At 46.2% G+C, this 62,195-nt stretch overlaps 2 protein-coding genes and 1 long non-coding RNA gene across 4 annotated transcripts; 1 reads left to right on the forward strand and 2 right to left on the reverse strand.

Moving 5' to 3' along the window:
* Window positions 1-1,289: 1,289 nt before the first annotated feature.
* Nsun5 (Nop2/Sun-like domain containing protein 5) lies at window positions 1,290-43,048 on the reverse strand. 2 transcript variants are annotated; one of them, XM_055065636.2, is made up of 6 exons: window positions 42,635-43,048; window positions 38,120-38,366; window positions 37,535-37,806; window positions 10,986-11,101; window positions 9,693-9,746; window positions 1,290-2,474 (listed from the first exon to the last, which is right to left on the reverse strand). In XM_055065636.2, exons 1-6 carry the CDS (start codon window positions 42,758-42,760, stop codon window positions 1,943-1,945), a joined length of 1,347 nt encoding a protein of 448 aa, XP_054921611.1. In that variant the 5' UTR covers window positions 42,761-43,048; the 3' UTR covers window positions 1,290-1,942. The 2 variants fall into 2 exon arrangements, with proteins under 2 accessions (XP_054921611.1, XP_050025716.1); XM_050169759.3 differs by lacking the exon at window positions 9,693-9,746 and having other exon boundaries at window positions 42,635-43,040.
* LOC129382147 (uncharacterized) lies at window positions 3,380-4,836 on the forward strand. The gene is made up of 3 exons (XR_008610232.1): window positions 3,380-3,594; window positions 4,431-4,542; window positions 4,750-4,836. It is a non-coding gene; the product is annotated as an uncharacterized lncRNA (long non-coding RNA).
* Window positions 37,741-38,269, reverse strand: LOC129382146 (vacuolar ATPase assembly integral membrane protein vma21-like). Its single transcript, XM_055065637.2, has 2 exons — window positions 38,181-38,269; window positions 37,741-38,078 (listed from the first exon to the last, which is right to left on the reverse strand). The coding sequence occupies exon 2, from the start codon at window positions 38,056-38,058 to the stop codon at window positions 37,825-37,827; it is 234 nt and encodes a 77-aa protein (XP_054921612.1). The 5' UTR covers window positions 38,059-38,078; window positions 38,181-38,269; the 3' UTR covers window positions 37,741-37,824.
* Window positions 43,049-62,195: the final 19,147 nt, after the last annotated feature.

The raw sequence follows: 62,195 nt of genomic DNA on the forward strand, positions 1-62,195 counted from the left end.
AAATTCGAGCCGCTGCACGATGGGCCGCTGCTCCAACAGCCGCTGCGCGCTCATTTTCCAGCCATCTCCGCGCAGCTCTCTCCCGTCGCCCTTCCATCCCTCCAAACACGGATGGGCTGCGCCCATAGCTCTACACCGCCCCTCCTTCCGAAACACAAATGGACCGCGCCAGTTGCACCGCAAGCACATTAGGCAGATTGCTCGCATGTTACTCGCTGGCTCAGTGCAGTTCTGCGAACAGCTTAATCGCTCGCATTCATTTTTGTTGGTTGTGTCGAAGCCGTTCCTGGCCACGCGGTTTCTCAACTTCGCTTGACTCGTTGCCGAAACATAAGATGGCTGATCCGCCTGCATATCATCGGCAATGCACGACATGCACGAATGCTGGTGAAAAGAAAGAACACAGCTATAAATTTGGAAAAGTGCTTCTAACCGATGAGACGATCGTCGTGAACGTGCTTGCATTGGATAGCGACGGCGACGACTGCAGTGATGACGTGGTAGGGCAGGTTGCCTCAACATTGTCGTCACAGGAGGCCCGGCATGATTCAGTTCCTTTGGGGCTTTGTTTTCGCAAGGAACCTTCTGCTGCACTACGTGGAGCGCTTGGATGCCTTGGAGAAGGATGTTGGCAAGCTTCGCATGGCTGGTAGACATAGGCTTTTCTCGTGCAAGCCAGTGAGAGGTATGTGGCGAGATGCTTGTGGCGATCTCTCCTCAGCGTTTCTTCTGGATTTTTCAAGCTCACAGACTGCAAGGCAGCCGTCTCGTATTTTTTAAAAGGCCCCTTTTGGCGCCGCCAAAGTGATGTCTTGGCGGTGTTCGCATATCGCTTGCCACCCGTGACACCTCTTTGCAGTTGTTATAGCAGTGCCATTCTTTAACGCCGGCAGCCACGGCTTGTTACATGCGATCGGAGCGCCCAGGAAACAGTTAAACGAGCGAACACAATCAGCAGCCAGGCGGAGGAAGGTGGTGGGGAGGGGCACAGGCCTCCCCACCATTTTCTCACATCAGCTCTGCCATCCCCCTATTTTGATATTTTGATGCAACCCGGTTAAAACAATTATCGGTTATAGCAATGGAATGTTCATGGCACTTGAATATCGTTATAAGTGGGTTTGACTGTACTACATTGTTTTAAGAGACATGCTAAAGGCAAACAATTGTCTGACTGAGCCGTGCCACCCGTACGGTAGCAGCAGTATGGATGTACCGTCAGGATTGCTCCAATACTAATGGTGGCTGGTGACATCATAAGCCCCATAAAATGACACAATAGGCCAAAGGCAGAAAACAATATCCTAACTTTATTTAATGCAAAAATGTGCTTAGTGACAGTCGAGGTGCCAGTGTTACAACGAAAACAAAGAACGTCATCTTGAAACCATTTTGCAAAAACTCTTGTAAAGCTACACACAGGCAAGAAAAGGGGCTTAAAGGTGAAACTTTCAGTCCATTTGCTTCAAATGTATGCTTCTGACAGTAAAGCTGCCAGTTTTTTCACTTATAGGGATAACAGACAATGGAGCAATAAATTACACAGACATGCCCCACTCTCCGGCACAGCGACGTTGCCCCGTTTATATAAAACCAAAGTCAACATTTGTGGAACTACAGCTGAAAACCAGCCCAAGGTCATTTCTTCAAGCTCTATGCTTCTTTTGACGGATGGCAGCTGTCATGCACTATCTTAAGAAATAACTGGACAGTGCTTAGCCCTATTTGTAAAAAAATTCATATGCATTTCACAAATGCACCAAATGCATTGTAGTGGCACTTCCGGTAATATGTAGTGAAAAAAGGTTTAAGTGAATTTTGGACGGTGAACAATACAAACTAACAACTCTATGCCAAGAGTGTAAAGGCTCGAAGTTTTCACATAATGTCGCTGCATAAAGCAAGTAACAACTACGGGGCACAACCTGTGCTTCCTTATAACTCAGCATTGGGTTGCTTTTTCAAAGACGGCCAGGAAGAAGCCCCTGGTGAGCAAATTGTCTGGTCCAAGGCGCACACAGTGGCTGCCCTGTGAACCTAGGCCGCGAAAAGGTAGCTCAGGCAAAGCGTGGGCCAACACAAAACGTTCCTTAGCCCATGCCAGAGCTTCTGCCACCACATCCTCGTTTTCCTGTCTGAGCACAGAGCAGGTCGAATAGACCACACGCCTGCAGTGGGGAAAACGCAGGGCATGTTTTAGCAGCATGCTCTGCACAGAGCTTAGCCGCCGCAGCCGCTCTTTGCCTTCAGCACTTTCAGGGTCCAGGTCTGGGCCTGGTCGGTCACAGAGGCCTGTACCAGAGCACGATGGGTCTACCATGATGAGCTCAGCAGAACTCTGAGGTTCTGTATGCGGGTCAATCTCCAAGAAGTCGGTCTCCTGCACCCAGCAGATGGACTTGAAGCCGCCGTTTTTCACTAGCTGTTGCATTGCTTCTACCCTCTCCCCACTCCTGTCCACAGCCAAGATCCTCCTGAAAAGACAGTGAGCATGAGGCTCAAACCATCAGCTCAGGCATACCAATAGCAACAAATTTAGACACTCTGAAGTACAGTGCAGTCCACTTATAACGATACCACATATAACGATATATCGGTTATAACGATGGGTCGACATGAGAGTGTCATTTTATGCATTAGGTCTATGGGGAAAAAAACCATTTATAACGATAGGTTATTCACCGCATATCGGATATAACGATCAAAATTTTGCAGTCTGGACGGCGTTTTCCGTGCCAAATAATCGTAACGTTTGCGTTGCTTAGTTCCCTGAAACGAACGATGTCGAGACGAGGCGATGTTTACCTCCGTAAGTTCGTATCTGCCGCCATTACCGCGCAGCGCGTCTCGCCCCGCCCGCGCACGAGTAGGCGCAGCCAACGTTGGCGCAGCGCGCCACAAGATGGCGCTAGCTGCTTCATGCGCGTCGGCCACAGTCGCTCCGAAAGAGAGAGAAAGAAAAAAAAAAGAAGCGACAAGCAAAGCGGCGCGGTGGCGCCCGTCCCCAGGCCCCGTACACTCTCAAGTTCAACAAATGGCCACAGAGGGCGAAAAAATCGACCGCGCGCTGCTGCTAACAAAACCAGCATAGTAATATCACTTCGGGATGCTTACGTTAGTTTGAACATTTTCCGCTGGAGGCGCCGTAATAAGCGCAATTTTTTTTGCAAACTTTCTCCTACAATTACCGAAGCACGTTTATTACACAAAAAAGAGGGCGAAATTATCATTGCTAATTTAATATTGTATTCTTTGTAAGTAAGTTCATTGTTTCTTTGTCATTATAAACGCAAATAGCGTTCAGCATCATCGATGTTTCACGTGACCTCTGGCCTGGATTTAAAATTTTTACCGGTATTTTCGAGTGCGTGGCGGCACGGATTCATTCGTTCGTGCGCTCAGGTTGGTTGCTTCGTTTTCGCTAAAACTAGTTTATTGCGCTTCGATGTCACGCGTTATTTAACCTGGGGTGAAGTGACGTGTTTGCAAGCGGACATGTAAGCCCGAAAGTTGGGTATCGGTCGTGAGCCATTCGGAACACGTCTGCATCGAAACGGGAGCTGGATTCTGGTGCGGCTGACAACGGCAATAACGGTGAGTCGTTTAACACCGCTGCTTGAATCGTTATATAATATTCGTCTCATTAACTTACAGGCGGAGACAAGTTAACGAACTAGATCCTGCACAGCATATGGCAGTCGGGATCCTCCGTTGCTGTTTCTAAATAAACCGTTACTTGCGAGGCTGTCGTTATACACACACAATCGGGAAAGAAAGAGCGATATCGGAACGCGCGCCTCATTTTTCATCTTATTGTAGCCGTGGCCATAGGTGACTGGGTAGCCTTAACAATATACATATAAAACTTATTTTCGAGTCCGCCGGCAATTTTTTTCGTCCACAAAATCGAATAATCCTTTGGTAAAATGATGTGAAAGTACAGAATTTCATGTATTAAACAGTTGCAAGCGTGATAATTCACTCATATTTCGTACTTGTTGGTTCCAAATGTTCTTGCTGTTCAGTTTGGTTTACCGTAGGGCATTTTTGCAGTAGTGCAGCAGTGCATCACGTTCGTGCAGAAAAATAATGCATCAGTTCTAATAGCTTCATGACTTTCATGTATTTGCTTGTGGAACCAGCAGTGTGATCTCTTCCAGTGTATAAATGAACGCACAAATGTTTTCATTTGTGATATTAATAATACTTAAAACTGTTTACATGCATTGTATAGTTAGGCAGGCATAAATTTATGGACAATAGCAATATTTATTTAACGTGCTGTTTAAGCGCCCTAGAACAGACAGGGTATATTTGCATGTGTTCTGTAGTCGCAAACCATTACAATATATATGTCACACCTTTTTGCATTTCATATTGCAAAATTGTGCTTTTTTCAATTTCTGATTCAGTCAAAATTTCTGTTCCAGACATGCAGTAATGAGGATGGCACCAGCATAAAGCAACACGCTCCACACTCTAAACAGAAGCTGCTGCCTACTACAACAAGGCCATTGTGTGGACATTGGCTGCTACTACAAGGTAAACAACATGTGGTTCAGAAATAAGTATGCCTGATATATGCTGTATTGTCTTGCTAGTCTTGAAATACAAGTCATTTGTTTGCAGCAGAAATGAATGTTTGCTCATGTTTATGGTTCAGTATAATTGGTTCGAACATAAAAGAAAACACACATGACTTTGGCTAATCTGTGCTGTATCTCATGTGTCACCGTTCTGCCCCAACAGAGTCCATGCCAAGCATACCTTGGTCATCACAGGAGCTCCTATCCACACCAACAGAAAGGGGCTGGAGCTGAATTTGCAAGGCTTTTATACCACGAACAAAGAAGCGCATGCAGAAGAATTTACATGAGATATCAAGTCTGCAGAGCACTGTGTCAAGACTGAAAAGAGCTTCAGCCACCATTCCACCAGCGCGGACAAATTGGCTGAGTCATCCAGGTAACTCAAAAAGGACTTTATGGAAATTCTTCGTCTTCAGATGCGCCTGCAACTTCTGATCAAGCACGGATGATGCTGGCCAAAAGAGTTCCATTAGTTTGCCCTTAATCAGCTTCCTGGCCATGTCAATTCCATTTGTGCCAAGTGTAATTTTTTTTCTATAAATGCAAGCTTTTTCATTGCCCATTCTCGTTAGAGATCATTCATCCTCATCCAAACATAAAGGTCAACCGATTCTTCGCTGATACTTAATACCAGTCACTGTCTAGTAGCATAACATATCTGTAGCAGTACCTTTTAGTGCATGTTGTCATGCACAATTCCTCTCCTGAAATAGCTGATGCAACATCGACATGTTTCTTGCATTAACCTACGCACTGTTTGCTATGCACCATTTTACTTTTCTTGATGTTTTTGGCCTTCAATGCTTGCAGAGCAGGGTGGCTTCTCTCTTGAATGCAAGCTTTCTCATTTTCCATATTCCTAGTCTTGTTGATGGTTGCTCTTCTTCCTCGATAGCCTGGGTCTTTGCGCAAGCTACACTGAATGATAGATTGCAGAATCTGGTTTTGCTGCCCCACTTGGTTGTGGTCGCCGTGTTACATTTCTCGGATGTGGGGGCCTGCTCAGTTACATTGGTAAGCAGTCTCTCGAGGTAAGCATTTGCTCCTGCAGTCCGCACAGCGACATAGACTCCCAGTGTACACACACCATAACTGGTGCTCCCCGTTCATTTTTTCCTGCTGCAGCCATGGGCAAATTGTGCTTGTGGCCTACCTTGGCCATGATTTGCTCAAAACTGAGACCAGCATATGTGCTTACATGGTTCAAAGTGTATGAAGTTGATAGCCGTACGGGGGGAAATGCCTGCGAAAATGGCTGCCAAAGGTGATGCCCACGAAAGCGACTTGTCCATATTGAGACAAAGTGGAACGCCAAATGTGAGCCACACATTAGTGGCCCTCGACAGAAAAGAAACATGCAGGTTGGAAAGGAGTCAACGCTAAAATGCCGGATAGTCCATTTCGCTGTGTTGGTTGTGGCAGCAAATGCCTGCATCACCTGATTTCTTCGCAATGGAAGTTGCTCATCTTCAACGGCTACTGTCGTTTCAAACAGGTGCGACGCTCTGTCCAATCTGTTTGTACTGCTGTTTGTCGCTCGTTACCAGACCAGCACATGTGACGAAGGCAAGCATTATGCCTGTAAGTAGGCGGCTGAATGAATCCTAAGAGACCCGTGTATGTGAATGCTCACTGTTGCCATATGGTTTGTAGCCAATGTATAATGTATTCTCTGAACACTATGTTATGAATGATTGCCGTTTATTTTTGCTGTTATCTCACTTGGTTACGGTCGCCGTATTATGCTTATTGGATGTGGGGGCCTGGTCAGTTGCATTGGAAAACAGTCTCTCGAGGTAAGCATTTGCTCCTGCAGTCCGCACAGTGACATAGACTCCCAATTTACACACCATGATTCGTGCTCCCCGTTCAGCCTTTCCTGCTGCAGCCATGTGCAAATTGTGCCTGCGGTCTTTCTCAGTCGCAATTAAGCACGAACGGAGACAAGCATACGTGCTTACATGGTCCAACGTGTTTGAAGTTCATAGCCACATGGGTGGAAAGGCCCGCATAAATGGCTGCCAAAGGTGATGCCCACGAAAGCGACTTGTCCATATTGAGACAAAGTGGGACGCCAAATGTGAGCCACACATTAGTGGCCCTCGACAGAAAAGAAACATGCAGGTTGGAAAGGAGTTAACGCTAAAATGGCGGATAGTCCATTTCGCTGTGTTGGTTGTGGCAGCAGATGCCTGCATCACCCGATTTCTTCGCAATGGAAGTTGCTCATCTTCAACGGCAACTGTCGGTTCAAACAGGTGCGACGCTCTGTCCAATCTGTTTGTACTGCTGTTTGTCGCTCGTTACCAGACCACCACATGCGACGAAGGCAAGCATTATGCCTGTAAGTAGGCGGCTGAATGTATCCTAAGAGACCCGTCTATGTGAATGCTCACTGTTGCCATATGGTTTGTAGCCAATGTATAACGTATTCTCTGAACACTATGTGGTGAATGATTGCCGTTTATTTTTGCTGTTATCTCACTTGGTTACGGTCGCTGTGTTATGCTTATCGGATGTGGCGGCCTGGTCAGTTGCACTGGAAAGCAGTTTCTCGAAGTAAGCATTTGCTCCTGCAATCTGCACAGCGACATATTTAGACTCCCAATTTACACACCGTGATTCGTGCTCCCCGTTCACGTTCAGCCTTTCCTGCTGCAGCCATGGGCAAATTGTGCCTGTTGCCTTTCTCGGCCGCGATTAAGCACGAACGGAGAGCGGCATACGTGCTTACATGGTCCGACGTGTGTGAAGTTGGGTGCAAAGGCCCGCAAAAGTGGCTGATGAAGGTGATGCCCACGAAAGCGACTTGTCCATATTGAGACAATGTGGGACACCAAGTGCGAGCCACACATTAGCGGCCTCCGAAAGAAAAGTAACGTGCATGTTGGAAAGGAGTTAAGGTTAAAATGCCGGGTAGTCCATGTCGCTGTGTTGGCTGCGGCAGCAGATGCCTGGTTCACCCGATTGTTTCGCAGTGCAAGTTGCTCATCTTTAACGGCGACTGCCGCTGCAAACAGGCGGGACACTGACCAATCTGCATGAGCCGCTGGTTGTCGCTCGTTACTAGACCGCCATGTGTGACGACGACGGTGAGCCGTTTACGAGCTCGCGTCAAAGATTCCAGTGTATCTCGACATACAAATTTTATTTGTGCTATTGCACGAGAATGTACATACACTGCTTGTCTTCTGCCAATAAAGTCGCACGTTCTGTTCACTCACTTGTGGCTTGTTTGTATGGGCGTCAGTAGAGGCTCTTTGGTCTCCTGGCAATTAGAACGCACCGGCTACGCGGCAGCCGAGGCGAGTACGGCGCGTACGAGCGGATACAAGCGAGCGTACACGACCGGCAAAAAGCGGCCATATTGAATGATGCTCTAAAAAAAAAAATGCGCATTTCCGCTTCCTGTTTTAGCAGCGTCATCTGGCGTCCACCTAGGTAAGTTCCATGCGCTGCCGCTGCTTATTTTCGAACCACTGCGGAAGGTACAGTTTCCCTTCTCTAAAGTTGTTCTTTATTCTATGCCGTCCCGCGTCTCTCTCGCGATAGCAGGCTGACGCCACCGAAGCAGCGTGCAACCAACGGTTCAACCCAGTTCGAAGATGGCGCCGACAAAGCGCAAAGCTGTGTCGCTTGACACGAAGATGGATATTTTGCAGGACTCTCGATGCGGCTTCAAGGTGAGCGCCCTCGTGAAGAAGTATGAGCTCGTCCAGTTAACGATATCAACCATCTTGAAAACCGGGAGCACCGCGATTGTGAAGGCAGGAGCTATCAGCGGCCATTCCGATCAGCGGAAAAGGGGTTAGAGACCCCTTGTACGCCGATGTTGAAGAGGCGCTTTACCAGTGGTTCATCACCAATGGCTTAAAGAAGGCGGGCTTTCTGCGTAAGGACGAACTTCCCCAACCCGCTGAGACCGACCCGGTGGAAGTCGTTGACATAACCGAGCTCTGGGAGCTCGTTCCTACTGGTGACACAGGTGGTGTGTCGAAGGAGGAGCTTTTGACTGCAGACAGTGCTGCCTCGTTTTGCGATGAGGTCACCAACGAGGCGATCGCCGAAGATGTGCTGTCTCGACAGACGCAAAGTTGTGCGACGGTGGCGACGGCATCAGCGACAGTGACAACGAGATCGACAGTGGCTCCTTGACCTCGACCACGATGTCCACGCAAAGTGCACTGTCGTCGATCGACTCCTTAATTGATTTTATGCATGCTAAAGGATTGCCGCCAGTGTTCGCGCAGCAGCTGGAATCCATGCACACCGCGGTTGTGAAGCTGAAGCTGCCGCAAAAGCAAGTGCAGATTTCGGACTATTTCGGCGCGCCTAATCCTTGACACGGTCATTGGCGCTAGAAATAAAGTTTGTTTTTCACGGCCTACTGTATACATCATCTATTCTTTAGAGCAAGGAGCGAATTCGAGTTCAGAGCTGCAAAGGTAAAGAGCGCAAACGCGTTGAAAAAAAATTTTTTTTTTTGATAACTGCAGTCCAGATATAGCGATCATCGGTTATAACGATCATATTTTTCGTCTTTATCGATATCGTTATAAGTGGACTGCACTGTACTATTTTCAACAGTTTTGGAAGGACCAGAACAATGCATATCACGAAAAAGAACAACAGACATTCAACTGTGAGGTTTTTTCTTTCGAGGAAACCGTATGGGTTTCCTTTGTAGCAATTTGCTATGTTTGGGTCGATGTATAATTTTCCCTTTTATAACTAATTCTCTCCACCTTGTGGGTTTCCGCAGAACAATTACATCAAACAGACCGAGTTCAGAAAGAAAGAAGATAAACACAATTTAGCTCTGAGGCTGCCAATTCATGATAGAAATTAAAGCATATTTAGGTGAGCTGTTATAATTTAGAGCTCAGTGGTATTATGGGCCAGCAGGTGAGTGGAGACACCACTGCGCATGTGTGGTACGCTGAGGCGGCTAGCATATTTACGGAGCAGGCCGCTCGCTCACTGGTATCCTCTCCCCAGTGGAGTGTGCACACAGAGCAGCGTTTTTGTGAAGCAAACATGGTGACCACCCGCACAAACAGCAGCATGCCGTTGGCGTCATGTTAAAATGTGGCGCTGGCTCACCTGCAGGCTACAAAGCCTCGGAGGTGTTTCACCACCGAAGAGGACCTCTGTATCCTGCGAGAGGATTCAGCAATAAAGCCATTTGGCAACAATTTGAAGTGGACGACCGCAATCGAGTACCTGAAGCGAGCGTACTGTTTTTTTCATGGTAACTCTAACCTTGTTCGACAGGTGGTGCAGCAAAGTGCTCTGCTCGACTGAGCGAGGGATCGCTGAGCTAAAGCTCTTCCTTTCATCTTCCATATTTACATTACGTACAAGAATGATGCAGAAATACAGAAGATAAGAAGTTCATGATAAGAAGATCAGAAGTTTTGGCTCCCAATCTATTTTCCAAGTGTCCGTCTCCTCTTTTTAACCTTTCCGTCAACCTGGTCCCGTTGCCTTCCCCCAATCCATCATAAGAAGATGGATGACATGTCATGCCAATCCATAGGTTGATCCAAAACACATGCACATCACTGTGCATGAACAGGGATAAGGGAAAGCACAATGACCCTGTCTCCAGCACAGACATGGCACTTTGGGCTGATGTCAGGTGATGTGAAGGAATGTCTCCCTCTTTGCAGAGCCCCTGTTGGCATAGGAGGTGGTTCTGACTAGGTCACATTGGCTCGTTCACCATTGTCACATCCTCCGTGAGCAACTGGTTTTGTGGGTTAAATGGCCTATCACAACAGCGGTGATAGCTCTGAATGCGGCATGTGACAGCCCGTGAGGAGATTTGCTGGTGCAGGAATAGGAAACTGAGTGTATGACAGTGTTTCTACATGATAAGTGCAGGCAAGTACTGCTGGGAAGCTGCTGTGGCGAGCAACTACTGTACTCAATCGCTTGCACCTCGCACATTTTCTTGTTTGCATAGGATCTAGTTGCCGGAAAATGCATCATACGATCGCATTTGGCAATGTATGGAATGTTGGTGCTGAAAATTTGTGTTTTCTGGGAATGTAACAACCAGGAAAAAAAAAAGTGTAACTGTATTGGGTTGTTTTTGTGTTCTCAATTGTGAATGTGGGCGCTGGGAAATTGTACGACAATGGATCGTATCAACGAGGTTCTACTGCATTAGTTGCTTTTTCAAATTATGTGGGAATATATTCATTGAAAGGGATCACACTTACTCCAATTTAATCTCAGTTTTAAGAAAAGGTGTAGTGGGGCCCCTTTTTGGCTGCTATTTGTCATGCAGAGCTTTGACTATTGACTACATGCACCCTCCCCTTTCCTGAAATATGGCACATAACAGAGGACAAAATTCAGTTATGAGAGTGAAAGGTTCCAGGTTCTCACCCTGTGTTATTCATAAGCGCTGCTGCATACGAGGTCTTCATGCCTGGGGCTGCACAGGCATCCAGTAGTACTGCACCTGGCTGGGGATCCAAGGCAATCACTGCCATACCCGACGCCTGCAAAAGCATCACAGGTGAATGAGTTCCTTTTAATTTGCAGCGTACAATAATTGAAGCAACCATGCAGGCAGAATGGTCTATGTCGCTGTTAGCCAAAGGTAAAAATCCTATCTTAGTGCTACAGTACATGATGAGGCAGTCGCATAGCTTTGTTCAAAAAGAGGAAGTGGTTGTTCTTGCTGGCAACTCATAATATACAAGGGGCTACACAACATGCCTGCACTTCACATACACTGACACCAGCTTTCAAGGAACGCCCACATCTTTAGATCCCCAGTGTAAAGATACAGCTAAGGGTACTGCAGTAAATGTTTGCACTCTAGCGGTTACATAATTTGGTTTGTAGTTTGGAAATGAAAGCCACATACATATTGTTACAATGGGGTGCGTTTATTTAAAGAATTGATGAAAAGGGGCCGCGCCAGCACCGAGCCGCTGCAAAGACAATCGCACTTAGTTTCTCCTCTTCCTCCGTTCTTCCTGTAGCTTTAGTGTAATACTCCTCCCTTCACAGACAAAGCCCGCTGGGCGAGTAACTGTTACATCCACTTGGAGCCACGGGGATGACAGAGTTTCAGGCGAGCGACATGAACAAGCTGCACCTTCTTAGACCGATAGTCATTAGAAACGAGACGACCAATCGAACAGGTCACATCACTTAGGCAATTGGTGATGACGAAAGGCCCGGTGTAACGAGCCAGAAACTTCTGGCACAGGCTGCGCTTGCAAAGTGGTGTCCAAACACATACTATGTCCCCGTTGTCGTACGACACATTCTTATGGCGGGAATTGTAGCTAATCTTGGAGCGGTCCTGGGATGCCAACGTACGGAGCTAAGCTATGCGGCGTGCTTCCTCAGCGCGGCAGAGAGTCTGGGCAATAGAAGAGTCCGCATGAGGAGTAAAAGGTAAAATGGTGTCAAGGAAGCTACGGGGTGGTCTGACATAAAGAAGATAGAAAGGACTGTAGCCGGTAGTTTCATGCTTTGCAGTGTTGTAGGCGTATGTGATAAATGGCAAGATATCATCCCAATTTTTGTGCCTAGAATCAACATACATCGAAAGCATGTTGGTCAAAGTTCTGTTAGTGAGCTCGACGAGACCATTTGTCTGTTAGTGATACGGAGTTCGCGTGGCGAAACAGGCAAGCACATAGATGCAACAGCTCTTCGACTACGTCGGCCACGAACCGGCGACCACAATCGCTCACAATAACACGAGGGGGTCCATGACGCAGTATAACGGCAGTATAACGTTATGCAGTACAACGGAGGACAGGAGGAAGCTCGAAACATCAAGAGCAGTTGGCATCACTGCGGTTTCAGCATAACGCGTCAGATTGTCGATGCAGACTATAGTCCAATGGTTGTTGTTTGTTGAGCGCGAGAACTGGCCGAGAAGGTCCACTCCAACCATTTGAAAGATGATGGTGGCACCACAGAGGGAAGGAGTCCGACTGGAGCAGTATTAGGGCGCTTGAATTGCTGGCACTTGTAACAACTGGCCCCATACTTTTCTATATCCTGTCGCATACTAGTCCAGTAGAATCGGCCCTGAATGCGGTGGTATGTTCTGGTGAAACCTAGGTGCCCAGCAGTCGAGTCGTGCATAGCACGGAGCATGTGGGTTTGTAAATTCTTAGGGACCACTAAGAGGAGGCAGGCGCCGTCAGCCGCACAATTCTTCTTGTAGAGCAGGCCATCTTGGATGACAAAGCCATTTTTACCTGTTAGTTGAGCAGCTGAGGCGAAGCGGGCACCCAGGCTGCGTTTGTCACGCCGCTTTCCCCGGAAAGTGGCCAGGTCGGGAAAAATAAATGTTGTTGATGGCGGCGAGAAACTCATCGAAATTGTCGGCGTCACATGCACTTGTTGGTAGAGAGAGCCTCAAAAGACAGTCGGCGTCTGCATAATGTAGGCCACTCTTGTAACGGACTGCAAAGTCAAATTTTTGCAAACGTAACCCCTATCGAGCAAGGCGGCCAGACGGGTCACGGAGACCAACCAACCAACATAGTGCATGGTGATCAGCAAGAATCGTGAAGCGGCACCCGTAGAGATATGGGCGGAACTTCTGGACTGCAAAGACAACAGCGAGACACCCTTGCTCAGTGACAGTGTAATTCTGTTCGGCCTTGCTCAACGAACGGCTGGCACAGGCAATGGCAAGTTTGGCGTCACCAAAACGCTGGACGAGGACGGCGCCGTGGCCGATTCCACTTGTGTCGGTGTACAATTATGTTGTGGCAGAGAGGTAAAAATGGCAAAGTATGGGTCCAGAAGAGAGCAGGAACTTCAGTTGATGAAACGAGGAATTGCAATCTGCTGTCCAAATGAAAGGGTTATCCTTGCACAGCAATGAAGTCAGAAGGGTTGAAATTCGGGCCAGTTGGTACATAGTTCATAGAAGGAAAAAACCAGTCACAAAACACGAAGGACAAGAAGAGAGGTTTACACCACAAGTCAGAGGGTAGGCAGTATCGGCAAAGTTGGGCATAAAACGTGTGAAGTACGAGCAAAGACCCGAGAAGCTCCTCAGCTCGCGTTGTGACTGCGGTTGTTTAAAGTCGCTAACTGCAGTGACCTTCTGTGGGTCTGGTCACACCCCCTGCTTGTCCACTAGATGTTCAAGTACTAGTACCTCTCGTTGGCCAAAGTGATATTGCTTGGAGTTGAGGGTAAGGGCAGCTTGTTCAAGGCACGTCAGAATAATGTCGAGTCGATGGTTGTACTCTGCAAAAGTGCGGCCAAAAATGACGATGTTGTCCAGATAACACAAACAAACCTGCCATTTCAGGCCGCACAGTACCATGTCTATAAACCTTTCAAATGTTGCAGGCATGTTGCACAAACCAAACGGCATGACACTGAATTCAAACAAGCCGTCTGGGGTCACAAAAGCGGTTTTCTCTTTGTCAGCTGAATGCATGGGTATCTGCCAGTAGCCCTATCAGAGGTCTACAGATGAAAAGTAGGGTGCGGAATGAAGGCAGTCGATAACATCATCGACCTGGGGAAGTGGATACACATCCTTTTTCGTCACAGAATTGGCACAAAACCTCCAGGACCCATCTTTCTTCTTCACGAGGATGACTGGCGCAGCCCAAGGGCTAGCGGAATCTTGGATGACGCCTTTGTCTAGCATGTCATCGACCTGTTGAGTGATGATCTTGCGCTCTGACGCGGACATGCGGTAAGGCGTCTGCCTGATGGGATACTAGTCCCATCACCACACAACAGACTGGCAGTAGGAATACAAGTCATCCAGGTGTCGCGACAGGCACAAATTTTATGAAGAACTCCTGAATCAGCACTCCACCTTGCTGGACTGCTGCTTATTCCAGAATGAAGTCTGGCAAGACTAAAGAGATCCCTTTGTGGCACAGGCTGACCATATATAGAAAGAATTGAAAATGTGGCTAATTGGCAAATGTGCATGTTATGGCCAAAGTGCCTAGTGTTGTAATCTCAGCGCTGACGCCCGTTGTTGCAAATGGGTCGCAAGCCCCAAGGGTAGCGTTGGCCTGGCGGCCTGGGGCACAACTGGAAGCATCCGAAGGTCCTGGCAAAGCATGAGTCGACTGGTAACAGAACAACTTGTTTATTCTAGCATCGCAAAAGAGCGGGCGGTCAGGTCGACCGAAGTGGAGAGACGGGAGAGCACGTTACTCAACAGAAGAAATCGGAGCCTCTCCCTTGGCGTCCGGGGGCAGCTGCTCTTATACTCTCGGAGTTGAGGGCAAGAGGAAGGCCTCGTGACGAGACCACGTGACGGCGGGCACGGACAGGATGAGAGACACGTTGAGACGAGTGTAGTGACGCATCCGCCAAGCCGGCGCCTGTCAGACCTCCTCGCTTCACACTTGGGGAGCTCCTCTCCCCGGCTGCCGCGCTTTGACAAGCGTGGGCACACACATGCACACACGAAGACACGTGGCACTGAAACACGCCTGGACGCGCTTGGCGGGGAGGCTTTGCGGGAGCTCCGAACGGGCCAAAATGTCCGCCGCTTTGAACGAAGCCCCGGCGTCCGTTGCATCCGCGCCGGCTATACCGCGTGTCGTAGGCGAAACGTAACACTAGGAAGACAAAAAGGTGCCATTTGTTGATGTATATGGTTTTGTGGCGCAAGGGCAAGTAATGGTCAAAGAGCACCAAGAAATGGTATGATTTAGTCATTGATGTGGTCAATGACACAGCGTGTATGCGACATGGCCTGTACAGTGGCCTGAAACATTTCCAGTAAAGTGTGTAAAATACAAATGTAATAGAAACATGACAACGATACATAGGGTGTAAAATGATATGTAGGATGAACACAGAAGATGTGCTACAAAGGGGTTTTTGATAACTAAAATTTGTCACTGGCAGTAGCACTACTGACTCGTGAGAGCCCTTGGAAACTAAGGGCCTCAAGGCATGTGCTATACAAAACGTTACCGTCGCAACAACGGGCCTCTCAAGAGAGACCGTGCTATGAATTTCTTGGGCTGATAATATTTAGTGTGGAGACTTAATCTAAAAAACTTAAAATTGATTTTGTTTAGAATAATGGTTCCTCGCTAAGAAACATTGCTGGATGAAAAAGAATATGTTGTCTGTCAGCTAGTGGGAAGTGCTTTTTCCTTTCAGTGTCTGCTTCCCGAGAATCCAGTAAGACGTGAAGGACAGTCAGCCCCTTACCACATTTATCACATGTCGGAGGTTCCGCACCAGTCAACATGTTATTGTAGGTACTGCACGTGTGACCTATTCTAATACAATAGAAGAGGACATCATGTCATCGAGACTTTGTTACTGATGATGAATGTCGAAACTAGCTTAATTAAATGTAGCGCATTAAAGGTTCAACTATCCCAGAAGCGATGCCAGTAGCTCTTTCGTTTTTCATGAAAGAAAGGCTTAAGATCTGTAGCAAGTACAGGTACTGAGTTACTGTCCATTGTTGCTATGGATTTAGCAAGTTCATTGGCCAGCACATTATCCACTGTGATGTGTCAAGTACGCGAGTGCTACGATCGGAGTGGGTCAGCCATGCGAAGACGACGAAGGTATGCTGCAGTGGATGCACGAGCGTGCTGAAGAAATAATTCGAACAGCAACAACAACAAGCGAGCAGAGAGAAGAAAGAAGAAACTGGGCAAACGTGGAACAACAAGCCTGCATGGAGGAAGGAGTTAACCAGTGCTCCAGGCGCAGGAGTGAAGTCGCAGGGCGTCATGCCCATGCTTCGTGCCTTTCACTGGACCACGGCGACCTTCCAGAAGCATGGTCACCGCGTTCTGATCACACACAGAAAGGTCCTGATCGATGTGCGAGAAATGAAGCCCATGCACCGGGAGCAGAGGTGAAGCCATTGGACTTGGTGTCCGTCAAGATTTCTACCTTGTCAAGGCCACCCGCCCATCAGAGCCGGACTTACTCCTACATTACTGGATTCTGGTTGTTCACCTAAGAGTGACTAGGATTTTTCTTCAACAGTGCCTGTTCTCAGCACTGCTTCTACACACTGAGGGCTGCCTCTGTCGCCACCCCAAGTTCATCTCGCAGCTCCACTGCAGACCATGAAACTGTAGGCCCTTTCTGACTGACACTTTCTTTAGAGACTTAATTTTTTTTTGTATGTGTTTGCTTAGTTTGCAGAGTTTCTCTTTTTCTTTGTGCTGGATTTTCTTTAATGAATGGCTTGCAGTGTGGTAACGAACGACTTTGTCACTTCATGCGCTGAGGCTGTTCCTCAGCAACAATGAATTAACTGAAAGAACCTCATCACACCCACAATTCCTCTGTGGCCAGGCACCCAGACTATAATATGTTGTTCAGATGCATAAATAGTATACAGGAGCAAATGATGTTAATAATTACAGCATTCTTATGCTTTTGTGGCGACATCAAAGCCTTGATGACCTTTAAAGTGAACGTATCACGGCCACCATCTTGCATGTAGTTCAGATTCTCCAACCAAGCGACGCCGCTAAGTCACGTTTGGAAAAAGGGGCAAAAAATCTGCTCTTCGCCGTCGCAGCATGCTCCGGTATGTCCCTGTTGTAACGCTGCAACAGGTGATCTACTGTAGATGAGGAAAATGTCCCCTCCCCCCTTCTTTTCAGGATGAGTTGCGCATGGCACCAATGTTTTTTTTTTGTTGTTGTTGCAGTATGTCGTGGCCTTCTCCCCACTGATACTTTCAACAACTGCTCCGTCGAACCTTTCTCTATTTAAAAATGGTTAGTGCTGCTGATGGTGGCTATAAGCATGACTAAGAGGTTCGTCACACCTTTGGTGTGGCTATCGTGTGAACGCGGGCTGCTGCTTCCAAAACCGTCTTGGTAGATGGCCTGGAGACTGCAGTGCTCACTACCTCGGTGGAACACAACACTTGTAATAAAGACAGATTGACACTGAAATATATGGAACCTTCAGTGACGTTGATCATCAACTAGATTTGTTTCTTTTTTTTTCTAGTGCCTACTTCTTTTTTCTTTTTTTAGCATTCTACAAAGTATGGGCCCACTAAAGGAATGTCCTAGGCTTGTAATGGTAAATGTAGCTTTGTGCCTATAAACTGTGGGGATGCGCGACTCTCACGCGTCCCCCGATATGTTGTTTTCCCGCACGGCTCGCGTGGCCTGGCGCCCGCGGCGGTCGGAGTGGTTGAGGCGCAGTACGAGAGATGGCGCGAGTGTTGCGCTGCTAACGCCGCCAACAGGCGGGGTTACTTGGGTGCCGAAAGACAAGGCGCTTCCTCCTTGGTTCGGGACAGCAAGCAGTGCGGACGTGCCGTGCCGCGCGTGCGCCGATCCATGCTTCTGTGAGACCGCCTCGCGTGGCCTGCCTTTGAACGCACCACCGTTCGCGTGACCGTATGCGCGAACGACCAGGCGTTGGGATCCAGCATGGGGCGAACATATTCGCTCGTTATCCGGTCGCGGTGAGTCGGACTTCTAGATTTGTCGCGCGCCCATCGGCATGTTTTGTGGGTAGCAACTCGGCTAGCAGGCATTGATCTATGAAAGGTGCAATAAATGCCCTTGTGATTGTTTGCACTACTGTACTGTCGTTCCTTTGTCCCAAGAGCACGGGAGGAGAACCCCACAAAACACAGACAAAAAGCGAAGGAAATTGCTATTGGCCACAGTAACTGTCTAGTGCACTCTGCTCACACCTGAACAGTGGTCAGCAGTGGAGGAGGGGTGGCAATAGAAGAGTAGGCGGAAAGCTTATGTGGGCATTTATAAGCTATTCTTTGTCATCTGTACATTATCATCATCATCTGGGGTTCGAATGGGGTTCTTTTTTATCATCGCTTGTGGAGCTTGCTCTTGAGTGTGGTTCGTGCTGTGGGCGTGGTTGGTTCGCCGCATCTTTGACGCAGAATAAACGTCGTGATAACTGCTGTGTCACAAGAGGTGGAGTGTACTCTTCGGTCCTCCATCCTCTGACTCCCCGCTCAACCTCCTGGAGCTTTGACCGAGTCGCCGATTGTGCCAACATGTCGCAGGACGAGCCAACAGGCACTTCTACTTCCACTATCTCGGCCTCGGCTACCCCAGCCTCTTCGTATTGGATTGTCAGTGGACAACAGCGTGATCCCCATCTGTTTGCTGGACTTCGCGGTGAAGACGTCGAGGATTGGCTGGACGACTACGACCGAGTGAGTTCGGCTAACTGTTGGGACGATGTGTCCAAGCTACGTCACGTCGCCTTTTATCTGACAGGAGTAGCGAAGACTTCGTTTTTCAACCATGAGGTTGATTTCATGAACTGGGGCGCTTTCAAACAGCAGCTCCACCAAATCTTCAGCACACCGGCTGTTCGTTCCGCCCTCGCAAAAAAGACGCTCGACACTCACAAGCAACAACTCGAGGATGTGCTCACATCGAGGATGTGCTTGCTCTTTGTCGACGCGTGAGCACGGCCATGACCGAATCAGACAGGGTTCGCCACATCCTCAAAGGCATTGGAGCTATTGCTTTCAATGCTTTAGCCATCAAGAACCAGCTACCGTCGCTGATATCGTCGCTGCTTGATGCCTTGACGAACTCAAATCAGTACGGTTGCAGCCAGACACCATTGCAAACACTACCGACGACGCCACATTACGAGCAATGATCCGCACAATAATTTGAGAAGAGCTACAGTATCTTGGCTTAACCGCAGGGCCTATGTCTTCTCATGCATCAGATACCAATCTGCGAGCCGTTGTCAAGGAGAAATTGGCACCCATGGCTGGTGCAGCGTACATGGACCCTCTGAACCCTAGGGCCGCGCCAACGTACGCACAAGTAGCCGCAGTTACTCCCATCACCGTTCCACTGATGCCTCCAAAACCAACGCTGGCCATCATGGCTTCCATGACTACCAGCGCACCTAGCCAAACCAGCTATCTGCAGTGGTGTCCTCCTCGTTCCACCTGCTACTACTGCGGCTATCGTGGCCACATAGCACGTTTTTGCCGCAAGCGCCAGCAACACGAGCGCCGCGGATATGACGTATACGAACAGGATGACTTTTTGCCCGGAGCTACTTTCCAATGTCTAGGGAGCCTCCATGACCAACGCCGTCCTTATGCTCCACCGTGCGGCCGCTCTCCATCACCTACTGTAGCATCCGAGACGGCTCCGACGTACCGTCCTGCGAGACGTCGTTCTGCGAGACGCCGCTCACCATCACCCCTTCGCCGATCTACGTCCTCACCTAGACTTGCTTCTCAATTCGCCGAGCGTCATCCGGAAAACTGAATTATGCAGCTTTTGGAGGAAAAGCTGCATCGAACGACAAAAATTCTCCATCGCGTCCGTGCAACATGATATTGGTTGTAGTAGCAGGTATACAAATAGAAGCTTTGATAGACACTGGTGCTAGTGTTTCAGTTATTCACCGTGAATTGTGTTCGCGACTTCGGAAAGTTACGACCCCCTATGATGGGCCTTCGCCACTCGCTGCTCAAGGGGCCTCCATTCGACCTACCACCACGTGCACTGCTCGTATTTCCATCAATGGACTTCTGCATTACATAAAATTTGCAGTGCAAGGTTCTTGTTCCCAGCAGCTCATATCTGGATGGGATTTTCTTTCTAAGGCCTCCGCCTCCATCTGCTGCGGGCAACGCATTCTCCACATGACCGACACGACCTATTCATGCAGGTGACGCACCACTTCACTTGCTTGCTGCAGAAGATACCGCGCTACCTCCTCGCCATCTAAGAATTGTTACTATCACGTCTGATGTCATTGACTGCGGCGACGTGCTCATATTGCCATCTGCATACTGTCTAGCAAGAGGGATAGCCTTTGCATAAGGACTCGTTCGGTTTGATCATGGCTCTGCACTTCTCTACGCTACAAACCCGACATCCGAAAAGATTCTCATCTCTAAAGGCACTACATTGGCTTGCGCCACTGAATCAGAGTCTATCTCTGTTGTTTCCTTTAAACCAGCTTCCTCTGAAGTTCTTTGTACCGGACAGGCCGCATCTCCTTCAGCTCTTGCAGCTGCCATCAGTTCCGACCTGACACCTTCGCAGTCACAACAGTTGCTTGCTTTGCTCCAAAAACACAAATCTTCGTTTGACGCGCATTCAGCTTCCTTGGGAAAGACTTCGATTACGACACATCGGATGAAGACAGATGGTACATCCATTGTGCGCTGTAGACCGTATCGCGTGTCACTAGCAGAGAGGAAAGTCATTGACGAGAACGTCACCGACATGCTCCAACGGACATAATACGCCCATCTGCTAGCCCTTGGTCTTCCCCCGTTGTTTTGGTTTGCAAGAAAGGCGGCTCTGTTCGATTTTGTGTCGACTACCGAGCGCTTGACAAAATCACACGTAAGGATGTATACCCTATGCCACGAATAGATGCCTTGGATTCCCTGCAGGGTGCCAAGTACTTCTTCAGTCTCGATCTGCGTTCCGGCTACTGGCAGATACCTATGCATGAGGACGATAAAGAGAAAACATCGTTTTCAACACCAGATGGGCTCTACGAGTTTAATGTCCTGCCATTCGGCCTCTGCAATGCGCCCGCAACATTCGAGCGCATGATTGACACCGTTCTTTGTGTCCTGAAGTGGAAGACTTGTTTGTGCTATCTGGACGATATTGTTGTTTTCTCGTCAACCTTCTCTCAGCACCTGCAACGTCTGGATGAAGTTCTCACGTGCCTTGCCAACACTGGACTTCAGCTAAACACCAAGAAATGCCATTTTGCGAGCAAGACGATCAAGGTGTTAGGTCACATTGTGAGCAAAGATGGCATTCGTCCAGATCCTGACAAGGTTTAGACAGTTGGGCACTTCCCTCGTCCCGAAAAGACCAAAGATTTGCGCAGTTTTCTAGGCCTCGCTTCCTATTTTCTCCGATTCATACGAGACTTCGCCTCAATAGCGTCACCTCTGCACAAATTACTGGGTTCTAATGTTCCCTTTGTGTGGTCTCCCAAATGTGAATCAGTGTTCGCCCATCTGAAGCACGCTCTCACATCTGAACCAGTACTTCGCCATTTTGATGAAGCTGCTCCTACCCTCCTGCATATGGGTGCTAGTGGTCACGGCATTGGTGGCATTCTCCTACAGCGAGACGACACTTTAGGTGAGAGGGTCGTCGTGTACGCAAGTCGTGTTCTGACAAATGCCTAAAAGAATTGCACCTTCACGGAGCAGGAATGCCTAGCTATCGTTTGGTCTGTGTAGAAGTTTCGACCTTATCTTCACGGCCACCGTTTTACCATCGTTACAGACCGTCATGCATTATGCTGGCTTTCAACGCTGAAGAACTTGTCTCAACTTGGTCGGTGGATTCTTTGTCTGCAAGAATATGACTTTACTATTACCTGCAAGTGCGGGAAAAAAAACACCAAGATGCAGACACGCTTTCTCGCTGTCCACTTCCTACGGCACCATGCAATGGACCTCGAACTATGATCTGTAACAAGCTTTCGCACGATCCCTCTTCTCATGCTTTTCTGTTGGCCACTGTCGACGAGATGCCTCCACACGACAACAGATTCTTCCAGTCTCATCAAATTGCTGACTTGGCGCATCATAGACCACCTTCAAGGAGCTTCGCGCCCGCCTAACGCCCGCCTTCGTTGACAGCTTACGCAATTTAAGATTGACAACCACGTCCTGCACCGTCATGTCTATCTACCCCACGGTCAACGCTGGGTTCCTGTCCTGCCACGCTCTCTACGTGCTCATGTCCTGCAGGCTTCTCACTACGACATGACTGGTGGTCACCTTGGTTTCCAGAAAACCTATGACCGCGTCAAAGGTCGCTTCTACTGGCCTGGCTTGTCCGCCATTGTAGCGAGGTATGTCGCTTCCTGCGCCCTATGTCAGCGTCGAAAGTTCCCTACATCAGCTCCAAGCGGACAACTGCAACCGGTTCCGTGTCCGTCGCAACCATTTGAAGTCGTTGGCATTGACTTGTATGGTCCTCTTCCTGTGACTCTCACCGGTAAACGATGGATTGTGACAGCCGTTGACCACTTGACACGCTACGCCAAAACAGCTTGTGTGCATTCTGCCTCAGCTTCTGAAGTTGCTGCATTCATACTTCAAGCTTTAATACTGCATCACAGTGCTCCTCGCATCCTCCTGAGCGACCGTGGAAAAGCATTCCTCTCGCAACTACTAGAGGAAGTACTCAGAGCCTCCGGAACCACCCACAAGACTACCTCCAGTTACCATCCGCAAACCAACGGCCTAACAGAGCGATTTCATTGCACGCTGTAAGACATGCTAGCCATGTACATCGAACCAGATCACAGAAACTGGGACACAATTTTGCCCTTCGTGACTGACATATGATACCGCCATTCAACGCACAACCGGTTACTAGCCATTCTACCTCATCTATGGTCAGTCCAGTCGCCATGCCTGCCCCACATGTCTGGGTGCTCACTTTTGTTCACAGCTGACTGTGGAAGCGTTCTTAAAGTGCACACAGAACTTGCCCTCACCTCCTCCTAGTTCCCAGGCTCGTACGACGATATCTGGAAACTTGCTTTCCCCACACAGTGAGGTAAATGCATCTGGCAGAGTACTGTATTTGCCCTATTCAATGTGACGCTGGCTGAACGATAGGATTACCAGCAAACAATGAGAAAGCCTTTACTTCCCCAACTGCAGCAATTGAATAATCATTATTCAATTCGATGCGTCTTTGGCAGCATTCAATTTGGAGCCAAAAGTTACTATTTGCACACCCTTACAATATAGACAGCGTAGTACACATGGTTAGGCTGTTTTGTTGGGATAGAAATCATGCACACTTCTGGCGCACATGCCGTGCTGTCGCAGATGCGTTGGCGCACCCACTTGACAGCCCATTCAGCCTGCCCGCATGAGGTCGCGTCATTCAAGTTTCAGAGCCGCAGCACAGAGAAATGGTAAAAGAAGCGGTAGCACAGCACATTCGCTTTAGGAAATGTACACGCGCTCACCACTGCTAGCACTCATTGCACAAGTGTTATGATCGCAATGGCTATCGCAACCACTCCCACATAGTTTTGCGCAGAGCCCTCAGATGTTTTCCCAAGTTTCGCCGACAGCCGCTTTCGTTGCTTTCGTGAAGGACAGTTCCTCTACCTTCCCATGACACAGGCATCCAATGCCAAGTCCTCACACCGGCCTTTGGAATAAAATCACGCATTCTACACAAGCAGGAACGACATAGATTATTTGCCAAGAGTACTTTTTTCTAAAAGTCATCAGTCTACATAGCGTAAATTGTGCACGTGTTGTCTGCCTTTCTCATGCTGTAAATACGATACACCTTTGTACCAGAAGACCACTTGCTGGAAATCCCGTGTTTCAAAACTTCACTGGGCATCGGAACACGTGACATTCGGTTTGTTGGCGCAGCTTGGAATGCCACAGGTCACGCAGCCATCCACACTTTTTGCTGCAGTTGGGGAAGTAAAGGCTTTCTCATTGTTTGCTGGTAATCCTATTGTTCAGCCAGCGTCACATTGAATAGGGCAAATACAGTACTCTGCCAGATGCATTTACCTCACTGTGTGGGGAAAGCAAGTTTCCAGATATCGTCGTACGAGCCTGGGAACTAGGAGGAGGTGAGGGCAAGTACTGTGTGCACTTTAAGAACGCTTCCACAATCAGCTGTGAACAAAAGTGAGCACCCAGAAATGTGGGGCAGGCATGGCGACTGGACTGAGCCAAACACTCAAATCAGGAGAAAGAATCCATCCACGTTTTGCCTGCTTTGTAATGTTTAGTGGCACCACATTTGACGAATGTTGAAACCATCATGAAATAAGTTGATATTTTTTTGCACAGACAGCACCAGCAGCAACAAACACCTGTGACATTTAATATTTATCGGAAATCTTTTGTTTCAAGCACTGCTTAGTAAAACTCATGAGTACTAGTAATTACAAGACATTGTATGGCTCTACTAATGTGCAACACTGGTGAATTAGCATGTACATGAAGAAGAATGTCAATTTGCACAGATCTGGCCAGCAGAAAAATGAGCTAAATTCAGTGCTCCCTTGCAGATTCCTTAATCAACATCACACAATTTCCTCTTCATAGAATTGCAGAAAGGAGCTTGCTGCTTGATTATTGAAAATTTCAGAGTTTCAGCTTGACTAGTTTTGCCTCTTCTTCGGTAATGCGTGACCAAGTAAGCCATAAATTGCCAATTTAAAGTAGTAATAACTCGTGAACTGTTCTTCATCAGAACACAAAACGGCTTTGCATAGATGATAAGTGCACTGTAGCCTAGAAAACCACTAAATATTGTTGTTCTGTACTGAAAAGGAAAAAAAGATATTCTGTTATAAATTTGTATTGTTTTGCCCATTTTTAATAGGGCCTATATAAATTTTCTGATTGATTTACATGCAATGTCTCTTCATAGAAATCTGGTATAACATTTCGTTTAAAGGCACAGCAAAAAGTTTGTTATGTTGAACACTTTTGCCGGAAACTCAGTACAACGGAGGCTAGTACAGCAAAAACGCTGTTTTTTGCTCACAATGTTTTGATTGCCGCCAGGTAACTCTTCAGGCTAGACGATAATACTCGGTGTCAATGGAAAGTGCAGGAAGTAAGCTTTCTAATGCAATATAATTCACATCCACCTAATGAGCGCGGAAAGCACAGTGCACCTGCAAACAATGGCTGAAGACTAAAATATGGAGCACATGCTGCCGGGAGTGGGACCACCACCTTAATGAGTTTAAATATAATTGCACATTTTTGTTTTAATAGCATGGCATGTTTCATAAACGACAATAGTACATAGGCCTCAGCCGTAAAGGTATTTGTTAGTGGATGCAGAACACTGGATACTAAAAATAAAGGACCAACAGATGCATAAGACACACCGGCATGTGACTGATGCATCTGTGTAAAATTCTGGGCACCAGTATTTTGCTTGAAAATCTAAAAAGGGCATTTGAATATGTTATTGTGGAGCATGCTTCAAGATTTCTAGAAATGATGTGTCACATTCTATGGTCTCCTACTGCCACAGTAACAGCCTTACTAGGATCTTAAGACAGTGTTGTAGAAGCCAGACACCCATTTTTTCACTGAGCCTCCTCACATGCAGCGAGGTTTCTCTCAATGTGGGGTGATTATGAAACAGTGTAGCAAACGTCATGTCATTTACAGATATTTAACAAGGATGTTTTCGGTTCGAATGCACTTTCAGAAAATATGTAAAACTAGAGTATGATTTTGCAGGTTAAGTGACCCCTCATTCGATTCCGCATAAAGACTTTGTACAGAACTTGTTCTGAAGGCGACTGTGGCCAGGTGGATGCCTGGCCACAGATGAACGAGATCCAGCATCTTAATCGCACTTGGTGCAGGAGAGTGATAAACTACAGCACCATAATACAAACTGGATTGTATGAGGCTCTTGTACACATTTATTAGACACCTTTTATCACTACCCCATGCTGTGCGCAACAAAACTAAGGATATTCATTGTTTTTAAGCATTTATCCTTATATATTTTATGTGTTCTATGAAGCATAGTTTTGAGTCAAGTATTGCACTCAAAAATGTGTGCTCTGTGTGCAGAGGTAAGCACTGCTGATCGAGTTCAATATTAGCATCTGGGACCAAGCCTCTTCTCCCTCTAAAAAGGACACAGGAGCTTTTCTGGAGATTTAGCTTAAACCCATTTCATTAGCCCATTTTGACACCCTGTTCAGACCAAGCTGAACCTGTCACTCGCAAGCTGCGAGGCTACAGGATTTGAATCCTATTTGCACATTGTCAACGTATACTGAATAAAATATGGTATGTGGAATTGATAATCGTAAAAAAATGCATTTTTACAATAAAAAGAGTATTGCTAAGCACGCCACCCTGCAGCACCCCAGTTTTCTGGAGAAATGGTCTGGAAAGAGAATGACCAATTCTGACACATAATATGCGGTTTGACAGGTAACTTTCTAAAACGTTATGCATTAGACGTCATGCAATGTCTCCGACAAATTTTGAAATATCCCGTAGTGCCACGTCATGTCATACTCCTTTTCCCTATCGAGCAATATGGACAAGAAGTACTGCTTGTGAATGAAAGCGTCACAAGTGTTTGACTCTATGCGTATGAGATGGTCAGTTGTAAAACAACCTTCCTTGAAACCGTTTTGATAAGGATCAAGCATTTTGTTAGATTTGAGGAAATGTAACGTAGACAGCTTATCATATGCTTGAACAGCTTGCACAGACAGCTTGTAAGCACTACTGGACGGTAACTAGTAACTGAAGATGGATTTTTACTTATTTCAAGACTGGAACTAAAATAGGTTCTCTCCACAATGAAGTCAGTTATCCGGCAGCTCAAATGGTGTTAAAAAGTGCAAGCAGTGTGACTGGTGTGTCTGCGTGCAAGTTCTTGATCATGTCATACACGATCCTGTCAGCTCCCAGTGCAGAGCTCTGACATGCGTTTGATGAGGCTCTCAGCTTGGCAACACTGAAAGGAGAGCTACAAGGTTAATTTGGTCTGCATTTCCGATCCAGTTTCTTTCATTCCAATATCTCTTTATATGTAAGGAATGACTTAGAATGATGAATTGAGCTAGAGACGCACTCGAAGTGCTCCCTAAGAGTGCCTGCCTGCTCTTTCAAGGTATTCCCTTGATCAGCGACTGGGCTTGCTGCCGTTCAGCTTTATAAGCCCATTCCAAGCTTTCGCCTCCTGCGTGTAGGAATTCATGCTTTAGGAAAAAAACCTCTCCCACCTTATCCTCCTTGCCTGTTGCCTCATCTGCCTTCCCTGTGGTTTGACGTGCTTACATTCCATGAGATTTTCCGCAATTGGAAATCAACGCAGTATGTGCCATACCTCATTTCGCTTCTTTCATGCCTGTCTGCACTCTTCATTCCACTATGGAACGTACTGTTTACATGAACGACCATTTGTTTGAGAAATGAATTTTTCTGCTGCGTGGATAATAAGAGCTGTAAAACACCCTACTCAGCCATCTATACCAAAATCATTGATAAAATCTCATGTTAAATAACTTGATTCTTTAAACTGCTTCCAGTAAGCTGATGCTACCAATGCTGCTCTACTAGGTTAAGTATTATGGGGAAATGGTCACTCCCAAATGGATTTTTAATACCTCCCATTCCAGATCAGGAATTAGTGAAGCAGAGCCAATGGCCAAATGAATGGACGAATACCAGTTATGCATAAAGTTAAAATATGTATATTCTTTTTTTATTAAAAAGGCAAGCATCAGAGTTTAAAAGTAAATTTTCAATGAGTCGCCCTCTTGTGTCACATCAGGAATCTCCCCAGAGACTGCTGTGGACATTGAAGTCACCCAACACCCAAAGTTCAGGAAGCTATCAACCAGGCTATAGAAAAGCTTTTTTTTTTTAGTTGTTGATTAGGTGACAAGTATAATGTGCAAATGGTAACTAACTTATTGAATAATATTCCTTGTGCTGCCACTGCTTCAAGAGGCGTCCGAAGTTCAAGAGAGCAACATGCTGCACACTTATGGCTACACCACTAGATGAGGAGTTAGCATCGTCACAATATTTTCAGAAAATATTATATTGCCAGAGAAAGCTTATATGTTTAGGTTTCAAGTGTTTCTCTTGAAATCTCGGCCACGGCAGTCCAAATTAATCAGGAGTCCCCCACTACAGCGTGCCTCATAATCAGATCATGGTTTTGGCAAGTAAAACCTCATTTTTTTTTGTTTCTCTTGAACACACGGTGTTGTGTCGGCAGCGGCATGCAAGTGGGGGCCCACGCACAGCGAGCGTCGACGCAGTGAAGGAGACTCGGAGCTAACTGCTCCCGATGAAAACCGGAACGAAGACTCAGCCGACCCGCGGCCGTTTATTACTAAAAAGGGCTTCACATGCCAGATGACACCTCCTGATTGGTCCCAGCTCGTCACATGACAGAAGGGGGGTGCGCCATCTAGCTAAACTCATAAATGTATGATAACACAGATCTGACAGGGGGCGACACTATACTACACACAGCACCTTTGGATTGCATTTACGGTGAAGTTCTCTGTATTCATTTAGGTTATGAAGTCCACTGATGTTCCATTGTAGCATGTGTATTTGCATAAGAGAAGTGTTTGTGCTGCATGTTGAAGAAACGAATATTAGCTCACAGGGCTCTTTCCAGGCGCCATGACACAATGTTAGTCTTTTTTTGGAGTGCTTGATAGAATCGCGGCACTCCTTAGATGCTGACTGTGCCATTACACTCAGTGTTGCGTTTATTGTCTCTTGCGAGGCACTGGTCACGCATTCTTGTGGGCGGCGTGCTTTGTTGTGAACAGTGCTGAGTGCCGTCTCGGAAAGTGTTCACACAGTGCCATGGATAATGTTTAAGGTATGGTTGGGGGTCACTATCACAGTGATGTCCCCAAATGACGCTAGCTTAAGCAGATTTTCCTGTTGCTCCTTATTGCGAAGTTTCAGGAAGAGATCACAGCTTTCCATCTTCGATGCTTTATAGCCTGCACCCGAGAGCTTCAGTCAACGATTTTGCAACAACAAAAAGTGACATCATTTTCACTGTCCTTTCTGGTTTCTTAGAATGGATTACGTGGAATCACGGAAAGTTTTCTTTTTGTCATCCTAAAAACTGCAACACTTCATCAGTGTGCCCTCTTTTCTGAAAGCAATCGGGGAGCAGGAGGAAAGAGCTAGCCATAAGCATGCATGGCAGTGGTGCCAGCCATCCATTGCGGAGCGCAAGAAGGGGACATGACAGGATTGGTGCAGCACGCAGAGGAGAATGCGCTCGGTGTCTGGCTAGATAGCTGCCATCTTCACCGAATCCTCTTCGTCATCACGCCCATGTCCATGGCTAGGCCGGCTCCCAAAATAAATGTGGCGGCTCATCACCACTCAGAGAACAACTAGAGAGAAGGCAACTACACTTTTAAACATCTGAAAAAACATAGGTAAATAAATCCCATTAAAGGATACATTTGATGCCTAGAAATTCTGAGCAGTGATAGTGTGTACATGCGTCTGATGTGGTTTTCTTGTATCTTATCACACTGCCCAGACACTAAATATGCAGCTGAAAGTGTAAGACTTTACGTGCCACACTCATGGGTACTGGGTTGCGGAAGGCCATGCAGGGCCACAGCTTGGTAAAAATAAATTTCTCTGATGATTGGTTCAGTTCAATGTCCCAAGCAATGGATAGGCATTAAAAGACACCATGGTAGAGAGCCTTAGATTAATTCTGATGGTTCTTAAGTGCTTGCTATACAACTGTTTTTTGTATTTTGCCTCCTACAAATGCAGCTGTGGCAATAAAGGATCGAACCTATGACCTTGAACTCAATAGGGGAACACCATAGGCACTGATGAACTGTTGTTGGTGAAGGAGACTTCCTTGACACCCCACCTTGCAATTGCTCACATGATCACTCGTGTGCTGGCAAGATTAGATTACCTGGGACAATCTTGCACATGCAGAAGCAGGTCATCCTTTTAATCTGCACAGAGGCCTGTCACTCGCAACATTCTAGCTTGCTTGTAAGAGACTTTGCTTAGTTAACGTTAAAACCATGAGATGCTGCTGATCCCTTACGACTACATCATATTAGTGAACCTTCGTGCCAAAAGAGTGTTACTTGCAGTTCTTATAACAAATAAAGATGACAAAGTTGAAGATTTTTGTCGGGACACCACCTGTCTAATAACTGCCATCCCTCAACATCTTTAAATGGCTCAGATTTGACAGGATTCTGCATTGTTTACATCCTTAACTGCAATGAGGAAAATGTTTTGCCTGACAAGCTTCAGTCTGTCTCATATGACTGTTCATTCTACAGCACATCATGTTCTGACAAAGATTCTTTTGTACTCTGGTATTTTCTCTAGATCCTGAAAAACTGTTTAGGACATAGTGACCAATTGGCCCCAAGCAAGCCAAATCAAAAGCACCAACAGTTCACTTGCAGAAGCACTAGTTAAGCCAACTAGAGAGCTTCGATGGAGGGTAGCTCACCTACTTGCACCATTGCTTTAAGACAGTTCTTTGCTTCTGTCTTGGCTACAACTAGTCCTTATTTGAAATCATTGTGGCAGAACACTACCTGAACAGCCTTTCACAAGTCCTAGTGCATGGCAAAGAATTTCAACAATCCCTTTCAGCCCTACAGTTTTGTTTCTTCCTTAAGAAACAGTACCAAAATAGGTTTTTTGTAACCTAAAATGCTTAAAAAATGTGTAAAGTAGAATATTCCCAGAAAGCTTGTATATACTATTATGAATCAACGACTTCACTCCTTGGAACTTCATGGAAAATAATTTAAATTGTAGTGTTTCTCCACTATACAGCAGATTACCAGCGGTATCATAATGCCCAAAACACAGCACTCCAAATTGTGCTTTCTCACATCACCTATACCAGATCCTGATTTCCTAACAAATGTTTTTCCTGTTGCTGTCCCATTTCAGACAGCAGACAACACAATGTTCGTGTCGGGATCGCTAGGTGCTACCTAGCGTGAATAAAAGTGCAGATGATAAGACAGCTACTGCCATTTATGTTGCAAAAGGAAAAACACCCTTTCACGGCCACTTTTGATCACGAGCCATTTAGAAATCGACGAAGTACCCATGACGAGGTGTAATCCCAAAATTGGCAATTGCTCGTGGTGAGCTGAGGCCATCAAGAGCCCTTAGAGGGGCCCTCGAACACTTTTCAAGTCACCATCTTGCAGGTTATGTAGGCTGACGGTTGGAAATGCTTCCAGCCTAGGTCAGAGCACCGATATCGAAATATTTAATATTTTAATCACATGGACAAATCACTACATTGGTGCCAACTGCATCATCACCCAGAGGCATCATCATCACCACAGGCTCCTCCATGATTGGTTAAAAGCTAAGTTGCAGAAAACCAGCGCATTGCAGCAAAAACATATTAAATTAAGATTTTATTTTATTTTAGTTTGCTGTGCTTTCTATATTAATGCAAACAGCCACAGTCATTAAAACAACAATCACTACAACCACAAAACAGGGCAGGGGTGCTGGGTGTTTTTTCACCTATGGTATGGTGGCACATCTCTGACCTCTGAGCTTCTCTTCTCGCTTGCGTCATAGAGTTTCTCACTACATTACCTAGAGGGAAATCTGGCGCTGCTGAGCTGTGGTATGCATGGGAATGCCGGTATATTGTGACTTCGGATTGGCATCGTTCTCGGAGAGACAGGACACCTTGAAGACACGCTTGGCAAGCACCGTTCCGTCTGTCACAATGAGTCATTTTCTACTAAAACAGCACATCAAAAGTTGTTTTGGTTTTATTATTAAGCAAAAGCATGTTTTGTTTAACTATGAGAACTTGTTATTGCGTGTACGATTATATGTTTCGTAAAAAGTGTCAGCGGGCCGCTAAAGTTGGAGGACAGACGACACGGTTCGCGCTCGCTTTGAAACAGTTGGTCATCTGTTCTTGCTTTTCTTCCCTTGGTCATGTATTGTAGGTGAGTAAAGATGTAATATGCGTGAATGGAAACATTTTATGAAGATTTTACTTTGAGAACGCGTTATTTGTGTAGCCATATCCACGTTTTAGACGAAGCCTCATACAACACCAGCCAACACGAGCCTCGCAGACACATATACCGTCATTCCCATGACAGCACGGTGCCCCCTTAAGAAACTCCCATAGACAGTGGCGCCAGATTTCCCTCTAGGTGTTATAGTGAGAAACTCTATGGCTTGCGTACACTCGTGAGAAGCCTTGCTGCCTTCTGCCTTGTTAGGGTGGCTAGCCTTATCCATGTGATGCACATTTCTCACCTCGGCGCATCATTGTTGCCACACCCTTTTTGTTGTTAGAGGTGCTGTGCTGAACTATAGCTGAACTGAAGAAAAGAGACACTGCGCAGTCCCAGGTTGCTCGACCAGTAGTGGCAAACATGAAATGAGCTAGAATGCTTTTTACCATGGTAACAGCGTCATCAGCCCTCCGGAGTAACCATAGTCTGTGAACATAGAACATGTAGGCAACCATGGAGTGCAAACTTCTGCTGCGGAAACACTTTGGGCTTCTACCATTGGCAGCGAGTCAGTGGCTGAGAGAAATGGGGCCAGAAGACCGCACAAAATTTGAGTTTTTCTGCTATGTTGACATTTTTCATCTAACACCAGACATTTCTCAGGTGAATAACTTCAGACTGCATGCACATATCCCTGCCAGTGCACTGCCAGTGTCGTTGCATTTATTTCTCCAATCTACGCCAACCGCCATAGGCGGAGAGCTTTCATTTTTGTGGGGGGGGGGGGGGTGCGACCAGCTTTCCACACCACACGTGTATATATTTCTTGCACTTGAAGAAACTTTGAGTGACCTCGACGAATTCGGCACTGAAGTGACGGCGTTATATGAGTATATACAAGACCTCATAGTAGGAGACAGTAGAAATCCACAGCCTGAGTCCTCTCGGTGGTCTAATCTTCCTTCGCCTAATTGTCGTATACTTGGCTATCACTAGTACTGCTTCGCATTTCTGGCGAAACTGCAACCTCTCTCTCCATTTTTTTTCTTTTTCTGCGAGTCTGAGTATAAGTAGTGTTGCGTATGAGTGCTGTTGATTCTGATTTCAGGTGAATCCGGCTTAACCTCATTTCGGTTACTGAGTGAATTATACAGTGTTCCCCAACTATCATGCACCAAGACTTAAAAATAAGACAGTTGGGTTACTCGAAGAAAACCTAGTGCAAATTGTTTCCAGTAGAGTGGAGAAGCCGCCAGTAATTCTTTCGTTACTGAGATTCAATTTCGTAATTGCAATTAATTATTTAACTCGAGAAGGACTGTGCTAATTTTCAAAGTGCAAATGACTCATTTGTAGACACCCAAAATGGCATCTAACTGCGGTGTTTTCAGCGACGTACTAAAATTGCATAAAATTTTTTTCCACACGGCAAGTAAACTTAACAAAATATGGAAAATACTACATGAGTGTGCTCACACCCGCATCATAAAGCAGTGCCCTCAAATAAGCTGTTTGAATGCAACTGCACTGCCTGTCGCAAACCCGAAGAGACAGCGCATCATCTTGATAATGGTACGGAAGGAGCAGCAACAGCCAGTTTTGTGGCTTCGCAGCTATTCCTTCCTCACATTTCTAAGTCACACTTATTATCTGTCTCTCAAGGCCGACTGATCACACTGATAACAAAAGCCCTTTGTTATTGGCGCCCAAGAGCCACTCTGACCACACACGAGAGGCGAAAAGCAATGTAATAGGCATAGAGTGTTTCAAAATCCTGGCTTTGCTCAAATCGCATATATTTTGTGCCAGAAACTTGCTTCGGATCAAAGCCAAATTAAAGTGACTGTTTTATTTTTCATGACAATGTGTATGTGCTGCAAAAACGGGTTCATGTCAAAAAATAACAGCGAAATAAACAGACTGGGAAGCGACCAACGTGTAGAGAATAGGCAAAACCGATGTGTTCAAGTGAATAAATATACCACTTTTAAATGAGCCGAATTGGCAATCAAGATGTCTGCACAAAAAAAAAATATATATATATCAGATTTCAGTGTGTCCTTATTATCGATGAATTCGTAAGCTCGTGAACACCAGCTGCTGCCTAGAGGACGTATTCAAATAGGTCTCCTTTTGCAGCTACACAGCTGTGTGCGTTTTATCACATCTTCAGTGGCTTTCTTGATGACCAACGCCGGAATTCTACGGCAAACATCCATTATCCTTGTCCTCAGCTAATATGACGTCCGTCTCGATCATGTAAGCACGATCTTTCACATAACCCTAAAGAAAGAAATCGAGTGGAGAGAGGTCAGGTGAGCTAGCCGGCCAATTTACAGGCCCGTGCCTTCCAATCTATTGCGCATGAAAAGTCACTTCCAGCTAGTTTCGCGCTCGGCTGCTGCTGTGTACGGGTGCCCCATCGGCTTTTGTGAGGACCCAATACGAGAATTTAGAAGATTCTGCAGGTCTCTCTATCTTCCAAGCATTAGTGCTAGTTAAGGTGGTACGGGTGAAAGGTCGTCGTTTAGAATCCTCCAAACTGATGACTTGGAATTCGGTACCTGGGTGGCCACATCCTGCACGCTAGCATGAGGGCTAAAACACCTCTGCTAGAATGCTAGAACACTGCAGTTTCTGGAAGCTGCCAGTATGTCTAACTTTTTTCGGATTTCTGATGGTACTCGATATGTTTAGTCTACTGCCACACTTCCATGACTGACATATATTGCAACCTTCCTATTGTTGCCATTTGCAGCTCCCAAGGCAAGAATCACGTTTTCCTTATGCTCACTAGAGAAAGACATGGCAACTTAGACGAAACAAAACGCACCTTTAAACTTTTGCACGGATGTTGTCAATTTACTTTTGTGGTAATAGGTTTTGTGGCAAAAAAAAAAGAGACCCTCCGTGCACTTTATCTGCATTAAGACAACAGCTGTCACAGCTTGTTTCGAACTAACACCAAACACGACATGTTACTTCAGCAGGGGTGCGGCAGATAAGGAACCAGCTCGATCCCGATGTTTTTCTTTATTTCCTTTATTTCATTCTGGATAACTCAGAGGAAGCCTGTTTGAGGGCACTGCTTTATGATCCGGGTAGGAGTGCAGTCACGTGGTATTCTCTATATTCACAGGATTTATTTATCAGCAGGGAAAACATTAGTATGCAATTAGTATGTCACCGAAAATACCGTACTTAGATGACCCTTGGCTGTGCCTACAAATGCCTCATTGACAGTTTGATAATTAGGATAGTACGTCTCAAGTTAGATAATTAATTATGACTACCTAATTAAATCTCAGTAACGAAATAATTACTGGCAGCTACTCCACTGTACTGCAAACAATATGCACTAGGTTTTCTTCAAGTAATGCATTGCTCTTATTTTAAATCTGGGTGCATGATATTTAATTGGGTCACCCTGTATATATTTATGAACTCTGCGTGCAAGTGACAATGCTTCCATCCCTAATAAATGTTGTAAATTATTAGAAGAGTGTTTTTTCATGAGTCATTAGCATTGTTTAGTGGAGCGAAAAACAATACTGAGACACATATCATTCACCTGCATTTCACATGCCGTTGATAAAAGACTCTGCTGAAGGAGTCACTGAAGTCTACAGTTTTTTTTCATGGTCAAAAAAACATGCAAAGCAATTTGAAGCGTGGTGAAAATACAGCAACATATTCATCTCTAGGCATAGGCTATTCAAACCTTTAGAAATAATCTTTAATTGGCCAGCTCCATCTCTTTCAAAAATATAATAACCTTTATCCTGTGTGTATATTTAAATATATTGTGTATTTGCATGGTGTTTATAGTGGAAATTTAAAACAATGTTGAAGAGAGAAAATATGGATGAGGCAGCCGCCGCTAGTGTGTCTAATGTGTGTGTCCTCCTATTGTCAGGATTTGCAGAAATAAAGCAAAAGTATGAATTAAAAGCTGTGCACGTCTGTGCCAATAATGATGCAGTAAGCTATTAGCGCAGAAAAATTGCATGTGATAAGGTCGACGAAAGTCAAAAGAAACCTCAAATGATGTTGGTGAAAAAGCTCTGGTAATGGCACTTTAGGTGTGTGTGTTGGGGGGGGGGGGGGGGGTGAGGGGGCTTCAGCATTGCCACTATGCTGATCAATAGCTGATGAATGTCTGCCGTATGTGATCCAACCCATTTTTTATTCTTCTGTGAATTTCCTTCTCATCGTCAAGGTTCCCTGTGATTAGTTGACCTAGGTAAACATACTCCTTCACAGACTCTAGAGGCTAACTTGCAATCTTGAACTCTTGTTCCCTTGCCCGATTATTTATCATTATCTTTGTTCTTCTGCATATTAATCTTTGGCCCCACTCTTACACTCTCTCTGTTAAGGTCCTCAATCATTTGTTGCAACTCATCTCCAGTGTAGCTGAACAGAACAATGGCATCTGCAAACCAAAGGTTGTTGAGGTATTTGCCGTCGATCTTTACTCCTAAGCCTTCCCAGTTTAATAGCTTGAATACTTCTTCTAAGCACGCAGTGAATAGCATTGGAGAGATTGTGTATCCTTCTCTGACCCCTTTCTTTATAGGTATCTTCCTATTTTCTTGAGTAGAATTAAGGTAGCTGTGGAATCTCTGTAGATATTTTCCAATAATGCCTCTATGACTGGTGGTATTTCTACTGAATCAAATGCCTTTTCGTAATCTGTGAAAGCCACATAGAGGCTTAGTGTACTCTGCGGATTTCTCGATAACCTGATTAATGACATGGATGTGATCTATTGCAGAGTGTCACTTCCTCTAGCCAGCCTGTTCCCTTGGTTGACTGAAGTCCAGTGTTACCCTTATTCTATTGGAGATTATTTTGGTCAATACTTTATATAATACTGGGAGTAAGCTAATGGTCCTATAATTTTTCAATTCTTTAACATCTCCCTTCTTGTGGATTAGTATAATGTTTGCATTCTTCCAATATTCTGGGACCCTTGCAGTCGATAGACACTTCGTATGAAGAGCTGCCAGTTTTCCAAGCATTATTATGTCTTCTCCATCTTTGATGAAATCGACTGTTATTCCATCTTCTACTGCCGCTCTTCCTTGTTTTCCAGTATCTAGTTCTAGTATCGCGCACCTTTGTGCCCCCCGTGCACCTTGCCCAAACAATGAGTGTTGTTTTCTTTTGCGAGTCCAACAGAAAGTGCTCATACGATCTGAGAATGGGTAGCCATCTGACTATTGTGAAAGAAATTCAAGTGACAGTGTCTTTAAGTCCTCTCTGCACTTGATGCACTACATGGTGGGAAACAAAGCTGAAAGTGCATCTGCCCACTCATCTATTTCATCCACTGCGTCAATTGTCTCATGCGGAAAGCAACACCCTTGAAAGTTACCATCCAAGAATGTGCACCACATGCACCTCTGTTGTGAGTGAAACACACATACCTTGTCCTGCAGTAGAAGCTGCAAGTTCTCCACAAGGTCCAGCGTGTTCAGCTTCGCACCAGTGCCAAACACAAGCCAATCACGTAGGTGAAAGTCCTTGAGGAACTCATGTGGCTCTAAGTGGCGCACTCGCTCCAAGAACCACGGTAGTCCACGTCGGCGTGGGTAACGCACCCACCGGAAGCCCTGCTGCTCCAGGTGTCTTATCACGGTAGACGTGTGCAGCAGTAGAGTGTTGACACGAGCGTAGCGAGGCAATGATGCTGGCAAAACTGCACAGGAGCCCACTCTCAGTCTATCTTCTCATCCGAGGCAGGGGTGGCCTCGTGGTAAGCCTCGTAGACAAACAGGCCGAGGACCAGGTGGACACAGAGCACACTGGCCACGGTGGCCCCCACAGAGCAGGCCGTAGCCGATGCATGCCACAGCTCAGCCAGCGCCCACTGGGCTCCAAAGAAGGCACCCAGCGGGAGTGTCACCATCAGCGCCGTGTACAGCAGAAGTGTGGCCAGTGGGCCTGCCATGGCCTCTCAGCTCAGCAAGCCTGCATCACGCACGAGGCCACCCCAAATGTGTCAGTATTACCTTTCCCTTTCCTGGACATGTCTGCCAGAGCCTTCTCAAGCTGGGGCCGGCAAGCAAGCACCTGGTCAGCACGGGCACACATCCCTGGAGGGAGAGGCCGCACCCCAAACAGTGCCTCATGCACCAGAACCAATGCTAAGGCCTTAGGCAGGCCCTCATCCAGAAGTGGGCTCTGTGAAACCACTGCCTCCAAGAGTGGCAGCTTCTTAGATACTTGTATCACCAGTGCCGCCAGCTGGGTCTTGTTCTGCACCCACAATAGTACGTTGAGGGCTGGAGACTAAGTACGTACAGAAAAGGCAGGCATACAAAACACAGGATTCTAGAAGAATGAGAAAAGAAAAATGGCGGCTATCACCTGAAAGGTTGCGCAGCGACTTTTCTCTGTTTACATTTATTCCATCTCTTTTCCCACTGAATCTGCATCAAGATGAAAAGGAGGAAGACACAAAAACTACCTGCACAGGTAGGTGTTGTCTTTTTCCTTTTCCACCACTGTGTGGCCTTTTCAGTCAACAGTTGCTGTTTTGAGCAGTCCTCCTTTTGTGCATGTTTTGTATACCTGCCTTTCTGTAGCACGTGCACCTATCAACTTGCTCAGCCTGCCGTCCCACTGACTAGTTCTTGTCCTCTTGAGAGGATGATGCCCAGCAAAGGGGCCAACAATCACAGGTGTTCCATATTCAACATTACAGTAATGTGGGAGGTCCTTGGCATATGTGCTGCCAAGGGCCTCCAAGTGGGGGTGCTAGCTCATTGATGTACTTTGACGCACTGGTGACAGAGTACTATCAAATGTTTTCTATAAAATTAAGATTTTGGTGGACAGATGACGGGAAGGACACTGGCCATGTCACAAACAATCAATCAATCTCAGTACTGCATGTAAAAGTCCTTGAGACTGCTATACTCATGCACGGCTTTCCGTGGCAACAAAGGGAAACTTATGAAGGCAACAAGAATAAATGACAGCACTTGTGAATAGTTCCGCACTCATTTGCATTCCTTTAAGCTGGAAACAGCAAACATCTTATTATAGAGCATATATTAAATTGATTAAGTACACAACTACAGTAATATCCCGAGAGATATCCCGAGAGAGCAAATCGGGTGAAAAGAGGCAGTGGGCTAACTTGCGGCATACAATAAAAAAAAAGTTGACAAAAATTAAATAAACACAAGAAAAAGAAGAAAAAGACATTGTAGCCGAAGACGATGAGCAAAACGTGAACAAGGTGAATGCAGGAGCCAACGTTTCGACAAGTGGACTTGTCTTCTTCAAGGCGACAAGCGTATGTCGCCTTGAAGAAGACAAGTCCACTTGTCGAAACGTTGGCTCCTGCATTCACCTAGTTCACGTTTTGCTCATAGTCTTGAATTTCCATCTCCCGCATTCCCCGTCTTTTCCCTGTAGCCGAAGGTTCATTTGTTTATATGCCTTTGTTGAGTATTACTAAAAATCTTCAGAAAAAGTCACTATCACTGTCGAAGAAAATGCCGGTGACCTCGTCAAGCATGTGGTCAGACACGTGGTTAGCATGGAAGCGAAAGGGGATTGTTCACTTATCTCCTATGGGTGTACCTAGCTTCTGACAAGGTGCATTGCAGCAAAGAGGGAGGAACCAAATATGACTGTCCTTCACAGTCAGCATTGTTCCTTATCTGTGGTCACCCTTGGTGGCGACAGCAGCAGCGCTTTGCTATTACCACTTGTGCGGAAGCCCCATTCCTATACATTAAGCTAACAGAACTTAACAGGAAAACATGTAAAATGCACAGTACAGATTTCAATAAAGGCAAGCAAAAACGTGAGTACTCAATATAAAGAATTGGTTCCGGTGCTTGAAATACTTCAGGGGTAGGAATGCCCAAGGTCATTTTGTAAAAGTTTTTAGAGCAGGTAAAAATTCATTCTGGAGCAGATTGTAGCAAAGAAATTCCAATTTTGGAGCAGTATGTAGCACATATGTCTTATTAATGGAACAGTTTAGAAGATGCAAACTGCAATTTATAACATTAATATCATTAAGTGGGGTAACAGTAACAAAACCCTGCATTCTGTAGCATAAAGAACTATTGAAAAGCTGCCTAAAGCCATTTTTCATACAAATTTAGGACTAAGTGTTGGTGAAGTGAATGTAGGCATTTTCAAAATGTGCCCATAGGGAATGCGGGTCCTTGCCACAATAACCAGTCACAGAAAGCAACGCATTATTGAGGTACCCATGCCTACATGCGCCGATGCTTGGCCAGAGCAGTCTCGTGGGCAGATCCACAGAACAGACATGTTAAGCAGTTAATTTTCAAAATTTAGCAGACAGGCATGCAAGTTTCCCTATCACTTTCTCTGGTGGAACTGGCTTATCTGTATTTTCATGCATATGTGCTGCATATATGACATCATACGCAAGAGGCCCAGATAAAAACGTATACGTTTCTCGAAATAAATACTTAGCAGTTAGCACCATGCGTAATGCCTGCCTTGTATTTTAAGCAATATTTAGGATCCCAGTACTACAGCTTGATCGTGCAACATGCACCGAACTAGCAGCACAAGAGCATTTTTCCTGGTTTGTGCACTGCACCCCATCGGTTGTAACTGAATTCTCTTTATTTTTTTTATTGATTTAGTTATACCTCAGGCCAATACTTTGGCCTAAGCAGGAGGGGCTTTTAAGCAAGCAAAAATAAAGTAAGGACAAGCGTAAATAATGCTGCATAGAATGAACATAACACATAAAAAGAAGCAAGGATCACACTTTGACATCGCTAAAATTCACAGAAATGCTTTGCCAATTCAGTCATTAAATCATTTGACTCAAGTACACCAATGGGAAGTGAATTTCACTTCCTCACCATTTGAGGGATAAAAAAACCGTACTTTCAAGCATTTGTTCTAGCGAAAATTGGTGCAATCAAATATTTGCGACTGTGTCGTGTTCTTCTTGTAGTAGGCCAACATACAGAACCGGATACTGCCATATTTTTCCTTAAAGAGTATTGTGTAGTAGTACAAGGCAATTAATTTTTCTGCATGTTTGTAGTGTCTGCATTTTGTTTTCTAACATAATGAGGACAGGGTATCTTTCCTGGCATATGTTATGTATATAAATCTCCCAGCTTTCCTCTGGGCTCGCTCAAGTTCCATAACGTCTTTTTAGTATGCGAGTCCCAAACTTCAGCAGCATATTCGAATTTAGATCTCACTATTGCATTGTAGGCTAATATTTTAGCTCTTATAGGTGCGTGTTTAAGCTTCCTCTTAACAACCACAGTTTCTTTAATGCCGCTGATCAAATATCCGAGATATGCGATGTCCATGTGATGTTACTGGCAAGAGTAACGCTTGCATATTTATATTTTTTGACTTTGGGGAGAGTTCTGTTTTCAAGCTGGTAATTAAATTTGCTCGAAGATTTTTTTCTTGTTACGCATAAAAGAGCATTTTTTTCCACATTGAGCTCTATTCCCCAATTCGAACACCAGTCAGTGATTGCTACAAAGCATCTCTGAAAGACATCTTGACCAACAATTATATCACTTGAGAAAAGTCTGCCGCTATCACCTTTATTGTGATAGCAATTATATGGACACTCCAAGCGCATTTCTGCCGTAGGCGTCGCCGTGAGGTTCCGTATAAAGTCTAAGGGCGATGATATCGTTGCCGGGCGCGTATGCTGTACGTGCGAGGTTGAGCAGGCGAACATGGCCAATCACGCGTGAGCGAGCGCAAGCGCACAGCCCAAGCGTGCCCTCTCCTGTCGCACGTGAGGCACAGCGGGGGCGTTCTTCTCCGGCGGCTGCCGCTTACATATGGTGCGGCCGTGCGGGTGCCGTACCTTGAAAGCGATCTGCGATGTTTGCAGAGTGCGCGTAGTGCCGGTAGCGTCGTATGAGCTGTGCTTTCGACATTTCGTTCACGTTGAAGCGTGAGAACTGCTGCTGACGCGATTCCTCACTCCAGCATTTTGACAGCGAGTTTCCGCGCTCATCGAGCGAGATGTGTTCGTGTTTACTGTGCGCGCGTGACACCGTGCTTGAAAACGTGGGCAGGCTAGTTGGTTTGAATACATATGACAAATGTGCAGCCGCAACTGAACGAGGACGTAGAAATAAACAGACACACACAGAGAGCACTGTCTGTCTTTCCACGTCACCGTTCAGTCGAGCTTGCACATTATATGATTGTTAATTCGGTTAGTAAGCGAGTATTTACAAGTTTATACCAATAAAGCTACTATCCTTACTTCGTATAGCTATCTACTAATTTTCTATCGCAATCGGTGCTCCGCCTTTCGGGCGAAACTGCGACTTTTTTTTCTTCGTGCTTATCAAGTGTGAAGCTGCGATATCGCGTTACGAACGGAACCTGGGCAAATAAACATGCAGGTACACATCTATTTTTACGACTTCACACCCAGTGAACAGCGCACATGAGAACTGGTACGGATATAACGATGCGATGTCAGCGAGAACACTAGCAGTTTATCTCGGCGTGTGCTCAGTCTCACTTACCGGCATGCGGGAACTAGTCACCAAAGACTCAAGAGATTCCGAGGATGTGTTCAGGGCGTCAACGATGCGCGCAGCCTCCTTGTAACGCCTAGGCGTGCGGGTGATTCCTTTCCACGCCCGCGGCATACTCAGAACACTAACTGCTGCAACGTTGGAGCCTGTGTTGAAAGAGCTTTCTTGATCATAGGCTTTTCTATTTCCTAATAGCAGTTATAGCTCATAACACCACCTACAGGCACCGCACGTGGGCCACGAATGCGAGAATGGCCAGCAGCAGAACAGCGGCAGATAGGGCAAAACGACGCGATCCATAGCCCAAGCCATAATTTAGCTAACTGCCCATAGAGTTTCCTACAAAAATTACTAGAGGGAACTCTGGCGCTAGTGTCTACGGAAGCTGCCACAGAGTTTCTCACTATAACACCTAGAGGGTAATCTGGCGCCACCGTCTATGGGAGTTTCTTAAGGGGGCACCGTGCCGTCATGGGAATGACGGTATATCAGCGTTGCCAGATTGGAAAGTCGGCACGACACCAGAAACTCGCTAAAGTTTCCCCAGATTTCACCAGAAAATAAAATTGCCTTAAAATGCACAAAAATGGCCAAGAATTAACATTCGTCAAGCACTCATTTTATTATGAATATAATATCACGATTAGAAGCCTTTAATCATCCCTTGGAGCATCGTAAATGTCTGAATGAAACCAGCGTAGCATATCGTCTGTGATGATGAGGAGCCTGTAATCATCGCTTGGAGCATCGTAGATGCCTGAACGAAACCTGCGTAGCATATCGTCTGTGATAGTGAACTTCACGCAACACCCCTCTCTGGAGGCCAACGTTGTGCGAATTCGTACAATGGAATCCAAAGTTTTCAGCAACATTTTGTTCCTGTACTTGGTCTTAACACACGTGACCTGACTGAAGACACGCTCCACCAGTGCATTCGACACTGGGCAAGAAAGACATGCCAGTGCATACAATGCAAGGTCCTGGTAGGGCTTTTCCCCCATGGCATTTTTAAACTTCAAAATTCTAGCCCAGAATGTTGCAGAATCCTCAGGTAGTTTCCCGTCGAAGACGGCCTGCACAACAGGTTTTTGTGACAGCGAAACGAGCGGAGCATCAGCACGTGTGTTGGCTGGCCACTTGACGCATTGCCGATGGCCCGGCGTTGCTCTTCCCGCGCTTCCCACGGTAAATTCATTCCTCCACTAGAACAGCCGGTGCCATCTATTGAAACGACTTATAAATATACGTGCGTTGAAACCTAGCGCTAGCATCACACGCTAGCACAAACCTTAGCTACAGTAAGCTTTATAGTTCACTGTACTCTAGCGGTAGCACAGCAACAGTGAGGGATTTCATGAGGAATAAACAAATACAAATATAAGCCTTAGAATCGTGGAAATCGTGGCGGCCGCAGGCGCTACCTAGTGTTAAATGTTTGGATGAGCAGCGCGGGTAGACGGTAATTTCGGTAGAGTGGTTTTCCCCAGATATCCCCAGATGTTGTCTGGTGTAGTAGTTTGTTGGCCTGGCCACCAGGAGCTCTACATTTTCACCAGATTTCCGAAATCTGGTGGCCAATTTCACCAGATGGCAACGCTGCGGTATATGTGTCTGCGAGGCTCGTGTTGGCTGGTGTTGTAAGAGGCTTCGTCTAAAACGTGGATATGGCTACGCAAATAACGCGTTCTCAAAGAAACATCTTCATAAAATGTTTTTATTCACGCATATTACATCTTTACTCACCCATGATGCATGACCAAGCGAAGAAAAGCAAGAACAGACGACCAGCTGTTTCAAAGCGAGCGCGAACCTTGTCGTCTGTCCTCCAACTTTAGCGGCCCGCTGATACTTCTTACGTAACATGTAGTCGTACACACAATAACAAGTTCTCATAGTTAAACAAAACATGTTTTCGCGTAATAATAAAGCTAAAACAGCTTTTCACGTGCTGTTCTAGTAGAAAATGAATCGTTGTGACAGATGGAACATGGATGGAACGGTACTTGCCAAGCGCGTCTTCAAGGTGTCCTGTCTCTACGAGAACGATGCCAATCCGAATCCACAATATACCGGCATTCCCATGCATGCCACAGCGCAGCAGCGCCAGATTTCACTCTAGGTAATGTAGTGAGAAACTCTATGGAAGCTGCAATGGCAGCGGTATGCATAGCAGCGGTTGTCCCAGCATGAGAATTATGGGAAGTACATGGATTTGTCCTAAACTTCGTCCTTTTGCCTTCAAACGGCTTTGTGACTTGGTAAACTCGTCATTTTCAACAGTGCATTGCGTAATAAATAATTAAATAAACGTCATTAAAATTGTCCGATAACAGGATTCGAACACAGGAACTCTAGCACAGAAGCCTGATATTGAAGCCATTATAAGCCACGGACGCGCGTATCGGCAAGCGAATGAAACGCCTTTAGGAAATTATCGCGGGCATGCCAGTGCCGTGAGACGCTTGGTGCGTTTCGATTTGGCCACCTGGACAAGCTCAGTCGTTGCAATTAATAGCAATTGTACGCGTTCCCGGCGTCTTCTGCACTTCGAAGAATATAGATTGCGCTGAAATATACAATAAGATTTATATAGCGTAATATACAAAGCCACAAAAACGTCTGAATACTCAAGCACGAAGATCAGACAAATCCATGTACTTCCCATCATTCCCAGCGTGCGTGAGGGATTTTTGTACGACAAATAGACGCACGCAGTAACGCCGCCGTTAGGGAGTGCGTCTAAATGGAGTGCGTCGAAATGTCGTGCAAAAATCCATCACGTGACCTGATCCTAGGTGCCTAGGGACAGGTTCGTTTAGGGATTTTTGAGAAGGCGCGATGGTGGCGCCGAGCGACGCCGTGGCGTGTTCGTTCTCGGCGTGATCAACCGCGCGTTGTTGGCGAATATCTAGTAAAAGAGGCGTGCGTCTATTTGTCGTACAAAAATCCCTCACGTGACCTGATCCTAGGTGCCTAGGGACAGCATCGTTTAGGGATTTTTGAGAAGGCGCGATGCTGGCGCCGAGCGACGCCGTGGCGTGTTCGTCCTCGGCGTGATCGTTCTCTGGACCGCGCGTTGTTCGACATTGCTCATGTAATCGTGCGTGCGTTGCTTGTGTGTTGGTTGTAGGTTCTGTGTTACTTGGCGGAAAGCCGTGAGTAGCGGCAATGCGGCTTTGGCCTCGATGAGCTCTGGCACTACAGAATCTGCGTTGTGTGACCCGTGCTTTCTTGAGAACCCGGCGGTGGTGACAATTGTAATATCGAAGTGGCCTAGCGCCTCGGCAGCGAAGTTCTGCGAACTGCGATGTGGCGTCGCCGTGTCCGACTTTGCTTAACGGACATCGAGGCATGTGCTGCTCGCTGCAAGTCATGTAAATGCAACTGCGTCGACCGCCCACTGTTCAGCGCTGAATGTGTGTTTGGTGTGCTGTGCTTGAAACGAGTGGTGCAGCCGTGCAGCGGGGGTGGCGGAGGAGCAGAGTGGCTTACGGTTTGCGCGTTCACAGACATGTGCTCCGGTCTTGGTCTCATTAGCGGCTGTCGCGGGATTGTGGTGTGCTAGCTCCTTGCCTAGTATGAAGTTTACGATGCTAACACACGGCATGTTCACGTTTTTCCGCGCTATATGTCATTAGCATGACGGCCGAGTTGAAAACGAGACATATAGTGTTCTTTGCGTTTGTGTGTTGTAAATTACTTTCTATTGTGGAAGTTCTGGGAGTCTTATTACGCAAGGAGTGCGAACGTAAACATAAACACATATGTGTGTCTGAAATTTTTAATTAACCATAATACCCTTTACGACTGTTAAGTGGGCTACATGGCCTGTGTGAATCAGCTACCGTATGTTGCGACGCTCTTTCGTGTGGTAGAATGATGCATGGTGCGCGTTTATTTCTGTACTGTTATAAAAACCATTTGTTTATTCACTCAATACAAATATACGGCTTCTTCGCCGCAGTACAGTTTAGTTACGCGGTGAAGCATACTTAAAGTGGGAGGGGGCCGCTATATGTCCAGTGACAGTGGAGATCATTAACTGTAGCACCAAAGTAGTGGACCAATACCAGAACAAAGGCATGTAGTATGCCCATCTCAATTCTTGTGCTTATGCCAGTCTTATATTTTACAGCAATAGCTGCTATGGGCTAACTCCCCTGGTTGTTCTGATGTCTACTGGTGTTGTCACTGGAATTCCCGAATTTCTTGCTAGAATATTGCAAATAAAGTTCTCGTTGTGCTGCGAGGATTCAAACATACGATCAAAAGAGTGGCAGTCCACAATTCTACATTTCAGCCACTCTGCTGAAGCTACAGTCGTGGTGAATACTGATCCCGGAGAGCGTGATCTAGCCAACAGGTGCCTAGATTGGCTAACACCTGCTCAATGTCTGCATACTGTATATAGAGCTGGCATCCACACCTTCAAGTTCTTGCACATCACCTTCCCACTTGTGAAGGCAGTCCTATGTTAAGTTTTCTTCTTGCATGTGATGACAATGATTGGGTGCATCTGCTTCATTAATCTTCTTCTAGTGCTTGGCTTCTCAGATTTACTGGATGGAGCTGTTGGTGTCTTGTTTTCCTCAAGCAAAGCGCGAGACATAGCAATGCGTAGCCCAAATATAGATTTGAGAAAACCAAAACGAATTCAGCAGTAAGAAGCTAAAGGGTTGTTTTGGTGTAGATCAGTGGCTAAGTCCGGATATGAAAGAGGAGGAAGAAAAGCCGAGTCTTTCCACTTCGACACTGAGGCACAACTCCCACAAATAAATAGGACTCTTACTTATTTTACTTTTTTAAGGAGATCACCGACTTGCATTGGCAAGTGTTCACTTCAGCAAACACTGCATGAAGTAAGCTTCCTGTGCATATTTCACCAGCTACTGCATCATTGTTTCACATTATGAGTGAAACTGCAATTTTCTTTATGCCACAACTTGCCCAATTTTGTGTTTTGCAGTGGGATGTTAGCAGTGCTAATAAGGCACCTAAATACTCATGAATAGTAATACAGAGAAAAAAAAGTAAGAAAGCAGTGGCTTTTTGTGTGTAAACTATGCATACACCTGGTGCTCTTATGGTCATTTTTTCCCTATCCGTTCAGCCATTCTAAACAAGAAAAGTTTATACACAATTAGTTTATACACAGACTACAACTAAACCACAGGTATCGTTGATAAGCAAAGTATATTTATTCAGTGACATTTTCTGGAGCCCTGCTATTAAGCTTTCCTTCCTTTTCAGCTGTGCAGGTTCATTAAGAAGTGATGATACAGTTTGACAATTTTAATCATTGAAAGACTTAGCAAAACCTTTTTCGGGTTGTTTTTTCTTGGTTTCAGACTCTGCACATTGCATTTTAAGGCATGTTTTCTGTGTTTGCTGCTTTTTCTTTATGGCTAGGGCATGTCAACATTTTTTACACCACTTCAAGTATGTGGTGCCATATACTGTTCTTAGAGAAGTCTTGCCCTTTCATTCTGTACAATATGATGTTGCTTTTTTGTGTCCACGGCCGTTTTACAGCGCGATTGTAGCATTTTGCTAAGTTTTGCCTGTCACCCAAGCTTGAAAGATTGCTACCCACTGGTGGTGGCATGACACATGTCACGTTTCTTTTTCAATAAAAGGAAGTCTGTCACTTATCCTGTGCACTGGTTGCCTTTTGTCTCTTTGAATTGTAATTTGTTGCCTATATTTGCTCTTTTGTTGCATTTCAGATCAGGAATGGCTATCATAATTGACATTTAACCATATTGCACACAATGTGGATGATATGTAATTGCAAAATATGGCCACCATAAATATAATAGAAGTTAATAATTCAAGAATAGTGCCTTTGCATGGTGGTACAGCCATGAATTGTGGCTATAAGGTACCAGCGCTGCAGATAGCACTGCTTGTGCAGAATATAGTGCAGCTCTACTACTTTCAAACATCATTGTTTTTATCCGCATTTGCATAGCTCCAGTTTCTGTGAACAACACGCATCTGGTGGAAGGGTGGCTTGCACCTGCAGTTGGGTCCAATGAATAGCCAAATTTCTGCCCGTTTTCATGTTATTAGCATATTAGTAAAGGCAGTCGTTTTTATAGTAGCCTGTTTGCCCAGTGTAGAAGCCGCTGCAGGGTGTCAGGATCTCATACACATCTTCAGCTTTGCAGGGGACACAGCATCTGGCACATAGTTTGTCACAGGCCATGTATTCGGGGCAAGTAGAGTTCACTCACTAGCAAAGGGAGAACCAAGCTTGTCAGATATGAAGTAAACCACCTGTATACTCAGTGGCCTTCATTTCGTGTGACATATGTGGTTATAGCGACCCTTGTTTTAAGCACTTCTTGTCTAGCAGCGGTTGTTTGCTTTTTGAAACACTCAGGATAGCTTTCAGCAACCTGGACAGGAATAACACTGAAAAACCAGCAGATGTTAATTGTCGCACTTATCATGCGAATCTTCATACGGTATGATGAGGGCGTAAATAAATGAGGGTGTTCCTCAAGGCCTTGCAGCACATGTTACGAGTTTGGAGCAACATGATGTATAGCACTTCTTTGATCGCATGCTATAGGTTTAGCAGGTGTGGCCATGGTTGAAGTGCAGTGCAAGGTCAAGAAAACAGATATCTATGAGCAACACCCTGGTAAGGAGACTCTGGGAAAACTAGTGGGAAGCCTGTTGAACATCTGGTTGATCCACTTGCTGGCTCCACCAGGCAAAGTATGTTAAAGAGAAGGAAGTCATCAACACATCAGAAGGTTTTTACATATAAACACTGTGCTAAGGTCATAACATGCCAACAAGTCTTAGTGCGCAGGCTATGCACGACCAACTACATATGCCTTCTGTTCGGACATTGCTCATTGTAACTAAGAAGGATGGAGTGGACAAAAAAAGAACAGCAGCTCCATTAATTTAGTTTCACTGGCATCGACGGTGTTTTGTAAGCGTACATTGCCATACTCCCCAATGCCTTCTTGGGTGACATCAGCAAAGACCAGCTTGAGGCAAGGGGTAATAGACGTCTTTACAAGCTAAGAATGCATGAAGAGCACATTGTGTCCAAAAAGTAGGCACTTCACAGGGGCACTGGAGAAGGAACAGGTTATTAACAGTGGGCAAAGACAAGCTACTAAACACCCAACACTGTTGCCATGTAACGACCTCTGAAACAATCCCTCTTAAAGAGGAAATCATCTTTGTGTATCCATAAAGAGGGCAGATGGGCAAAGCCCCTTCAGTAATGCTGCCAGCTTCAAAAGCCTATTTTGCACATCCTGAATGCTTCCTTCTTAAGACTTTGCTGGGTGCAAGCATTCTACTGTCCAAAAGCTGTCATTGAGAGCACTGTTGGTTTGGTGGCAATAAATTTCAGAAGCAATTGCAACAAACCTCCCTTCCTAGTTGGCCTGGATGCTCAGTGCTTATGAAGCAGCACCTTGAGGCAAGCAAGGTGAATGGATGCCTCCAAGCCCTTGTTCGTTTATCACACTGTTCTGTTAGTAACAACCATGAAACTTGAAACCAACAAGCTCAAGCTCAGCACTCGCATGGTTACTGCGGAGGATTCATAAAAAGCACAAAAACAGAAAACTCAAGGTAAAGGATAAAGCACCATTTAACACTTAGTATTGCTACAGCCCACCCCCTTCTTTTATTTTGTCTGGTCGTGCTACATCTTTTTACTATATATAGGCATGAACTTAGGTGATGTTCCCAATCAGTGTCCAATATTTATATACACTATGTGCTGGTTCAAAGAGGTTCGAAACACTGCAATGGAAGCTTCAAGTAGAAAAGGTGCCTGGAAGAAAAAAAAAAGCTGTGCTGCAACCATCTTGGCAACATCTTGTCCCCTTAATAAAAGTTGTGCTTTCATATCAACTTGAGCCCTCCAGTTTAGAGTAAAGTACCAGTGCGCTTATGAACAACGAATCAATTCTCAAAGAGCATGTGCAGTCCAGCCAAAAGCAGGGGCAAGAATCCGCATTGTGCTCCTGCATTGAAGGTGAATAACACGTACCATAATGGCGAATGTGCTTTAGTAAGCTTCATTGCAATATTAATTTGTAATGTACAAAGAATTGTCAATGAAGCTTACCACGAGCACAGATGCACTTGCAAATTATGTCACAATTGAAAGTAATGAGCACAGTGTAAACCTATGTGCCCTTTCCACTCTTAGTATGCTTTACTGCACGATGCTTATTTACACTCCTGTATTGCGGTCTAGCAAGCTACAAAAGAAACGTTGCATAATTAGGCTTTTTACGATTATCTTTCTCGCAATACACTATTATTTCGCGGTGAAGCCTAAGCAATGTACTGCAGTGAAGCATACTAAAACTGAAAAGGGGCCACTATCACTGGCCATAATAAGACTTCTTTAATTACACACTCGCGCACCCGCCGCCTCTCAGGTCACCTAAGTGGACATACTATGCTGGCTGATAACGGCCCCCTCCCACTTTAAGTATGCTTCACCGCGTAACTAAAATGTACTGCGGCGAAGAAGCCGTACATTTGTATTGAGTGAATAAACAAGTGGTTTTTACAACAGTAAGAAATGAACGCGCACCATGCATCAGTCTACCACACGGAAGAGCGTCGCAATATACGGTAGCTGATTCACACAGGCCGTGTAGCCCACTTATCAGTTGTAAAGGGTATTATGAGTAATTCAAAATTTCAGACACACATATGTGTTCATGTTTACGTTCGCACTCCTTGCGTAATAAGACTCCCAGAACTTCCACAATAGAAAGTAATTTACAACACACAAACGCAAAGAACACTATATGTCTCGTTTTCAACTCGGCCGTCATGCTAATGACATATAGCGCGGAAAAACGTGAACATGCTGTGTGTTAGCGTCGTAAACTTCATACTAGTCAAGGAGCTAGCACACCACAATCCCGCGACAGCCGCTAATGAGACCAAGACGGGAGCACATGTCTGTGAACGCGCAAACCCTAAGCCACTCTGCTCCTCCGCCACCCCCGCTGCACGGCTGCATCAATCGTTTCAAGCCCAGCACACTAAACACACATTCAGCGCTGAACAGTGGGCGGTCGACGCAGTTGCATTTACATGACTTGCAGCGAGCAGCACATGCCTCGATGTCCGTTGAGCAAAGTCGGACACGGCGACGCCACATCGCGGTTCGCAGAACTTCGCTGCCGAGGCGCTAGGCCACTTCGATATGGTGGCTAGATAACTTCGATATTTCAATTGTCACCACCGCCGGGTTCTCAAGAAAGCACGGGTCACACAACGCAGATTCTGTAGTGCCAGAGCTCATCGAGGCCAAAGCCGCATTGCCGCTACTCACGGCTTTCCGCCAAGTAACACAGAACCTACAACCAACACACAAGCAACGCACGCACGATTACATGAGCAATGTTGAACAACGCGCGGTCCAGAGAACGATCACGCCGAGGACGAACACGCCACGGCGTCGCTCGGCGCAGGCATCGCGCCTTCTCAAAAATCCCTAAATGATGCTGTCCCTAGGCACCTAGGATCAGGTCACGTGAGGGATTTTTGTACGACAAATAGACGCACGCAACACACGCGCAAATGGAGCCCCTAAGCCACTCTGCTCCACCACCACCTCCACTGCACGGCTGCACCACTCGTTTCAAGCACAGCACACCAACTGTGCACACATTCAGCACTGAACAGTGGGCGGTCGACGCAGTCGCATTTACGTGACTTGTAGCTAGCAGCACATCCCTTGATGTCCGTTAAGCAAAGGTCGACATGGCGACGCCACATCGCGGATCGCCGAACTTTGATATTTGAGGCCACTTTGAGGCCACTTTGATATTTCAATTGTCACCACCGCCGGGTTCTTAAGGGAGCACAGGTCGCATAACGCAGATTCTGTACTGTCAGTGCTCACCGAGGCCAAAGCCGCACTGCCGCACCACCACTACTCACGGCTTTCCGCCAAGTAACATGGAACCTACAACCAACACACAAGCAGCGCAAGCACACTCACATGAGCAATGTTGAACAACGCGCGGTTGATCACGCCGAGAACGAACACGCCACGGCGTCGCTCGGCGCCACCATCGCGCTTTCTCAAAAATCCCTAAACGAACCTGTCCCTAGGCACCTAGGATCAGGTCACGTGATGGATTTTTGTACGACATTTAGACGCGTGCGTCTATTTGTCGTACAAAAATCCCTCACGTGACCTGATCCTAGGTGCCTAGGGACAGCATCATTTAGGGATTTTTGAGAAGGCGCGATGCTGGCGCCGAGCGACGCCGTGGCGTCAACTTTATTCTATGGTGGCGTGTTCGTCCTCGGCGTGATCGTTCTCTGGGCCGCGCGTTGTTCAACATTGCTCATGTAATCGTGCGTGCGTTGCTTGTGTGTTGGTTGTAGGTTCTGTGTTACTTGGCGGAAAGCCGTGAGTAGTGGCGGTGCGGCAATGCGGCTTTGGCCTCGATGAGGTCTGGCACTACAGAATCTGCGTTGTGTGACCCGTGCTTTCTTGAGAACCCGGCGGTGGTGACAATTGAAATATCGAAGTGGTCTAGCGCCTCGGCAGCGAAGTTCTGCGAACCGCGATGTGGCGTCGCCGTGTCCGACTTTGCTTAACGGACATCGAGGGATGTGCTGCTCGCTGCAAGTCATGTAAATGCAACTGCGTCGACCGCCCATTGTTCAGCGCTGAATGTGTGTTTGGTGTGCTGTGCTTGAAACGATTGATGCAGCCGTGCAGCGGGGGTGGCGGAGGAGCAGAGTGGCTTAGGGTTTGCGCGTTCACATACATGTGCTCCCGTCTTGGTCTCATTAACGGCTGTCGCGGGATTGTGGTGTGCTAGCTCCTTGCCTAGTATGAAGTTTACGACGCTAACACACAGCATGTTCACGTTTTTCCGCGCTATATGTCATTTGCATGACAGCCGAGTTGAAAACGAGACATATAGTGGTCTTTGCGTTTGTGTGTTGTAAATTACTTTCTATTGTGGAAGTTCTGGGAGTCTTATTACGCAAGGAGTGCGAACGTAAACATAAACACATATGTGTGTCTGAAATTTTGAATTACCCATAATACCCTTTACAACTGATAAGTGGGCTACACGGCCTGTGTGAATTAGCTACCGTATATTGCGACGCTCTTCCGTGTGGTAGACTGATGCATGGTGCGCGTTTACTTCTTGCTGTTGTAAAAACCACTTGTTTATTCACTCAATACAAATGTACGGCTTCTTCGCCGCAGTACATTTTAGTTACGCGGTGAAGCATACTAAAAGTGGGAGGGGGCCGCTATCAGCCAGCATAGTATGTCCACTTAGGTGACCTGAGAGGCGGTGGCTGCGCAAGTGTATAATTGAAGAAGTCTTATTATGTCCAGTGACAGTGGCCCCTTTTCACTTTTAGTATGCTTCACTGCAGTACATTGCTTAGGCTTCACCGCGAAATAATAGTGTATTGCGAGAAAGATAATCGTAAAAAGCCTAATTATGCAACGTTTCTTTTGTAGCTTGCTACACCGCAATACAGGGGTGTAAATAAGCATCGTGCAGTAAAGCATACTAAGAATGGAAAGGGCACATAGTTTTACACTTTGCTCATTACTTTCAATTGTGACATAATTTGCAAGTGCATCTGTGCTCGTGGTAAGCTTCATTGACAATTCTTTGTACATTACAAATTAATATTGCAATGAAGCTTACTAAAGCACATTCGCCATTATGGTACGTGTTATTCACCTTCAATGCAGGAGCACAATGCGGATTCTTGCCCCTGGACTGCACATACTCTTTGAGAATTGATTCATTGTTCATATGCGCACTGGTACTTTACTCTAAACTGGAGGGCTCAAGTTGATATGAAAGCACAACTTTTATTAAGGGGACAAGATGTTGCCAAGATGGTTGCAGCACAGCTTTTTTTCTTTCTTCCAGGCACCTTTTCTACTTGAAGCTTCCATTGCAGTGTTTTGAACATCATTGAACCAGCACATAGTGTATATAAATATTGGACACTGATTGGGAACATCACCTAAGTTCATGCCTATATATAGTAAAAAGATGTAGCACGACCAGACAAAATAAAAGAAGGGGGTGGGCTGTAGCAATACTAAGTGTTAAATGGTGCTTTATCCTTTCCCTTGAGTTTTCTGTTTTTGTGCTTTTTATGAATCCTCCGCAGTAACCATGAGAGTGCTGAGCTTGAGCTTGTTGGTTTCAAGTCTCATGGTTGTTACTAACAGAACAGTGTGATAAACGAACAAGGGCTTGGAGGCATCCATTCACCTTGCTTGCCTCATGGTGCTGCTTCATAAGCACCGTGAGCATCCAGGCCAACTAGGAAGGGAGGTTTGTTGCAATTGCTTCTGAACTTTATTGCCACCAAACCAACAGTGCTCTCAATGACAGCTTTTGGACAGTAGAATGCTTGCACCCAGCAAAGTCTTAAGAAGGAAGCATTCAGGATGTGCAAAATAGGCTTTTGAAGCTGGCAGCATTACTGAAGGGGCTTTGCCCATCTGCCCTCTTTATGGATACACAAAGATGATTTCCTCTTTAAGAGGGATTGTTTCAGAGGTCATTACATGGCAACAGTGTTGGGTGTTTAGTAGCTTGTCTTTGCCCACTGTTAATAACCTGTTCCTTCTCCAGTGCCCCTGTGAAGTGCCTACTTTTTGGACACAATGTGCTCTCCATGCATTCATGCATTTTTAGCTTGTAAAGACGTCTATTACCCCTTGCCTCGAGCTGGTCTTTGCTGATGTCACCCAAGAAGGCATTGGGGAGTATGGCAATGTACGCTTACAAAACACAGTCGATACCAGTGAAACTAAATTAATGGAGCTGCTGTTCTTTTTTTGTCCACTCCATCCTTGTTAGTTACAATGAGCAATGTCCGAACAGAAGGCATATGCAGTTGGTCGTGCATAGCCTGCGCACTAAGACTTGTTGGCATGTTATGACCTTAGCACAGTGTTTATATGTAAAAACCTTCTGATGTGTTGATGACTTCCTTCTCTTTATTATACTTTGCCTGGTGGAGCCAGCAAGTGGGTCAACCAGATGTTCAACAGGCTTCCCACTAGTTTTCCCAGAGTCTCCTTACCAGGGTGCTGCTCATAGATATCTGTTTTCTTGACCTTGCACTGCACTTCAACCATGGCCACACTTGCTAAACCTATAGCATGCGATCAAAAAAGTGCTATACATCATGTTGCTCCAAACTCGCAACATGTGCTACAAGGCCTTGAGGAACACCCTCATTTATTTACGCCCTCATCATACTGTATGAAGCTTCGCATGATAAGTGCGACAATTAACATCTGCTGGTTTTTCAGCGTTATTCCTGTCCAGCTTGCTGAAAGCTATCCTGAGTGTTTCAAAAAGCAAACGACCGCTGCGAGACAAGAAGTGCTTAAAACAAGGGTCGCTATAACCACATATGTCACACGAAATGAAGGCCACCGAGTATACAGGCGGTTTACTTCATATCCGACAAGCTTGGTTCTCCCTTTGCTAGTGAGTGAACTCAACTTGCCCCGAATACATGGCCTGTGACAAACTATGTGCCAGATGCTGTGTCCCCTGCAAAGCTGAAGATGTGTATGAGATCCAGACACCCTGCAGCGGCTTCTACACTGGGCAAACAGGCTACTACAAAAACGACTGCCTTTACTAATATGCTAGTAACATGAAAACGGGCAGAAATTTGGCTATTCATTGGACCCAACTGCAGGTGCAAGCCACCCTTCCACCGGATGTGTATTGTTCACAGAAACTGGAGCTATAGAAATGCAGATAAAAACAATGATGGTTGAAAGTAGTAGAGCTGCACTATATTCTGCACAAGCAGTGCTATCTGCAGCGCTGGTACCTTATAGCCACAATTCATGGCTGGACCACCATGCAAAGGCACTATTCTTGAATTATTAACTTCTATTATATTTATGGTGGCCATATATTGCAATTATATATCATCCACATTGTGTGCAATATGGTTAAATGTCAATTATGATAGCCATTCCTAATCTGAAATGCAACAAAAGAGCAAATATAGGCAACAAATTGCAATTCAAAGAGACAAAAGGCAACCAGTGCACAGGATAAGTAACAGACTTCCTTTTATTGAAAAAGAAACGTGGCATGTGTCATGCCACCACCAGTGGGTAGCAATCTTTCAAGCTTGGGTGACAGAGGCAAAACTTAGCAAAATGCTACAATCACGCTGTAAAACGGCCTTGGACACAAAAAACCGATATCATATTGTACAGAATGAAAGGGCAAGACTTCATCTAAGAAGAGTCTATGGCACCACATACCTGAAATGGTGTAAAAAATGTTGACATGCCCTACCCATAAAGAAAAAGCAACAAACACAGAAAACATGCCTTAAAATGCAATGTGCAGAGTCTGAAACCAAGAAAAAACAACCCGAAAAAGGTTTCGCTAAGTCTTTCAATGATTAAAATTGTCAAACTGTATCATCACTTCTTAGTGAACCTGCACAGCTGAAAAGGAAGGAAGGAAAGCTCAATAGCAGGGCTGCAGAAAATGTCACCGAATAAATATACTTTGCTTACCAACGATACCTGTGGTTTAGTTGTGGTCTGTATATAAACTAATTGTGTATAAACTTTTCTTGTTTAGAATGGCTGAGCGGATAGGGAAAAAATGACCATAAGAGCACCAGGTGTAGGCATAGTCTACGCACAAAACGCCACTGCTTTCTTACTTCTTTTTTCTCTGTATGACTATTCATCGGAGTATTTAGGTGCCTTATTAGCACTGCTAACATCCCACTGCAAAACACAAAATTGGGCAAGTTGTGGCATAAAGAAAATTGCAGTTTCACTCATAATGTGAAACAATGATGCAGTAGCTGGTGAAATATGCACAGGAAGCTTAGTTCATGCAGTGTTTGCTGAAGTGTTGTGAACACTTGCCAATGCAAGTCGGTAATCTCCTTAAAAAAGTAAAATAAGTAAGAGTCCTATTTATTTGTGGGAGTTGTGCCTCAGTGTTGAAGTGGAAAGACTCGGCTTTTCTTCCTCCTGTTTCATATCCGGACTTAGCCACTGATCTACACCAAAACAACCCTTTAGCTTCTTACTGCTGAATTCGTTTTGGTTTTCTCAAATCTATATTTGGGCTACGCATTGCTATGTCTCGCGCTTTGCTTGAGGAAAACAAGACACCAACAGCTCCATCCAGTAAATCTGAGAAGCCAAGCACTAGAAGAAGATTAATGAAGCAGATGCACCCAATCATTGTCATCACATGCAAGAAGAAAACTTAACATAGGACTGCCTTCACAAGTGGGAAGGTGATGTGCAAGAACTTGAAGGTGTGGATGCCAGCTCTATATACAGTATGCAGACATTGAGCAGGTGTTAGCCAATCTAGGCACCTGTTGGCTAGATCACGCTCTCCAGGATCAGTATTCACCACGACTGTACCTTCAGCAGAGTGGCTGAAATGTAGAATTGTGGACTGCCACTCTTTTGATCGTATGTTTAAATCCTCGCAGCACAATGAGAACTTTATTTGCAATATTCTCGCAAGAAATTCGGGAATTCCAGTGACAACACCAGTAGACATCAGAACAACCAGGGGAGTTAGCCCATAGCAGCTATTGCTGTAAAAAATAAGACTGGCATAAGCACAAGAATTGAGATGGGCATACTACATGCCTTTGTTCTGGTAGTGGTCCACTACTTTGGTGCTACAGTTAATGATCTCCACTGTCACTGGACATAATAAGAGTTCTTAAATTATACACTCGCGCACCCGCCGCCTCTCAGGTCACCTAAGTGGACATACTATGCTGGCTGATAACGGCCCCCTCCCACTTCTAGTATGCTTCACCGCTTAACTAAGCTGTACTGCGGCGAAGAAGCCGTACATTTGTATTGAGTGAATAAACAAATGGTTTTTACAACAGTACAGAAATAAACGCGCACCATGCATCAGTCTACCACACGAAAGAGCGCCGCAACATACGGTAGCTGATTCACACAGGCCGTGTAGCCCACTTATCAGTCGTAAAGGGTATTATGGGTAATTCAAAATTTCAGACACACATATGTGTTTATGTTTACGTTCGCACTCCTTGCGTAATAAGACTCTCAGAACTTCCACAATAGAAAGTAATTTACAACACACAAACGCAAAGACCACTATATGTCTCGTTTTCAACTCGGCCGTCATGCAAATGACATATTGCGCGGAAAAACGTGAACATGCTGTGTGTTAGCGTCGTAAACTTCATACTAGGCAAGGAGCTAGCACGCCACAATCCCGCGTCAGCCGCTAATGAGACCAAGACGGGAGCACATGTCTGTGAACGCGCAAACCCTAAGCCACTCTGCTCCTCCGCCACCTCCGCTGCACGGCTGCACCACTCGTTTCAAGCACAGCACACCAAACACAGATTCAGCGCTGAACAGTGGGCGGTCGACGCAGTTGCATTTACATGACTTGCAGCGAGCAGCACATCCCTCGATGTCCGTTAAGCAAAGTCGGACACGGCGACGCCACATCGCGGTTCGCAGAACTTCGCTGCCGAGGCGCTAGGCCACTTCGATATTTCAATTGTCACCACCGCCGGGTTCTCAAGAAAGCACGGGTCACACAACGCAGATTATGTAGTGCCAGAGCTCATCGAGGCCAAAGCCGCATTGCCGCACCGCCACTACTCACGGCTTTCCGCCAAGTAACACAGAACCTACAACCAACACACAAGCAACGCACGCACGATTACATGAGCAATGTTGAACAACGCGCGGTCCAGAGAACGATCACGCCGAGGACGAACACGCCACGGCGTCGCTCGGCGCCAGCATCGCGCCTTCTCAAAAATCCCTAAACGATGCTGTCCCTAGGCACCTAGGATCAGGTCACGTGAGGGATTTTTGTACGACAATTAGACGCACGCATATTCGCCGCATTGCTCGCTTTCCCATTGTAGCGGTGGTTCCCTTAGTTCAGCATAAATTCCATGAGGCGGCGCTCGTTGCCTTTTCGACTTCTGGCGGATGTGGCGGCGGCGGCTGAATGCTTTCGCCGGAGCGCCGGAGCGTTATATAGGTAGGCGTAGTGCGCGCCGTAGTTTGTTGTGCCGTTGATAGCACCGTTTATAGATCTAAGCTTTATAAACGGTGGTTGATAGTGCTTCTCTCTCTTATTCATGTTTTCGGAGCAAAATAGGCAACATCCTTCGCATGTTTGGGGTGGCCAAAGCTTCAAGGAATGTCGAAGAAGAATTGTTGCGCAGTGAGGGGCTCAAATACTGGCGAAAACCTGCCGGCGATGCGGTTCTAATCATTGCCCGCAAAGCCTCATCAGCGGGAGCAATGGTAGCAATGGATCGTCGCTTCGGCGGCAAATTTCTTGTTCTCACCATTTCCTTTGTCGCTTCGGTGTTTTCTTTCACTCGATCGTAGCTATTGGCCTCGAGCTCCACCGCTGGAAAAGCTGGCGCCACCGTCGGCGTGACGTGCTAGGAGGGATCACGTGGACATAGCGGCCGCGTCGGCTGCTTCGGGCGCGCCGAAGCGAGTTGAAAACGAGTTTAAATTCCCTCGTACGCTGCGGTCCTCATTTAGTGGCGAAATTTTCCCGCTTCGAGTGTCTCCTTTACAACGCTTCAAAGCACTACAATAGGTAGTGGCTGCCTTTGAAGGCGCGCAACATGGTAGGCTACTGCTCGGTGCCGCAGGGCCGGAGGCACGTAAAGGAGGCCGGTGTCAGCCTTATTCACACGTAGCCGCATGACAAGAAGCTGTGTGAAGCTTGGCTCGTGAAACATAAAACCGGCAAACAGTCATCGGCTACAACTCGGGTATGCAGCAAGCACAGACGCGAGGAAGATTTCTGCTACGGCGCCCGGTCTGCGATGTTCTGAAAACGCGCACTGAGACGCTCGCCCGAGTCCGCTGCCTGACTAATGTCATGACGGTTTGGTCTATGAACTTGTCGATGCTATAGATACTGGCAAGTTCAGTGGAGCGGAAAGGCAGCGGTAAGAAGCACATTTAAAAAAAGCGTGGCATATGGTCATGTTGATGAGAAGAAGATGACGCCGAGTAGGTCGGACGCGCTCCGATCGGCACCTACTTTTTCTAGATCTCTTGGAGGTTTATGAAGTGGTGGCCCGTGAACTTTGCGTGCATTATTTCAGTGAAGTTCTACCGAACACGTGGATACCAGTTTTTTGGAGGTGGGTGGAGTTTCTGAACATTTATCGCCGATCTTGTGCCGACCACGCCGGACTGAGTGCTAGCCCTAACGCTAAACGCAACGGCGCCGGTCTCGACGAGACGCTGGGCTGCTGCCGCTGGCCTGCGTTAGCCTGTAGGCGCTAGTTCACCGCTTTTTGTGCGATGGAGAGTGAAGACGATGGGGACGATTTAACCCCCGAAGGTTTTGGGAAAGATTCTGGCTGGATAACGGTCGCCAAACGGCGCGTTTACAAGAACGCTTCCGGGCGTCTTGGCGCACACTCGTCCGCGGCCCACCCTGACGGCCAAGATACGCTGCCGGACCGAAATAGATATAAAGAAGCTAAAAGCAAGATTATCCGGGGCAGCAACATGCCACCACTACCAAAGGACGAAATGAAGATTGTGGTCAGACCCAGAGGCGGACTGAGTATTACCAAGGCAGGCCCAACAGTGGTCGCAGAAGCCATATGGGCTGCAACGGGTATCAGTACGACGGAAAGAGAATGGGACACTATGTGCCCCAATCCGATGCAAAATGTGATGGTGATCAGCACATCTAGTCACGAACACGCGGTTCGTTACGCCGCTGTGGAGAACATTACAGTCGCCGGGAAGCAGCATGAGGTGAGCGCGCATGTTGCTGCGCCGCACGCCACTTGCAAGGGGGTAATTCGGCGCATCGCAATCGAGGACGGACCTGAGGTCATTGACAGGAAGATCGTCAACCGGAGAAATCCACTCGCGCTCGGTGCCAAAAGAATCAAGAATACTGGAACTGTGGTGGTGTTATTCGAGGGATATAAGGTCCCAAATTACGTTGCGTATGGGGGCACTCTGATCAGGTGCACGCTTTACCACAAACAAATAGATGTTTGTTACACCTGCGGACGCCTTGGACACCGCTCCGATGTCTGCCCGTCACCAGAGGAAGTGGTATGCAGGGGTTGTGGAGCAACCAATCCCGATGAACAACACAGCTGCGATCCAAAATGCAAGTTATGCGGTGAGGCCCACCTGACCGCAGCTAAGGAATGCAAGAAACGCTTCCAGACGCCGTACGTAGTTCGACGCAGAAGAGGAGAACGCGCTCGCAACGCTGAGCGGGAGGAAACAAGCAAGCCATCACAACCCTTCAAGGATGAGCAACACTTTCCAGCTATCTCCGGTGAAAGGCACCCAAGCTCTCAAGAATCGGACTCATCGGCCCCATCCGGCACCCGAGGCCGTTCCCAATCCAGAGGGCGATCCAGATCCTGGGGGCGCTCCATATCCCGGGGGCGCTCCAGATCCAGAGGACAGACAGCGTCTAGAGGGATGAGAATACGCATCAAT

The sequence above is a fragment of the Dermacentor andersoni genome, chromosome 3 (assembly GCF_023375885.2).
Source record: "Dermacentor andersoni chromosome 3, qqDerAnde1_hic_scaffold, whole genome shotgun sequence".
NCBI lineage: Eukaryota > Metazoa > Arthropoda > Arachnida > Ixodida > Ixodidae > Dermacentor > Dermacentor andersoni.

What these genes read in the sequence shown, in the direction of transcription:
- LOC129382146 (XM_055065637.2), bottom strand. Translation starts at nt 38,058, where the DNA reads ATGGCAGGCCCACTGGCCACACTTCTGCTGTACACGGCGCTGATGGTG.
- Nsun5 (XM_055065636.2), bottom strand. Translation starts at nt 42,760, where the DNA reads ATGCCGCGGGCGTGGAAAGGAATCACCCGCACGCCTAGGCGTTACAAG. An exon ending in TGACTAGTTCCCGCATGCCG is followed by an intron (nt 38,367 to 42,634) that starts GTAAGTGAGACT and finishes TTGTGGGTGCAG; the next exon opens with AACAAGACCCAGCTGGCGGC. An exon ending in CATGTCCAGGAAAGGGAAAG is followed by an intron (nt 37,807 to 38,119) that starts GTAATACTGACA and finishes GCTCCTGTGCAG; the next exon opens with TTTTGCCAGCATCATTGCCT.